At 44.1% G+C, this 60,172-nt stretch overlaps 2 protein-coding genes across 3 annotated transcripts in view; both read right to left on the bottom strand.

The window, feature by feature from the left end:
* Nucleotides 1–2,460: 2,460 nt before the first annotated feature.
* VSTM5 (V-set and transmembrane domain containing 5) lies at nt 2,461–25,002 on the bottom strand. The gene is made up of 4 exons (XM_019737554.3): nt 24,762–25,002; nt 5,104–5,430; nt 4,846–4,986; nt 2,461–4,712 (listed from the first exon to the last, which is right to left on the bottom strand). The coding sequence occupies exons 1-4, from the start codon at nt 24,850–24,852 to the stop codon at nt 4,669–4,671; spliced, it is 603 nt and encodes a 200-aa protein (XP_019593113.2). The 5' UTR covers nt 24,853–25,002; the 3' UTR covers nt 2,461–4,668.
* A 33,700-nt stretch (nt 25,003–58,702) lies between these two features.
* LOC109450318 (transmembrane 4 L6 family member 1-like) overlaps nt 58,703–60,172 on the bottom strand; it is a 17,830-nt gene continuing 16,360 nt past the window's right edge. For both annotated transcript variants that reach the window (XM_019737503.3, XM_019737504.3), the window contains exon 6: nt 58,703–59,562. In XM_019737503.3, the coding sequence (XP_019593062.3) occupies nt 59,542–59,562 (21 nt within the window). In that variant the 3' untranslated portion in view covers nt 58,703–59,541. The remainder of the gene's footprint in view (nt 59,563–60,172) is intronic.

Raw genomic sequence — 60,172 nt, 5'->3', positions numbered from 1 at the left:
GTGATGCATATATATATAGACAGATATGTTCATAGATGCCTAAGCAAGTCTAGCAGGGTACAGACCAAATTTAACAACTGTTCCCTCTGGGGAAGATTGAAGGAGGGAGAACTTTTACTTTTTACTTTATATATAGACTTTAGTATCATTTTAATTTTAAAGAAAGATTTATAACCTTTGTAATTAAACCAAACCCAAAACACCCACCAAAGGTTTAAAAGGCAGTGGAAATAGTGAACCCAGCAACCATGTTCTCAAGGAAAAGCAGACAGCTGGGATGGGTTTGGGTGTGCAGAGAGGGGCACCTGCTGGCAACTCACCATTCTTTAGTGGAAGCTGAGTTGTGCATAGACATGCTAACGAGAACCACGGGGATTTCCTCTGTTTTCAATAAACTAGACCTGTGTTTGATGTTTTCCTGGAACCTGGGCAGAAGGAAACTCTGCTGGCTATATGAAAGCTGATGACAGAAAGAGGGCTTCTCTTCCCCTCAGGCCCCACCTCTCCCGTACTGTCAAGGAGACCGCATTTGAGTCATAGCCCTGGGGGTTCACTCCATCACGTGCATATTTGGTTCCTTGCTCTTAGTTACATCTCCTGGCATTGTATTCTGCCCCCTCTTCTCCACCAATGTTACGCAGCCCTTCTGAATTGCATCCTCCCTCAGGACTTGTCTCTGCACTGAGCAAGATATCCTGATAACATTTCTTATCTCTCACTGCCTTTGCTCCGCACCTCTGTGTGGTATGAGGCCAAATCAGAGTAAGCGTGAAGCACCGTCCGGTAGTAACCATCTCATGAGGGCTTCGGAAGACAGGGTTTTCTATTGCAGCCCCCCTTGCATACCCAGAACATCATGAAATGAGAAAGAATGATATACAGTTGACCCTTGAAAAGCGCGAGGGTTAGGGGTATCAACCTGCCTCACAGTTGAAAATCTTGAGTATAACTATAGTCCACCCTCCACAAACATGGATTCCCAATTGTGGAAAGAAAATATAGTTGACTCTTGAACAACACAGGTTTAAACTACAGGGGCCACTTACATGCAGATTTTGAACCCATATTGTTCAAGGAACAACTGTATACTATTAAAAAGAAACAGACCCCAAACGGAGTCACTTTGGCTAAACCCCCCAAGACTTAACACCTAACCTAATTGCAGTTCCAGCCTCTCCTGGGAGTGGAATTTCTAACCAGTCTCGAATTTCCTGTCAGCACTAATGAGGTAATCTTGATAAAACCCCCTGCCTTTCCCTTGGAAAGGTGACCTTGCCGGTCCACCCTTAACTTCCTTGTCCCACCCTCTTTTTGCCTATAAAAAACTTACACTTTTGTACAACCCCTCTGAGCACCCATCTAATTGCTAGATGGGATGCTGCCCAATTCATGAATAATTTCATAAAGCCAATTAGAGCTTCAGATGTACTCGGTTGAATTTTGTGCTTTAACAATATCTTTTTGGTTTCTTAGATCACAGTATCCTCTAAGAGGATATTCTGTTGACAAAGCATGTATGTTCTGTTGAGTGTCTTCTGCATTGTTCAACAAGGTAGTACAATTGTCACATCCTTGTTTCAGCCCTTACCGGAGCAGATAGTTAAGTTACTATTCATATTCTGGAAGCACAAACTTCCCATTTGTCCTTTAGCTCAATAGAGGGAAGACTGATGGTGATAATTAAGTGTTGCTTTTCTGAATTGCGAAAGAATGTGTATGTATACTCGAATGATAGGGTAGGTATAGAGCAGATAGAAATGAGCAGGAGAGACCTATCCCCTGTTAGAAAGCTCCTTGCTGCAGCTCTGACTTGGGTCAAAACCCTTGTAGCTGCCCTCACTTAGGACACCAAAGCCTTACAAGCCCAGCAGGATTCCAGGCTTACACATGCCCCTAAATCAAAGAGATGTGTTGTTAAAAGCCAAAGACAGGAGGAAGAAATTCCGCTTATCAGAGTATACGGCCGGCTTATCAGGACCATTTTAGTAAGCTGTTCAAACAAATCATAAAAAGAAAACTGACAGAAATGGCCTTGAGAACCAAAAGGGAGAACTGGGCACCTCAGCAGGAAAGAAAGAGATAAACAGAAGGGAGAGGGGGAGGCAATTCTACCCATAGAAATAAAAGCCTTTATGCAATATAAGGAGAGGCCTTCCTCCCTTGGGACTGGTCTGCTCCACATCTTGGAATGTATCTGCCTTTGCTAATAAACTTATTATCTTTTACCTGAACAAAACGCTGTCTCTCAACTGAATTCATTCCTTCAAGAAGACAAAGAACAGAGGAATATTATCACCACCGGTAACAGAGCAAACATGATTCGTTCTATTGTCATTTAAAAAGATGTGCCAGACCCAGGACTGTGGCAGAAGGTTTTTGTTTACACCCACAGCTGATGGAAGCTTCCCCGGGGCCATGGACTTCTCAGCAGCAGTGGGCTCACACACAAAGGACCTGGGCTTTCATTTCAGGTTTTATTTCATTCTTTAAAACATTTTTTTTCACAGTTTGAAGCATAATAACTTACAGCTTAACATTTAGGGTGGCTAACCTTTATGACTTCATATTTTCTTCTGTGAAAAACAGACAAAAACCTCAGGCTTCTGGGATCAAAAGCTTTCCACAGGAATGTTCAGGATGGAGAGAGCTTTAAAAGTGCAAAATGAAGAAATGTAAAGCTGAGGGTATAACCTTTCATGAAATTTTGAGGGGCAGGGGGCCAATTTACACCTGGGTTTTGCCCGTGGAGGCCACTCACTGGGTATTCATTTCCATTTCTCCTTTTATTATGAGAATTTCCACCCCTGATTTCTGACAAACTGAGATGTAGAGTTCTGAAAAGCAGGTAGAATAAAATAGGACACAGATTCCAGCAGTTACCAAATCCAAATTGGTTTCCAGCTGATGGGCTTTGTGTGTGAAAGAGAAAGATTATCCTTGACTGCCCTTTTCTCTCCAGTTCCCCTCACCCTGCTTCTTCAGGGCACCGGAGACCCGTGGAAAGAAGCCGTCCTGGCACAGGCCAGGTTCCTCTGACTGGGGAACGGGCACAGGTGTGCGTGTTTACATGCATGTGGACAGGCGGTGGCTTGAAGTGAGAACGTCTCAGCTGCTAGAGCTACAAATCAGTTGTTTAGACTGTCTGCCCTCTTGCCTTTTGAGTCAGGTGGTGCCTTCAGAGCCTGTCTCTCCATCACTGATAGCTCCTGTCTGAATACTCCAAGAGATCTCTTCCTGCAACCCTGGGTTCATTACTCGGGGAGAGGCCTCCTACTAACTTTGCCAGGCAACTCTTTATCTGCCACTTGGGAAGAAGAAAAGATGTGGACATTAGGGATTTGAAGGGAGGGCAGAGAGAAGGGAATGTTCTAGCTCTCCTTCTCCTTTGCATTAGTGAATTTGCAGCTGAGGGCTGGGGACATAACTAAAAACTGCAGCCTTCACCAATAATTGGGGTGGTACCTTCGGTCTGCAGCTAAAAATACTAGTGAGAGAAAAGAGAAATGGAAAATAAATTTAGGCCTGCTTTAGAGATTGCCAAATGGAAGTTGGGATGGAGAAACTTGCAGGTAAACCTAGTAACCAATATCAGAGAGGAAGGGCCAAGGCCAGCTGTGATTCAGTCTCTAATTTCACCTGGCACCCAATACCCCAGGGCATTTGATCAATTTCCAGTACTCAGTATTGCACTGCTTTTCAGATCCTGGAAGAATCGTCATGCTTGTCTTAAATTGCTTGGAAAGCTCTATGTCTTCTGCGGGCTTCACTTGATATCCTGACTGTGAGGTAGGTGAATGCCAAGTGTTCCTTTGCCCACTTGGGGGAGAAAGTGTGGCTGGCTTGAGACATGAAGTGCTAGTGACTGAGGAGGCTAGGTTTTGAAGCCTGCGCTGCCCGACTTCCCAGGTGTACCACCCACCATGCAGGCCCCGCTTTCGCACAGCTGGTCGGGAGGCCATCTGAAGGCCAGATGCTGCCCACAGAGAACTGTGGTTTTCCTCACACTGGGGCCACAAGAGGGAAAATCCAATTCATGCTGGACTTAAGAGAGGAAGAGAAAGGTAATTTTCTCCTTATTCCTTGTTCCCAGTGCCGGTCCCTCAACAAATGAAGCTCTTCTCCCTAAAGTTCCAGGCCACGAGGGGCCCTCGCCCCGCTCCGAGCAACTCGTGATAGCACTGCAAACCTCACGCTATCTCTTCCTACCTCTGTTTCTTAGGCAGGCTGTCTAAACGCCTCATGTTTTCTCACAGCAGGTGGTTGGAGGGCACCGGCAGTGCTGACAGACGCACGGAAAGCTGCACACTTGATCTGGAGATACGCTGCCCTCTGATATGGGACTCCTCCAATGGCCATGACCCGGGCCCAAGCCCTGTGCCACTGGCTATGGGTTAGCATGGCTCTGACACGGCAGCCAAGCAAAGCTCTGGCTCAAAGCCTAAAGCTCTCTTCTCCTTGAACTTCATGCATGTACAAGAACTGACTTTGTCCAATCCACAGCTTTCAACTGCATGCAGTCACCTTGGTGAACGTCTGGCGGTCCCACCGGGAATGGGTGGCCGTGGCAGGACAACAGGAGGCTCTTAGGGTGGATTGATGTGTTTACTCCTTTCACTGGAAAATAATATTTTCCTCTTGAGGTAGGAATGTAATTGGGCTCAGCCTTGGCTAACACTCAATATCTTGCAGCTCAATCTCCTCAGTTGTGCTCTCTGAAAAGCAAAAGACAAGTCAATGAGTTGCAAATGAGTCACCAGGTGGTTATTTGGTGAGAACAAGATTAACATGTGCCACACCACTGGCCGTAAAAGCATACACTGATTGTCACAAGTCCCCGAAAATTACCTTTGAGCTTGTGCCTTCTCTTCCTCTGGAATTTATATGCACACTTATTACAAACCCACATGAGGCTGATTAACACTGCGGCCACAGCAGCAAGAAAAGCAAGGAAGACTGCAACGAAGTGGAGGTCTTCATAGAGGATCTCTGTGGGGCGGGGTGAGAGCAAGGGGAAGATAAATCTCTTAATGTCATGAAGTTGACCCCCCCCCCCACACACACACACTTGCAGTCACAGGGGTGCCGGGCTCCTGGGGCTCTTACCTGACACATGCAGCATGATGGTGCCAAACTGGCTGCTCCCCAGTTGCTCTGTCACCGTGATGACATAGTAGCCGGAATCCCTTACGCCCACACTGAAGAGCTGGATGGAGCCGTTGTCAAAGGTGCAGACTCTGTCCTTGTGGCTTTGGGAGACGTTGGCCTGAGTCCCTGGTTTCCACTCTACGATCTTCTGCACGCCCCAGGTGGATGTGTATTTCCACTCGATGGTGGGGACGCCATGGCAGGAATAGTCCACAGACAGCAGGATGTCTTCTTCCACCGTGGCATTGATGGCAGCCTGGGGAATGTACAGTGACACGCCCTGACCTGCAGGATGGAGTGCTAGATGTGGGGCCACTTATATGGACTCAAAGTGACGTGAACTTCTATATTCTCTGATGGAGTGCCCATGACATGCCAGGCTCCCTTCTCGGTTCTAGTGCCGATGCTACAGTGGTGAATGTTATGAACTAAATGTTTAGATCCCCCCCCACCCCAAATTCCTATGTTGAGACACTAACCCTCAGTGTGGTTGTATTTGGAGTTGGGGCCTCAAAGGAAGTCGGGTTAAAAGAGGTCATAAGGGTATGGCCCTGATCCAACAGCCTTCAGGTCTTTGTAAGAGGAGACACGAGAGAGTCTGTGCTCTGTCTCCATGGGCACACATGGACGAAAGGCCATGAGCAAATGCAGCAAGAAAGCGGCTGCCTGGCAGCCAGGAAGAGAGTTCTCACCAGAAACCGAGATCTACCAGCAGCTTGATCTTGGACTTTCCAGCCTCCAGAACTGCGACAAAATACATTTCTGTTGCTTAAGCCCCCCAGTCTCTGTTTTGTTATGGCAGCCCGAGCTGACTAAGACAGTGAACAGAACAAAAGGTTACTGTTTACTGTTCCCTGGAGCTTCCATTCTGTAAGGGAGACAAACAAGGGCTAAATGAGCCAACCAATCATCTTAGATAATAGTGAGCTTTAAGGATAAGAAAACAGCACCCTTTCGACCAGTAGGGGTGGAGGTGGTACACACCATTAGAGAGCATAGGCAGGGAGGACCTCACTGAGGAAACGGCATTTGAACTGAGCCCTAAAGGACAGGGAGGAAGAAGAGGCAGCCAGGTGGAGACATTTGGGAGGCGCGTTTCAGGCAGCGGGAACAACCATCGAGACCGCGAAGTGAGAGTGAGTGCTGGTGTGTTTGAGGAACAGAAAGGCCAGTGTGTGAGAATTCACTGAGCCATGGGCAGAGTTTAGGAGACAAGGTTGGAGAGTTGGGCAGGACCCAGGTTGCGACGTGAGGGTCAGGGGTGGGAATCCATAGGAAAATGAAGTAGGAGGGTGACATTCTCCATTCAGTTTGAGAATGTCTGCTGTGGAGAATATTCTAGGGGTGAGGGGAGCAGAATGGAAGCAGGAAGAGGACTCGGATGGCTGCCAAAGGGGACTCCGGATAAGAGATTGAGATATAACCTTGGAGGGTGAAAAGCGGTCTGACTTAGGAAATGTATTTGGAAGTAGGGAGGACAGAACACGCTGACGAAGTAGATGTGGGAGTGGGTGGGGCAAAGAGGCATCAAGCTGAGATTTCTGAGTGAAATGGGTAGATGAATAGTGCCATTGGCTAAGGTGAAATGTATGTGGTTACACATGTATTAAGTAGGTAGCAGGCACAGGCCCTGTGCTAACTGCTTTACATACATCGTCTCTTCGCCGCACACAGCCTATTGTGATTTTATTGAGAATTTACATATAACAGGCTCCCCAGGATTAACTAGCTTGTTCAATTCACTCCTCAAAGCTGAGACTCACAAGGGCTGCCGATTCCAAAGTTTATATATCAAACCTCTATGCTTGAATCAATAGTCAGTGATTGGCAGTTGACGGCACAGAATGTGACAAATGCCCCCACACTGAGAAGAGTGGAAAGGGTTGGCTGGAGACCAGAGAGTGAATTGGGCAAGACTCAAGCTTGGAGCCCATCCCTTGGTTTCCACCTCCACCTCCTGTTTAGCCCTCTCACTCTTTGGGTGTCCAGTTGCCCGGGGGCCCCTGCTGTGTGGCTGCAGGTAACCATGCCTGTTACTTTTTCAGACCTTTCTCATCGTCCTCTCCCATCGCCAGCATATCCCATTTGTGCTGCTCTCCTAAGATCTGGCTTGGTAACTGGAGATAAATAATCCGATAAATTCTGTGCTGAAAAATTGGGACTAATGGCTTTCAAGAATTATAGTTGGCAAGTAATAGAAATGTATTTTCTCCCCAACTCTGTATTTTAAAAAATGTTAAACTCCCAGAAAGGTTGAAAGTACAATTAATATCTATATAACTGCTAGATTCACCACAATTATTAACTTTGCCACATTCGCTTTCTCTCTCTCTTTTTCTCAGGAAGAAAACAGAGGTCAAATTGCAGGTCAGCCCGTGGAGGGTAGGAATTATGTGTTTTCTTCATCTCTGTGTCCCTTGTACTTAATGCCTGACATAATGATTGGTCAATACATGTCTGTTGAGTGAATGAATAAGGAAATGCCAAATATTTATAAAAGCAAGAAGGATGAGCCATTCCTTATAGAACTGTTCCTGCTTGGGTGGTTTGAAAAATTAGGCAACTCTAAAAACTAACAAATAGATAGGAAAGAACTATAACTTAGCCAAGGCTTTCTGTAATAGTTATATAGATATTATGCACTTTACAATCCTTATCTCTTGTTTTTTACATAAGAGTTAGCAACACTCCTACATAGCTAGGGAATGGCAAAGGTGGGATTTGGTTTCTGTTTTGTCTGTTTTTTTCTTTAAAGTTTATTGGGGTGACACTTATTAGTAAAGTTACATAGGTTTCAGGTGTACAATTCTGTAATACATCATTTATGTATCACATTGTATATTCACTTCCCAGAGTCAGTTCTCCTTCCATCACCATATATTTAATCCCTTTCACCCTCATCTACCACCCCTCGCCCCCCTGAACCTCTGGTAACCACTAAACTATTGTCTGTGTCTATGAGTTTTTGCTTCTTTATTTGTTTGTCTTGTTCCTTTGTTGTTTTCAGTTTTATATCCCACATATCAGTGAAATCATATGGTTCTCGACTTTTTCTGTCTGACTTATTTTATTTAGCATAATAATCTCAGGATCCATCCATGTTGCTGCAAATGGTACTGTTCCATCTTTTCTTATGGCAGAACAGTCTTCCATACACAATGCAAAGGTGGGATTTGAACGCAGTTCTATCGGATGTAAGATCCGTGTTTTTCTCATTCCACTACCAAGTAGAAGGACTAACTATCATTTATCAATCTATGTTTTCTGATTTCTCTGACCTCAAATCCGAGCAGTTGGAATAGCGATTACTGTAAGATCTGGAGAACCATATTTAGAACTAGTGACAAATCTGTGTCATCACTTATGTGTGTTTCATATACATCCCATGTTAACCATGTTGATCAAGGGAGACTGCCAGCTCTTTTAATAGCCTTGGGGACCGTCATTTGAGCCTTTCAATTACTTGCCCCAAGAAACAGCAAAACTGAAAAACAAAAATAACAAGTCCAAGTTTCTGAGATGCTGTTGTAAAACAATAATATAAATGGAGCTAGTTTAAAATGGCACTCGAACTTCCATACTAGAGGAACTGCCTTGAAAGATCTTATGCCTCAAACCTTTGCAGTATTAAAACAGGGCCAAATAACCTTTGTACTGGACCTTAAGCAACGTTGTGCTCCAAAGAACTGTTTGCAAAAAGCAGATATTATGACTACTGGACTGATGACGACCTGACTGAAAATTTAAAACGTTCTTTAGAATTAATATCATTATGTTAGCTTATCTGCACCTATAGAAATGCCATCCTTCTACTGATATAACTGTTCCCCTTCCCTTTCTCATAAACACCCTTTGCTTTGGTCTCTTAACTGAAACAAAATTTGGGCCTCTGCCTGAATCAGTGCTCCCTGAATAGCTACATATATTTTTTAAGTCTCAAATTAATGCCTCTCACTTTGGCCTGCTATTTTTAGGCTAACACTGATACGGCTAGAAACTGACCAACTAGTTTGTACTGGTTTCTGTATTTTCTCTTGACCAGAAAAATCTCCTAATCAGACAAACTAACCAGGCACTTAGCTAGGTTTTAAGAGCAAAGAATTCTTCCTCCTGTCAATCTACCACATTTAATTAGAAATAAATGGTCCATAGCAAAAATGGAAAATTAACAGTTCCAAGAGTTTAAAAGTAAACTGCTTGTCAACTGTTTAAAAAGTTGAATTAATGAATAACTACCTCTGCACCTCATGCTAAAATCATTCCAGAACAAGTCTGGAGAAACTTAGTGTCTAGACCTAGCTTAAATGTTCTACTCAAGGAGGTTGGTTAATAAATCAGATTTTACTTTGAAAATGGATGTCAGGCAGCCATTAATAAGAATGAGCTTTGTGAGAACAAGGAAAGATGTCCATGATATGTTACTAAGTTAAAAATAAATTTATAAAACAGCATACTATCTTATTTATATTTGTGTAACTATATGTTAATATGTACATACTATGTATAGAAAAATGTTGGAGTAACATATGTTAAACTGTTAACTAGAGATTGGATAGCAGCAGAGTTTTATTTTCTAAGTTACACATTTATACAATTTTGAATTTTTCAGTTATTTGTTGAATTAATAATTATAAAAAAATTGTTTTTTTAAAAAATCTTTTTAAGTTCCCCTGATTAGTTGAAGCAATCTTGTGGGCAAAGTTCAAAGAAAAGTTTAAAAGTTTACCTTGATTTTCATCTTCACTTGAATTCTATGTGAAAAGCAGAGACCTAAATTCTACCCATTTCCTAGATAGATGCAAATGTCTCCTTTAAGGAAGAAGTCACAGAACTGAACTGTGCGGGGCTGATTCACAGAACTGATTTTAGCAAGGTAGAAGTCACTGAAAGCTTCCTGAAAGCCTGGTTTCCTGGAGCTGGAGAGAACCTCTGGGAACTATTTAGAGAGAAAGGACCAGGCAGGTGAAACCAGCTTCCCAGCAATGGGCTGGAATATAATACAGCAGGTCTTCAGTTAATGGAATTTCATTCCAAGTCATCTAATTATAATGTTGATGAGAAAAAAAAAATCGATTCTTGGCCAGGGCCACCGTCTATGTGGAGTTTCCACATTCTCCCCATGTCTGCGTGGATTTTCTCCGGGGAGTCTGGTTTCCTCCCATGTCACAAATATGTGCCCCTGAGGTGAACTGGCGTGTCTACATTGCCCCAGTGTGAGTGAGTGTGGGTGTGATGGAAGGGCATTCTGTGCAGGGTGGGACCCACTTTGCGCCCTGAGCGGCTGGGATAGGCTGCAACCACCATGTCCCTGAACTGGAATAGCAGGTTGGAAAAGAATTCTAACTTGTTTTTACCAATCTGTCTTAAATACGAGGTCAGACAATTAAGTTCGTGAACTCATTGCTGAATATCATCACGGTCACCTTCCAAGTACTCCCCTTGGGAAGCTATGCACCGACGCCAGCACCTAGTCCACCCTTCAGAGCAATTTGGGAACTCTTTTTCTGGAATGGCCATCAGAGCTGTGGTCGTATTACCCTTGGTGTCCTGAATGTCATCAAAATGTCTTCCTTTCAATATTTCCTTTATCTTCGAGTAAAGAAAGTCACTGGGGGCCAGATCAGGTGAGTCAGAAGGTGTGTTCCAATACAGTTATTTGTTTACTGGCTAAAAACTCCCTCACTGACAGTGCTGTGTGAGCTGGTGCATTGTCATGATGGAAGAGCCATGAATTGTTGGTGAAAAGTTCAGGTCATCCAACTTTTTCACACAGCCTTTTCAGCACTTCCAAATAGTAAACTTGATTACCTGTTTGTCCAGTGGGTACAAATTCATAATGAATAATCCCTCTGATATCAAAAAAGATTAGCAACATCGTTGCAACAAGTTCATGAGCTTAATTGTCAGACCTCATATATATCTAGCTCACATTTATTTCAATATTTAATATCAAAACCATTTTGGGCCTTCATTTAGAAGTTTGGTGATGTTTTTGTAACCAGAAATATACCATAGGAACTTAACTCTTGTTTATATCAATTCGCCTAACGCCTAAGGTATAATTGGTTTTCTTATATATGTTGTTTCGTTTTTCCAAGTACCCATAGATGACATTAAGTGAAGACTTAACTGTACTCAGAATGGTTACTTATTCCTTTTCTTACAAATAAATTATAGAGGTAGTGTTTTGCTACTTTTTAAAAACTGATAATTTAAGAAGGATGCATGTCCTGAAATCACACCAGAGGTCAATAGTATTCAGAACACAATTTCAGTAGACAAGGGAAAACCTCTGGGAGGAGGCTGTGAAGATGAGGATGGAAGCATAAGTGTCAGGCCCACCAGGGCACAGCATTTACCACGGGCCCGCCACTCACTCTTCTCAGTGTGTCACAAGCCTCAGGGTGACCAAAGCCTCCCAGTTTGCCTGGGACTGAATTTTCCCAGGATTTGGGAGTTTCAGTGCTAAAATCAGGAAGTCATGGGCAAACCAAGACAGCTGGTCACCCTGTCTGAGGCTTAAAGAAATGTTGAAGAGCAAAGAGTAAATTCCAAGGTATACGATAGCTGATTTCCAAGGCATTGACGGGCCTTGCAGGAGTGGTGCAGGGCAGCCAGCTCCAGCTCCGGGTAAGTTGAGAGAAGACAAATACCATTCTTCCCTTAACTCCCTGGCTCCCAAACACATCCCCCAAGGGTCAGCACTCCCACTGCGCCCCCACTTTAGTGGATGCTTCCCACCAGTCGTTGAACCCCGTCTACACTTGCCACGCTTCCTCCATAGCAGGGCACTGGCTCATGGGTGCTGGCCTGGTGAATATTATTACCCCCCTTTTATTGAGAGCCAAATCAGGTTTGCAGGAGCTGGGGAAGGGGAGAGACACTCATGTAAGCTGAGGCTGGAAGGATAAGACTTTAAAAGCATGGGAGAACGAGGACGCACAATCCCTGCTGAGGGAACAGTGAAGCCACCTAGGGAGGCACAGCGGATCCTCAGGTTGGGGACCCAGTGAGCAAGAAGTGCAGGTTGGCTGTAGCATGAGGAATCTGTGACAGGCTGGGGGTTACCCCACGGAGTTATTCCTCAGGCAGGGAGGACCCAGGGTGGTTTTCAAATAGAGACATGGCAGGATCTGAGCTGGGCTCCTGGAAGGGCGGTCTGGCAGCAGAAGTGTTATCATTTACACACATCACCCGCACTGCTCTGGGCCCACCACATGTGCTTGTCCTATCTGTGTACCTTCAGGAGGACCGCTGGCTGGAGCCCAAACAGTTGGGAACAGCTGGGTGTGGCCCTATCTGGGGATAAGAAACAGCAGGAAGTGCACATGTGCATGGCAGACTGTGAGAACTCGCTTCCAGTTCACCTCGGCCACCCCTGTGTCCAGCACAGGGCTTGGCACTTGTAGGAGCTCACAATGTACTCGTATGAATCCTTGTGGCACAGTTGGTCCTGTCCAAAATGTGCACAGAGACATTTGGTCCACGCCAAAATGTCCTTGGTATTTGATCCCGTACCAAAACGTCCATGGAAACATTTTGTCTGCATAGTTCACATAAAGCCTGCTCTTCTGCAAGATTTGAACCCAGACCCATCTACCTACCCCCATGTGCCAAGACCAGCTAGGCTACGGAGGTGAGAAGGGTTGTTATTGGCAATACAGCCACAACACAATTATTGGACCAAAAAAACTTGATAGTATTTTTTTTTATTATGAATCCTATAAACCAAAAGTATAAATAAACATTATGGGCCCTTTGAACCCAGGGACATTTTCTAAGTGTGACATTTTGGACAGGACCAAATGTTTGCTCATTGTATGGATGAATGAATGAATGAATGAATGAAGACATATATGCCCTGCCTGTCAAACTGCTGCCCATTTGGATAGAACAGGAAGGGAGTATCTATGCTGAGCTGAGGAGGGCAACGGATCTGACTGCGGGAGGTGCTGGCAAGAGTCCTTTCCCAAGCCTAAGTCTGCTGAGAGTCAAATAGCTAGGATGAGAAGTGGCACAGTTTTGCACACCTAAACTATCCATGTCCATGCCTCACTTCTGCCATTCTTGAAACAAGCAAGCCTGGAATTCTGGAAACACAGCTTCTTGTAGGAAGCCAACACCACCCCTCCCCCCCCCCCCCCCGAAATAATGGCTTCTGGGTTTAGATGTCACGCATAGTGTTGATGACTGACAATTGCACATAACTTACAGGGTTATGTTACCCGTCCCTCCTGTTAGCTCAGGTAGTAATTCACCCTCTCAGTGCCTGATGACTCAGACCAAAGATCATTTCGTCCCTGAGGATGCTTCCCCATGATCTTGCTCTTTAATGGCCTTGGGAAGTCACCAGACGTCAGCCAAACCCACACCCCATGGACAGGTGCAGGTCTGGATAGAAGCTGGGAGACTGCTCTCCTCCTCAGGTTCCTGTATTTGTACCCCAATCAAACAAAAATCACTCCAAAATGGCAATAGCCACCATTTCTATTGGGAACACCTGTTAGGTACTAGCTGTCATACGCAATTATCGCAGACCAGTGAAACCCAGGCTGGGAAAGCTGAATGACTTGGCCGCTGTCAGACTGGTAAAGATGAAGAAGCCTGATAACATTGTGTTGTCAGGAGTGTGTTGTCAGGAGTGTGCAGCAGTTGTACTCAAACATTACCGTGGGGATTAAAAACGGGTGTAACCCACGTGGAGGGCAATACGATGAAACCTCTAGAATTATTTAAATAGCACATACCTCTTGACCTAGAATTTCCACTTTTAGAAACTTATCGCACTAGCACTAAGTGTACTAGATGCAATGATATAAGTACAAGCATCGCTACTGAAGCAAAGTATGTAGTCAGTCAATTGCAGTAGTAAATACTGGAGACAACCTATGTGTTCTCCAGTGAAGGAAAACTGTTTCTTACTCTACTCCCAACCCTTCTGACACTAACTGGAGTCAGCACAAATCACACAGGTTAAGGGGTCAGTCTCACAAGACTGTCCCCCACTACAGACGCCAATCACAAGTCCTGGCCTCCCATACTTTTGCCCAACTGGCTACACATCAGGGGTTCCCAACACCCCTTCCTCAGGTTTGATAAGTTGCTGGAACAGTTGAAAGAACTCAGGAAAGCACTTTACTATGAGCAGTTTACTACAAAGGATACAACTCAGGAAGAGCCAAATGGAAGAGATACCTAGGGCAAGGTCTGTGGGGAGGGGCATGGAGCTTCCATGCCCTCCCTCTCTGAGTACATCACCCTCTCAGCATCTTGATGTGTTCACCAGCCCAGAAGCTCTGTGAATTCCTTCAGTTTGGTTTTATTATTATTATTTTTTTTAGCAGGGCGTGATGGTCCATTATATAGGCATGATTGAATGAAATCCTTGGCCATTGGTGATTAACTCAATCCCCAGCTCCTGTCCTTTCCCTGGAGGTCAGTGGTGAGGCTGAAAGTTCCAACCCTCTAACTATATGGTTTGTTCTTCTGCCAAGCAGCCCTCACCTTCCAAGAGTCTCCTCATTAATAAACAAAAAGACACTCTTATCACGCTGGTGATTCCAAGGGACTAAAGACGAAATAGTATAACAAAAGACGCTCCTGTTACACCTGTCACTCAGGAAATCACTAGGGTTTTAGGAGCTCTGTGTCAAGAACCAGGATCAGAGACCAAATACATATTTCTTATTATGTCACAACCAGTTAAATAAATGATCAACATTCATACTTTGAATTACCAATACTCATACCCGGGAATACTAGAGACATTAAAAAATGAGGCAAACCTATGTGCATTAGTATTTGATGATCTCAAAAATGATGACAAAGCACAAGGCAGAATAGTGTGTACAGAATGTTTCCATTTGAGTAAAGTGCACACACACACACATGCCCACTTACCCGGATAAATGGACCTCTGAAAGGATACACTAAAAACCTCGAGCTGTAGTTGTCTCTGGGGAGCAGATTGTGTGTCTGGGGTGGAAGAAAGCCTTACATTTCACTCTATACCATTTTGAACAGTTGGAACATTTTAGGGAGTTTGTGAGCTACTTAAAAAATAAAAATAGCGTGCAAAACAGCGTCCAAAAGGAAATGCGTGCAAAGATTGTCTGAGCCCCAGGTTTTTCACATTTGAAAATGTTAGTAATTCACATTTACACAATTGACAATGTACTTAACAAGCATTATCTCAACTTATGTGAGGCAGGAGATGGGTTAAGAAATTATGGTTTTTGTTTTAAGGTACTTGCTTATCTGATCACTGAAGAAACTATTACCAGCTTATAATAAAGGGTACAGTATGACTCAGGAATAGCCAAATGGAAGAGATGCATAACGCAAGTGGGGAAACTGAGGCTCAGAGGCCTAACATAAGTGCCCCAGTCCTTGCTGAGTAGAAAATCAGAGCTGAGACTGGAACTCCACTCTCTTTTCATTGCCCCACAGCTGCCTCCAGTAAGACAAGGTACTCTGAGTATAGACCTGGGCTTTCCAATATGGTAGCTGCTAGCCACTCATAGTTATTGAACACTTGAGATTGGCTAGTCTTAGTTGAGACGCACTCTAAATATAAAACACACATCAGATTTTGAAGACTTAGTATGTAAAACAGAACGTAAAATATCTCATTAATAATCTTTATCTTGATTACATGTTGAAATGATAGTATTTTGGATATATTGGGTTAAACAAAATCTATTATTAAAACTGAAAAGTGAAAAAAAAACAGGTGAAATTAATGTGGCCACTAGAAAATTTAAAATTACGTATGTGCCTTACATCTGTGGCTTGCATGATATTTCTATTGGACAGCACGGGTTTAGACTATCACTCTTCCACCCTCTTGCAAAAAAAGAAAACCCACCCTGTTCCCTTAAGGTCATTCCTGTCTCCTCTTCTCAACAACGTCAGCACTCTGCCCCCAGTTCCAGCATCCTCATGGACACTCCATCCTTGCTCTACAAGAACATTCTTCTTCTACTCTACCTTGGCCTCCAGTAAAGCAGCCTGCTCAGCCAACAACCTTCTTCCTGTTTACTGTTCAGCTTCTACCATTGGCCTCCTGGGTCCTTCCTCTTTCTACTTTCCCCAATCCATCATCCTTACTTCCCTCCCTATCTTGGTTCCCTTCCCATCATGTCCTAAGCACTCCTGCCAATTCTTTAAACTCCACTGGCCTCTGTCTTTTGCCTGGCAAAACCCTCACCTGCCATCAGCAGCTCTCTGCTTCCTCTCTGCCCAAACCTGGGCGTCAGCACTGCAGCAGAATTCCTACAGCAGACCCTCTCCAAAACAACAAAGCCCACTGTTTCCAGGGTACATTCAAGGTCACCGAATTCAAGAAGGGTCTCCATACTGCCAATTTTACTGTTTTTCATGTAAATTTACTCTTCCTTATTCCACAATGACTAAGACAAGTTCCCTCCAATCTCTTTGGACCTCCAAATTCCTGCTCATTCTCAGTAGATGACCTTCTCCTCCTGGGGCACTGCTGACCACTCTCTCCTGCTTGAAACACCCATGTGGCTTCTGGGCCACCACACTCACCTGGTCTTCTTCCCGGCTCCTTCTCTGACGGGAGAGTGGAAACTCAGCAGGCTTGGTGAGAGGTCAGCTCCACCCTTCTCCCCAGAGGTGAGAAGGCACAACTGCTTGTGGGAGCAGAAGGTGGCAGAGGAGGGCACAATGCTGGCTGGGAAAGCCCTGGGAGGGCCACCCCATGGACACTCTGTGGAACCAAAGACCCGGGTTCTGTTTTGGCTGCACACATCCTAGTGGGGTGACTGCACAAATCCCTTTACCTCTGGGACCCACCGTTTCCTCATTTGTAATTATGGATCATCACGGCTTGGATGCCAATGAGTCAACGAAAACACAACCCAAAAAACCTGGGGGTGACAGAGTTTGACAGCCAGGAACAATTCCAGGGGGCAGGGGAACTCCCTTCCCTGATTTCTTACCCAGAAGAATCCCTGATTCCAGGCCACGAGAATTGAACCCAGTCTCATTCCATTCAACGAGCGTTTGGGAACGGAAGCGAGGGGAGCTAACATTTGCAGAGCGTCAACTCAGCATCTCATGCTCTATGTGGAAGTCCATTATTAGTTAATTTAGCGCCTGACCCACTCAGCCCAATCTCTTCTCAGAGCCCCCGCAAAGAGGACCTTTCGAACCCAGAAAGGGGTGAGTGAAGTAATTCCATTTGCCCCCACCACCGCTCCAATGCTGTCACACAGTATTTTTCAACATGCAGCTGCACTACAGCCACCTGCAGGGCTTGTTAAAACAATTGCCGGGACCCAGTCTCAGTTTCTCACCCAGTAGGCCCGGGGTGAGGGCCTGGAGTTTGCCTTTCTAACTAGGTGACGCTGCTGCTGGTCCCAGGACCACACTTTTAGAACCTCAGCAGTCATGATTCTGCAAGAGCGCAGGGCAAAGCGGGCACTGAGGGTGCTCCCAGCATCCCTGCAGGCTGGCCCCTCCTCTCGTCTCCAACATCACTGCTAACTTCGTTTCAGCCAGGCCCACGGCCACTTCTGCTGCACAACTTCTCTTCTTGGAGAAGAAAGCCTTGTGACACCCAGGCAGTGCCAGAATGAGGACAAGTGAGTAAAGACTGGAAGGAGACAGGTTCTGGAGAACAGAACTGAGTCAGTGTGTACAACGGATGCATTCGTGGACTCTGGAGTCAGACTCTTGTGTTCAGAATGTAGGTTTGGGGCCCGGCCCGGTGGCTCCGGCGGTTAGAGCTCCATGCTCCTAACTCCGAAGGCTGCCGGTTCGATTCCCACATGGGCCAGTGCGCTCTCAACCACACGGTTGCCAGTTCAATTCTTCGACTCCCGCAAGGGATGGTGGGCTTCGCCCCCTGCAACTAAGGTTGAACACGGCACCTTGAGCTGAGCTGCTGCTGAGCTCCCAGATGGCTCAGTTGGTTGGAGCACATCCTCTCAACCACAAGGTTGCTGGTTCGACTCCCGCAAGGGATGGTGGGCTGCGCCCCCTGCAACTAGCAACGGCAACTGGACCTGGAGCTGAGCTGCGCCCTCCACAACTAAGATTGAAAGGACAACAACTTGAAGCTGAACAGCACCCTCCACAACTAAGATTGAAAGGACAACAGCTTGACTTGGAAAAAAGGCCTGGAAGTACACACTGTTCCCCAATAAAGTCCTGTTCCCCTTCCCCAATTAAAAAAAAAAAAAAAAAAAAAAAAGAATGTAGGTTTGCCAGTCACAGCTGTGTGATCTGGAGTAAACAGTTTCTTTCAGTCTCAGTTACCTTACCTATGAAACAAGGTCGGTAAGTCCTCACTTAACATCGGTGATGATAGGTTCTTGGAAACTGTGAAACAACATATAACGAAACCAGTTTCACCCTAGGCTAATTGATAGAAACAAGAGTTAAGTTCCCACGGCATATTTCTGGTCACAAAAACATCACCAAACTGCTAAATAAAGACCCCAAACATTTCTAATGTTAAACATTGAAATAAATGTGAGCTATGCATACATTTAAGAACGACTGATAAAAACAAGTAGGATAATTTTCCCAGATTGCTGTTTCTAGTTCAGGGTCATGGTGGCCAGACCCTATCCCAGCAGCTCAGGGTGTAAGGCGGGAACCCACCCTGGACAGGTCGCCCTTCCATCGCAGGACGCACTCACACTCACACCCACACTCACACTCACACCCACACTCACACTCACACGCACACTCAGTCACACTGGGACAACATAGACACGCAGGTTCACCTCACAGGCACATCTTTGGGATGTGGGAGGAAACCGGAGTCCTTGGAGAAAACCCACACGGACATAGGGAGACTGTGCAAACTCCATATAGACAGTGGCCCCAGCTGGGAATTCCTTTTTTGTTTTTTCTTATCGATATTATAATGAAATGACAGTGAACAAAGTGATGATGAATGAAATAGTGTTATTCAAGGACCTGCTGTATCCTACGTAGTGTGGTGCTCACTTCCTGCAACAGAATGAAGTTTAAGTGAAACAATGCGTGTAAGGAGATTATTACAGTTTCTGACGGTTAATGATCACTCAATAAATATTAGCTATTATTAATGAGAATTCTTTGAAGATGCATTGAGCTGCTTACGGAGTTAGTGAGCTCCCCATCCTCAGGGGTGTGTAAGCAGAAGCTGGAGCTGTACCAGGGATTGAAATAGTAGATCTGAGCCTGGCAGCTGGTTCTTCCAGCCCAAACCATATAGTAGGTGTAGAACTGGAATGAGCATTTGTAAATCTGTGATTCCTTTATGGAAGTGTGGCAAGAGACTGAAATTCCTCCCTGTGGAATTCCTTCTGGAAACTTTCTACCTTAAATAAGAGCCACCCTTGCTAGAAAGCTGAACTCTTTCCTGAATGGCCATGGGCTTTGGTCAAGTCAGTGCTGTGTTTCCACTCAGATGCCAAGGAAACCACGTATGATGGAGGCAGCTGCCTGGTCCTGAACCACACTGGGGGGTGGGGCACTGCTGGGTTTGCCCTCTGTAGAGCTGGGCTGCAGGAATTATGGTCGGGCCTGGGCCAGTGGCCAGCCTGGGGAACTGGAAGCGGGGGTCCTCCTCAGACACCTCTGCACAAATGTGTGTGGAACAGGAAGATGAAGGAAGAAAGGAGTGGCTCATGAACTATTTATTGAACCAAACCAAACTTGGAAGCAAAGCAGCCTTGTCTCCTGACTAAAGCATGGTGGGAAAGTATCTATAGGTTTGTCAGGATCAAGCCACAAATAAGATATAAACAAGACTGCTGCACACAATGGAGGGTATTCTGAGAACAGAAAGGGGGAGAAATATGCAGGCTTCCTGACAACTGATTCCATAGGAGGAGGCTAATGGGGGGGGGGACCCAGAAATGGTCTAGTCCAGGAGCTCTCTGCCTGGCACACATTAGAATTACCCGAGGACCTTAAATACGAAACAAGCGGTGCTGGGTCCAGCCCTCAGCAAAACCAAATCAACTGTCTGGAGTAGGGGGTTGGCATCTGTAGGTCCTACAAGACCTCCATGCCACCCCCCGCTGCCACCAGGTGGGTCTAATGTGCGGCCTTGGTTGAGAAGCAGTAAGCCAGCCCACCCTCACCTTGTCCTGTGTGCTCAGAGAAGGAAGGTGACCTCACCTACAGGGGTCAGAGCCAGCACGGGGGCTGTGACCAGTCCCCAGGCCCTTCCCCTTCTGTCAGCTGAGAGTTCCCAGGAAGCCCCAGAGCCACGTGGCACAGGCCTGAACTGCCCCCCTGGGGTGCGCCTCAGTGGGGGGGAAAGGCCAATGTGCTTCCTGGACCACATGTGGACAAAGAATGTCCTGTGCTCGTTTTATGGTCCAGTGTGTCATTTCCCCTTTGCCCACAGGGCTGACTGGTGCCTTCACTGCCCAGCTCACCTGTTATGGGAGCAAATCTTTTTCCAACTTTGAACTTGCCAGTCGTGCCTTTCTCCTACTCCCATTTCTGCAGTTTAAGTAAATACTTTCCTACCCCAAGCCCATTTTTCTAGGGAAAACCCAGATGCAGGCAGATCACTGAGGTCCTGAGTGCACTGAACTTACGGAGATGTCGTGTCAGTGGGGTACCAGCTAAAATACCAGTGTGTGCATGCTAAGGCAGCAGCCACTTCCTCTTTTGCTTAGCATGCTCCGACCTGCGAGGCCCCAAGGGGAATAGTGCGCCTAGTTTTTGAGCACTTGCTGTATGCCTAGAATTCTCTTCTCCACCCTGCCCTGCTATGTACACTTACTCATCTTTCAAGACTTGGCCTCACCTTCTCCATGAAGCCTTTCCTACTTTCCAGGTAAGACGACTCCTGGTGACTGACAGAGCCAACAGACATTCCTGATCTTCAAAGGTGTCCTGATGACTTCAGGACACCTTCAGTCCAGACCAACAGAGATTATAGCAAAGCTATTGATTTGTAACATACATCCTGACTTTAGACAGATTCAAATATATTTTGTTAAGTCTCGTAGTGGCTGAAATGTACAGGTGTCCTCAGGTCCTGGGGATAACGGAGAAAGGAGAGTCTCCTGACTGCAGCCCCTTCCCAGACCAGCAGGAAGTACATTCAGGACACCTTTGGAGATCAGGAATGAAGAAATTTGGGTCCCTTTCTGGTTGATGCCACCGTCCCCTCAATATCTTCAATTTAATCCCTCAGGCATTTTTTTTTTTGTGTGTGTGCATTACCGCTGTGGGGAGGAGGTGTGTGTGCAGGGTGCCCCTGTCAGGCTGGAGGTGGCCCTGAACCCCCACATCCTGCATATGATGGGCACGTCACTAGCACTGCACTTGTCACCCTGTATTCAGGGTCTGCTCTCCCCTAAGTGAGCGCTAAAAGCTAAAAGCTTAAAGATCCATCAGGAGGAAGCTGGCTAAGTAAGAAATAGCACATTTACATGATGACATAGAGGTTGAAAGGAATGAGCAAGATCTCTGCTTATCAATGTGGATAGAGCTTTAAAAAATTAATATAAAAACTAAGTGGCTGAATAGCAAGTACAGCACTATTGTATTATTTGAAAGCACATCCAAACACCACGTTTTTGGTAGGTACATGTATACGTATGCAAAATTTTGTCTATAAATCTGCAAGTTCAATGCAGACAGACGACACCTCATTGTTCTCTGCTTCATTTGGGGCCAGTGCAGAGTCTGATACGTAGTAGGTGCTCAGTAAACATGTGCCACGTGGGTGGCAGCACAAGGTGACCAGTGGGGCTTTGTCCTGGAGCGATGGATCTGGGTGTCTCCCCAGGGACTTCAAGGGGATTCCTCCTACACTGGCTGTCCGCCCCATTCCTACCCATCTTACCCCCGGTTAAGTCCAGAACCCACAATTCCTTTCTGATTGTGGCAGCTCCTGGCCCATCGACTCCCTCCCCAGACCCAGACTGAGCCCCCATTCTGTTTCTCTGCTCTCTAGGGTACTGGGCTGTGACTCAGTGGGGACCACTCCTCTACCCTGGCCCCTCCCTGGGAAAGTAGAGATGTCGAAGGGCATTTGTGCATGTGTGTGTGTGTGTGTGTGTGTGTGTGTGTGTGTGTGTGTTGGGGGAGCAGGCTGCTTCTCAGAAGCTGGGGTTGAACCACAGGAAGCAAGCTGACTAGGCCCCAGGCCATTAACTAACCTTTCCTACTTTAGTCTTGGATCATCTGCTTCCAGGGAACACTGGCCACTCCCTGTTGGCTACCTTACCATGCTGAGAACTGAGAAAGGACATGAACAGGGGTCCTAGACAGGCAGCCCACCTTGGCCTGCTACAGGAAGCCTGCAAGCTTTCGGGGTGGGGATAAGCCTTTAAGTCCCTGTCTTAGTCAGCTCGGGCTAACAAAACACCATAGAATGGGGGGCTTAAACAACAGACATTTATTGCTCGCAGTTCCAGAGGCTGCAAGTCTGAGCTCGAGGTGCAACAGATTCAGTGCTTGGTGAGGCCTCTCTTCCGGGCTTGCAGATGGCACCTTCTTGCTGTATCCTCACATGGTGGAGGGGGCAACTGGTGCTTTCCTCTTCTTATAGAGGCACTAATCCCATTACAGATGTCTCAACCTCATGACCTCAATCTAAACCTAATTGCCTCCAAAAAGCCCCACTTCCAAGCCCCACCATCATATGGAGAGTTAGGGCTTCAACATATTAATTTCAGGAGGACACAAACATGCAGTCCATAATAGTCCCACTGATAGAGAAAAGGCTTCAAATGCAGGGAGTTTGTGTGCTTGTGTTTGTGGGGTGGGCTTTAACATAGACTTCAGTGTAAATGATGAATATCAGACTTTCTGGGTGGCAGCTTTTGACAGAGGCTGAAAAGGCAGAGAATGGAGGGAGCTGGTGTGAGGGAGCCCACTCTACACCCTCAGGGCTGGCCCTGAAGGACAGGCCTCATTCAGGCAGGGGTACAGCCATTCACTGTCATTTAAGGAGTAGACCTTGGCTAGGCATCCAGAGCTGGAAAAGAGTGCCTGCTTTCCTGGAGCTTACAGCTGTGCAAGTCAGATATTCAGTCCAAGAATTGCAAAACTTTTACCCGTCCTCCAGGTTTTGCACGTGCTTCAACTTTGTCTAGGACACCCTGCATTCCCTCTGTTCCATCCCCCTGGCTGCTCCTGTCCATCTGTCAGGTCTGAGGAGGTGCGGCTCCCTTTGGGAGCTTGCCCTGGTTCCCTCAGTCTAGGTTTTGAACCTCTAGGGCTTCCAGAACGTTGGCACATCCTGCCACTCGGAGCTCGCCACCCCAAGCTGGCACTCTTGTTTGCTTGCATGAGAACAAGACTGAGAACCATGGTTATCCCAGTACCCACTGTGGCTTGCTTCCTGCAGGCGGAGGGTGCACTGAATGAGTGCGTGAATAAATGAATTATACACTGTAGCAAATGGCAAAGCCCATGAACATCAGGGACGTCTGCACTGACGTTGCCTGAGAATAGGGGTTGGAAACATGTGCTGGAGGGGTGTAAAACAATGGAAAAGGTCACTGCCATGCCAAACACACCTACCCACCTGATGGACTAACAGCAGCTACTTCTTGCCCCACAGACAGCCAGAGGCACATACCCCATGCCAGTTGTTGTAGGTTTCTGATATTTGCAGCCTGCAAAGCTGGGCACTAGCCAAAGAGGCACAAAGGTCAAGAGTGCTAGATCGCCCAGGTTTGAATCCTAGCTCTACCAATGTCTACTCTGTGCAAGTAACAACCTCTCTGTGTCGCAGATTCCTCACTAGTGAAAACGGGATAAGAGTAGCACCTATGTTTTAAGGTTGCCCAGATGATTAAATGATAGAAGTCCTGTAAAGTTTGAGGGACGGTGAGTGCATATGTGCTTAACAAGTACTGGCTCTTCCTATACGTCCTCCCACCTTCAGTGGCCCTGCATTAGTCACTCTCTAAACCTCAGCTGACTGACTAATCTGTAAAATGCGAATGCTAATAATGACAGTGATTAAAGGAGGAAGTAAAGCTGCGTTATAATCGGTTGTTCGTGTCAATGGGATTGTGTGCTGTGCGTCGAGCAGGGGGATTCAAGTGTCCACCCACCAAGCCTCCCGCTCAGGGCTGACTGGGGAGGACCACTGGTGCATTTAGGCCCCAACACCCAACCCCAAACCCCAGAACCCCTTTTCCTCAAGAGACTCTACTGTGGGTGGGTTCGTCTGAGTTATCGGGGAGACCCACAGAACGTGCTATTGACCCAGAAGCCTGAGGGGTCACCGCAGTAGGGAGCCAGGCCCGTGCGCCCTTGAGGTCTCGGACACCTCAGCTGCAGTCTGGTTATTCCAGGAAAAAGAAATGAAAACTATTGCAGAGAAGGCGGCCACCGGACCGGGAGCGGGTTATCTCCCGGCCGGCTTCCGGCTCTGATAACGCCCGGCCGGGCGGGGCTGGGCGCGCACCCCGAAGTTGCCCAAGAGGTCCCTGTGGCCGCGGTCGGCGCACAGCTCCAGGCCGCGCCCGGCCCCCGGGAAGCGGCGCGTTCCCTGCGAGCCATGAGCGCCCGCCGAGGTGGGTGAGGGCCGGCAGCCAGGCACCCGCAACACCCGGGACCCTCCGGCGCCCCGCAACGCGTCGTCCCCGCACCCCGCCCAGCCCAGTGCTTACTCTGCAAACAGCCGGCTGCGGCCAGACAGAGGGCGAGGAGTCCCAGGGAGATGCCGCGGTGTTTCCTCCTGCGGCTCGGCAGAGGCCTCATGAGAAAGCCCGGGGCGACACGGGCCGGGCATGGGCTTCCCAGAGGCGCCGCGCGGACCAGGCTGTGCGCTGTGGCCGCTGCTGCCGCTGCTCCTGCCCGCCTACCTGCCTCTGGCTCCTTCAAGTCCCCTAGGGCCAGATGCAGATGAGCTGGTTGTACTCTGGTTGAGCCAGTTCCCAAGTAGTTGGAAAGAAAACGGGTGGGTGGGGTGTGGGGTGGGAGAGAGAGAGAGATTGAGAGAGAGAGAGAGAGATTGAGAGAGAGAGAGAGAGAGAGAGAGAGAGAGAGAGAGAGAGAGAGAGAGAGAGAAGCAATGGCACACACTTAGAGGTAAATAATGGCAAATAAGGAGCAGTCTCCTTCCGTTCACACCCAGTTTACTGGTATTGATTCAAGATTCAGCTAGATGGCAGGAGGGAGGGAAAGCACTAGCTATTGCTTCAGGACCAAGAGGGACCATCTAATGGCTCCCTGGGAAACAAGAAGGCTTTTAGGAAAGTGAAATGATAAGTTGGGGTGAGAAGAATGAGAAGAGGGGGACAAGGGAGTGTCAGACTGGCTGCTCTGGGTGGAGCCATTGGACAGTGATGATATTCATCCACCATCCATCTATCCACTATTCACCCACCTGCCATCCATCCAACTATCCAGCCATTTATCGATTCACCCAAACTTCCTTCATTCATCCACCATCCATCATCCATCCAGCTACCATCCACCATCTACCCACACACCCATCCACACACCCATCCACACATCCATCCATCCATCCATCCATCCATCCATCCATCCATCCATCCAAGAAGTGGTCACTTCTTTGCACAGTGCACAGTGCCTACTTATTTGCACAATGCCTGGCACATGGTAGATAGAGAACATTGGTGGAATGAAGCTGGACACTGTGCTATGTGCTGGGGATACAACTATGAACAAAATAGACATGACATCTCTTTTAAAATCCTGGCAAAAGGTGGGCACTGGAAAAACAAGCAATTGCTGTACAGAGCACATGTCACTTTGATGAGGGAGGCCCAGGATGCTATGGGAACTCAGAACAGGAATGATTGACCCTGGGGGCTGAGAGGAGTATAGGGTGGGAGAGGAATTAGGATTGGTCCCAGCTAGTCATAAATTCTATTCCAGTTTGTTAAAATTAGATTTCCTAGCTTCCTTTACAGCTGCGGTAGCAGTGCAATCCAATGCTGACCAGTGGTGTCTAAAGAAAGTCTTCTTGGGGAGTTTCTGGGTAAGTTTTCACTTTCCTGATAAAAATGACAGATAAAGCTAGGGCTTCCCTTCCCCCTTTCTTCCTACCTTGTGGATATCATAATGTTTAGATCTGTGACATGTCTTGCATTCATGAAGTTACATGGATGAGGACAAAAGCCATTATGCCAAGTAAGGATGGTAGAGCATAAAGATGGAAAGATAGAAGACCATGGTAGTCCAGCACACTTTCCTATCTCCTTCTTCTGGTTCCCAATGGGTATTCCTTGCCAATTCCCTGTATTCTTGTGAGGCTGACAGTAGTGGTACCCTGCTGGCTGCCCCAGGATGGACTTGTGAGACAGACTGACCAATCAGAGTACACTCTTCACCAGCCAAAGTATTTAGTTCAAGAATGGGCAGATGGGGTCCTCAGAGTCTTCTCTGGACATGATATGTGGCCATTGTTCAGATTGCTAAAATCAGAGGATGTGGAACTTGACAATACTGGGGAACCATCTTGCCTGTCACATGGACAGGCCCTGAATTAAGAATGAAGCCAAGATAACACAAAATGAGAAAAGAGATAGAGCCCTAATGACATGATTTGAGCTCTGGGATTCGATGCACTTGCCTTTGCCAGTTATGAGCAAATAAATACCCTCTTTTGCCTCAGAAAATTGAAGTTGGATTTCTATGACATATAATTGAGGAAATCCTGACTAATACAAGTGGTGTTCTTGACATTTTTCTGTTTTCTTTTTTTCCATGTAAGGGAATCCAAGAATCGCTTGTATTCATTTGTTTAGTCATCAAACTTTTATTAACTCTGCCCCTGTACCAGGCAATATGCTAGGTTCTGCATCTCCAAAGGTGAATAGCTCATGGCTCCTAGTCCTTTCATAGATCAAAAATAGAAGACTTTCATAAACTAGTGGAGAAAGAATGATCCAAATTGAGACAGGCCTCCAGGTATACAGGCTCTTCCTGCTGAAGCCAAGGTGAGAAGAAACTGGTTGTTTTGCTCACTGCTGTATACTTGGCACCTGGTAGGTACTTAATAAGTATTTGTTAAATGAATATATGAATGAGAAAAACCGAGTCTGAGAGATATAAGAGAGAAGGAAGAACTTCATGAGATAAAGAACTGATAAAGGCTAGAGTGACTCAGTGATTCTACGAGTTCATATCCCGCTTCTGTCACCTACCAGCTCTCTGCCCATGGAGAAGTGATATCAATTCTATGGACCTCTGAGGGGGTTGGACTGTAACAGAAATGGTCAACCCTGTCTGCACATTATTAAGAAGGCACTACAGCTTGGGCTTCTTTCCAGTTCAATTGAACTAGATTTTCTGGATGTTGGGTCCTGCCATTAGTGTTTTTCAAAAGCTCTCTGAATGATTCTCATGTGCAGCCAGGAAAACCACTGCTCTAGATTAGTTAGAAGCTTCTCATGGTCATGCCTATGACACTTAGATCTGAGTTTATCAGATCCTTTCTTTAGAGTAGGATACTATAGTGGGGAGGAGGGAGATATCCATGAGTCCAAGAATTCAAGAAACGCTTATATTCATTTGTTTAGTCATTAAACTTTTATTAACTCTGCCCCTGTACCAGGCAATGTGCTAGGCTCTGCACATTAAGCAATGATTAGATTTACAATTTCAGTTTTCTTTTCCTTCCTCTCTCTCTCTTCTCTTCCCTTTCTCCCTTCCCTCCTTCCTTCCAACAAATATTAATTAAATGCCTACAAGATCCCAGGCACGACATTGAGGGGAGTAGGGAGGGAGATTAGAAAAGCAGATTGGGACTAAGATTTGAGGAGCCTATATACTGAATATAGAGGACACTTGTAAGTGTTGACTCCTCCTCTGCAATCTTTGGCATATTCTATAGCCTCAGGTATTTGGTAACTCTTCTCACCAACCAACCACTCTGGAATAAAAACAATACTCATCAGTGTTTATTTTCTGAAGGCCTTAGGAGCTATTCTTCACTTCCAAGAGAAGCAAATGATGTGTGTTTATAGTGCTCTGGCTTTATGACAACTGTACATCTTCATACGGTTCTCATTTTTGAGGACAGTCCTATGTTTGTTTGTTTGTTTGTTTATTTATTTTTAGGACAGTTGTAATTTTAAATATGCTATTCAATGGTTCTTGTAAGTACATATGAATTTGTGAGACCGTATGGCCACGTGGTTGGTTCCACAAACTTCGTCACCACATTTAGATGACATACAGCAGTATCTTTCTGTGGGTTATGTAATTATGGGTGATTTAGAAAAATGAGCATAATTTATATACAATAGAATGCACAGATCCTAAGTGTCCAGATCAATACATTTTGATAAATGTACCAGTGTAACCGCCATCCAAAATAATAACGCATTTCTATCATCTAAGAAAGTTACTTCATGCTTCTTTCCAGTTAGTCTCCCTCCTGCCCTTCCCTCCCTGCCAGTCCCACACCACCACTGTTCTCATTTTAATCACAGTAGATTAGTTTTAATGACATAGAAAGATGGCCCTCTCTTTCAGTGTCTCACAAAGTCGCAATCAAGGTCAACTAGGGAAATTTGTCTGTTTTTGAATTTCATATCAATGAAATAAATTCTTTTGTACTTGGCTTCTTTCACTCAATATAACGGCGTAGAGATTTATCATTAAGTTACATATTTGTTCCTTTTTGTTGATGAGTAGTATTCCATTGTATGAATATACCATAATCATTTATCCATTTTCTTATTGATGTACACTTGGGTATTTCCCAGATTTTAGCTATTATGAATAAAGCTGCTATGGCTATTCATGTTTTGTCTTTCTGTGATCGTAAGTTTTCACTTCTCTTGGGTCTATAACAAAGAGTGGAATTGTGGGGTCATAGAGCAGATGTACATTGAACTTTATGAGGAAAGAAAAGGGACATTTTCAAAGTATTTGTAACATTTTACACTCCCACCAACAATATATGGAAGTTCCAATTGCTTCTACAGCTTTGCCAACATCTGGTCACATCAGCTTTTTAGCCAGTCTTGTGGGTGTGAAGTGATACCTTATGTTTTATTTTTGGGGAAAAATCCTTCTTTAACCTGGTTTCAAGTTTGTCTAATAGATAATTTCAAATTCCTTCCCAGACTCCTCTGATTAACTCCCACCCCCCCCACCAGTGTGTCACACAGCACATTAGAAAAGTCCATTAGAACTGGACTTTTCTTGTGCCCTGAGCCACCATCCTTTCCTGCCTCTGAATGGCCAAAGATTGAGGGTGAGGAGTTAGGAATAAAGAAGAAGGAAGGAGGGGAGAAAGAGGAAAATACAGAAAGGGAGACAGAGAAAGGCGGATACAAAAAGACAGAAAGAGGCAGAGCAGCAGAGAGATGGACTTAGACAGACACAAAACAAATAGAGACAGTGAGGGAAAGGAGGTAGGCATCGGATGAAGGAGGAGGGGGACATGAGAAAGCAGGAAAAGTGATAACGAAAGAGCGTGAGAAGAGGTAGGTGTGGGAGAAGGGTACAACAAGAAAGTGAGATGGGAACAAGGAAGGGAAGGGAGGACAGACATGGGAAATAAGGAAGTGAGGAGATGAAAGCAAAGGAGAGAAGCCAAATCCTTCCCGGGCTACCAATCCAGCAGCCAGTATTGCCATGGCCCAGCACTGGAGGGAAATGCAATTGCCGGCAAGATCTGTCTCTGCTCTTGGTGGGCTGATGTCCAGGAAGCAGAGCTGAGTTGTGCTGAGAGCATTCCTCGTTAATATCACAGGCCCCAGCCAGCCCTGATGGCCCCTGAACCTTGAGGGTTGCAAAGAGACTCGAGAGCTAACATGTTGGTTGGGTAGGTGCCAGGCTGTGTTCACAGAAATGGCACCTCTTTGGGCCAACATGGGGTCTGAGGCCAGGCCAGGGCCTAGAGACTGCTGAATCATCTGGAGGGTAAGGAATGGCTTATTTGGGGTGATGGAAACATGATGAATCCAGTTCCCTCTCCTAGGCCTGACCAGAGTGACAAGCAGTGCCTGTGAGTGTAGTTAATGGTCAGAGAGAAGCAGAGTATGGCAGCTGTGTTATGTGAGAAATGGTCAGTCATTTGGGTTCATTTGGTCAGTCAGTAGACACTGAACCTTGCCTGGATCTCACCTGTCCTCAGAAAGCTCACAGTATACTCAGTAGGAAGTGACAATCAACTAAATTACTAAAAAGACTGAAATGCGTCCTGTCAAAGATGAATACTATAGTTCCTTCCAAATGTTTGGGGCTCAATAAAGATTTATTGAGTGAGTGAATGAATTAATGAATGCATAAATGTTCAACCCTTGTATCTAGTAGCACAGAAGAAAAAGGATTATTTATGAACAATTCTTTGCACACGATTGGACACGATATTTGCCCAATTCAGTTTTCTTAAATGAATGGCTAATTACATTTCACTGCAGAGAAAAATTCTCTCAGGGAAGCAGCACTCCAATTTGCTGTCATTCACCGGTACTTTAATATGAACTTACTCATGTTGTCCATTTTTGCTAATATCTACAAATTACATTAGCTCCCTTAAAACTGAGGGCCAGACAGACTGGGTGTTGTGCCAATTGAAGTACTAAAGCCACCTCGGCAATACAAGGCTCCTGATGGTGAATCCAGTTCTCATTCCCCTGCTCCCTGTGGCCATCATTCTGAGAAGGCCAATGGAGGGGTCCTCTGAAGGAGTGCGGTTCCGGGGGCGGGGGCGGAAGGACAGATGGTGATGGAGGTGGGAACTATGTGTGGGCATTAATGTAGTAGCTTTACATAAATTATTTCATTTAACTATTACAAAGACCTTATGAGATGGGAATTATTATCCCTATTTTAGAGTTAAGGAAATATAGGCTCAGAACAATGGAATAACTTGTCCGTGGTCAGAGCTCGGATTCAAACCAGATCTGTTTTACTTCAAGGCTCACACTTTTTTCTTTCTTTCTTTTTCTTTTTTTCTTTTCTTTTTTTTTTTTTTTTGCATTGCATCATGGTTACTTGGGGTAATTTTGGAGAGAGAAGAGCAAAGTGATAACATCAAAGTTTCTGAAGATTCTTCCAGCAAGTCTTAATAGCCCTGGGGTGGGGTGGAGGTAGCAGGGTGGATGCTGTGCATCTCCAGGTCTCAGGATTTCTTCTCTGTGGGGTGAACACACTGGATTTTATCTGTTTTCACCCCCAGAGATGGAAAGAGTGAAAAGTTCTCGTTAGTTGGGATAGCTGGGCTTCCAGGCAAATTCAGGGACAAACTAACCAATCAAATGTAAGTGGGAGAGAGTAGCAGAGAGGTTCTCAGGGGAAAGGAAAACAGTTTTCCCATAATTCTCTGACGTAGATTTCTGTCTCATGCCTGCAACTGGCTTGGGTCATTTCCTTGTCTGTGGGGATGGCCCAGCCTCTCAGTTCAACCTTCTCCCTTTCATTTCCTCTGTTTCAGCCTCTACTCCCATGATCCATCTCATGACCCTGCCATTACCAAGAACGACTTTATATTTGACGTCCTAACCGGCTTTCTTTTTGCCTCCTTCCCACTGCTATTTTGATACTTTGGAAGCTTCCAGAGCCTGGACTCCAGGCCCTGATGTCTCGGTTATCCTTCATTCTATACGTCAGTTTGTATTATTAATCAGTGCTTTTCCAGTGGCGAGTGATAGGAACCCATTTAAACTTGCTTAAAGAAAAGAAGGGTCACCAAACATGGCGGAGGGCACAGCCACCTGTGTTCCCGTTTTCAGGGCTTATGATTTAGGATTGTTCAGGTTGTACAATGATATATTGACAAAGAGTTCTTTTAAATTGAGAAAAGGGGCTTTTTCCTAATTCACACAGAGGTGCTGTATAGGCTAGGATGACCCCAGCAGTCTTTTATTCTTTGTATCTCAGCTCCGCTTCTGTCATTCCCCACCAGTGTAGAGCGGCTCTTTTACCTACCTGAGTCAGTGATGGCTCACCCTGGAAAGTATACATTTTTCCTTTATGGAAGGTACCCTTCTATGGATTAATAACAGTAATAACAAAAACCTGATCAGCACTTTGAAAGTGTTTTCCACTTTATTTTCTTAGTTATCCCTTATAACCATCCTGAAAAGTGGGCGTTTTAATTTCTGTTTTACTAGTGAAGAAACAGAGGCTCAGAGACATAAAAAGACTTCCTTAAGTTCGCCTGTGGTATTTAGCTCAAGTCCAGGACTGTTGACTTTAGTCTGGTTCTCTTTTCTCTGTCCATAGTTGCCTCCATGTTGGCACCTTTGAAAAGTGGGTTTTTGTAGTGTTTTGTAGTGTCTGGTCAGGTTAAAATTTGGGGGGCTAGAGAGAGAAGAGAGTAGGCCCAGAAGAAAAACAGTTTACATGGACTGGATTTTCTATTTAACAGTGGATACTGTGGTCTCTTCTCTTCTGTGGGGAACCATAATTCACTCAACAGTCTTTAGTTCTCATTTAATGTGCCTTTATATAGACTTTCAATTCAGAAATTAGTATAAATCCTAATAAATCATTACACCTTTTCTTACTAGATTTGAAGAAACTTTATGCCATATATTTGTATTTGTGGTGCCTGTTACAATGTTTTGGGCAATAAATATTGCTGAATGAATGTATTTTTTTCTTTTTCTGAATAATCTAGAATCCTTTCCTGTAGAAATTAAATATTTACTACCTTGAAGAACCCACCAGGTGGCGTTCCGAGACTGCCAAGTGTAGGTCACACTGAAAAAGAATTCTGGGCACAGGGACAAGAAGTTGACAAGTGATTTTTGGTTTAAAAGAAGGACAGGGAGAGGGGGAAGAGAAAACAGCTTTGGCCTTGGCTCTCTGCATTCACAGTTGAGCCCTAGGATGACTTAGGCATTTACAGCTCCCTCATATTTGATGCATTTTCTAACTCCGCCAAGTCAGTGGCTGTCCTGTCTGCCTTTGCACTAGGTACAATCTCCAGCACACAGTAGGAGCCTGATACATTGTGGGTGACCTGAGATTGCTCACTCTATCCAGAAGCTGGCCTCCATAACTCTTCCCTGAATGAGGCTTCCTCCTGCTCCGTTCCAGCCTTGGCTGAAGGCTCCTTGTGCCCTGCCATCACGGTTGAGTCCTCCGAGCTATCCTGCCGCCCAGAAATGGCCCCATGAGTCTTTGGTGAAAAACAGGTCCCATTCCCTACAGTAACTTTGTCAAACTTTCAGTTTTCTCCTTAATCCTTCCTCCTCTTCTTTGCTACCCCTCCCTTTCAGGAGATTACCCTTCATTCCCCAATTCACAAAGTATTAATCAATGCCATCCTGAGGAGACCCCCTCAGCTTCCTCACTCTGTACCTTTGAACGTCCTCCTATCCCCATCTATCCTCCTCTGCTCTGACTCCTGTGGTAATGGAAGCGGGGTCTTTTATATTGGTCAAGATGACCCCTATCCACTCACATTGTTTCATTCCTTCATTTGTTCATTTATTTACCCATTCTTTACATTTTTAAAAATTTCTATATCAGTTTTTATTATATTCTTTTAAAAATAATTTTTTTATTTTTCAATTATAGGTGACATCCAATATTATGTTACTTTCAGGTGTGCAACAGTGATTAGACATTTATATAACTTACGAAGTGATCACCCTGATAAGTCTAGGGTGATACCATACGCAGTTATTAAGATATTACTGACTATGTTCCCCATGCTGCACCTTACATCCCCATGACTGTTTGCACACCTTGCAATTTGTACATCTCAATCTTTATTCACCTATTCTTCAAAATTGTGTTAATTATTCCTATGTGTTAGGTTCTGGGAGTACAATGGTGAGTAAAACTGACAAGGTCTCATAGGATAGACATCTGGTTATTAATTGAATAACCAACCCTCTAGATGAAGTGGGGTCAACCTTTTCATGCTCCACTGAGACATGCTAAGAAAACATGGCTTTTTAGTTCCTGTGTATTTTCCTCATAAGCCAGTTATGGTGCCTCAAGTTTATACTACGGAATCAGAATACACACACCTGGGCAGACAACTCCCTCTGATAGAGCCGCCTGCACCTGCTGGGAGAGGGTTCTGCTTGACCCCATAAGAAGGGCTTTGCTGGGTATTGCGGCAGGAAGGCCCACCAACAAGCTGGTGACTCTAATTTCTCATGTTACACTGTACTTGTGTCTGTGGTCCAGCTCTCCCATGGGCTGTGGAGGGGGGCAGAGTAAAGACCTTTGTTGGGGCAGCATAGACATGTGGTACCTACAGCTAGAATCAGAGATAGGAATTCTAGGAACAAGTGGAGGCAGGGTCCAGTGGGTTTTCAGGCCAGGTCCATGCCCAGGGTTATTACATCCCAGGAGTTACGGCATGAAAATGTAAATTAAGATGGAAGCCAAGCAGGTCAGTAGTGATTGATGGGTTTCAAATGTGAGGAATTTTTGAGCAGAGAGTGAGAAGGTAAGGCCTGCTGGAAGCTCTTTTGGTTTAAGAGTCAGAATCTGCTTCACAGCTCCCTAGTAACCTGTCACTCATATTTTCAACTCCACCATTAGCTACTTCTTCTGCTGCTTCAACACTTCATTCTATGTTACAAGGGAAATGGTGTCTAGGGGAAGAACTGCTCTCAGCTCTTATATTCTTACCATCAGATTCAAATAACATTTGCTAAGCACTTTTGATATGCCAGAGACTATGCCTGCCTTCACATACTGCTATCGACTAAATATTTGTGCCCCCTCCAAATTCATATATTAAATTCTAACCCCCAATGTGATGGTGTTTGGAGGTAGGACCTTTGGGAGGTGATTAGATCCCTCCCCCCTTCCACCATGTGAGCATACAGCGAGAAGACAGCCATCTATGAATCAGGAAGCCGGCTCTCACTAGGCACTGAATCTGCCAATGCCTTGATCTTGGACTTCACCAGCCTCAACTGTGAGAAATAAATGCTCGTTGTTTAAGCCAGTCAGTATTACCTTTGTTACAGCAGCCCAAATGGACTCAAACACATGTACTTAAAAAAATCTAATTCCCACAACCACACTGTGAAGGAGGCATCATTATCTTTATTTTGGAGATGAGGAGGCTGAGGTTCAGAGAGCTTGCCCCAGTCACACGGCTGGTAAATGGTGTCCAGTACATGACTCTGGATCCAGTGTTCTTTCTCCTGCATCATATTGTCTTTATAGCAAGAATGTGTCAAGTGGTCATATAATGAAAGGAAGTCCCAGAATGTGGCTCCAATGTGGCAAAAATACCCCAATGAGAGACAAGGCAATAAAATCTCACAAAGTGCATGAGTGAAGCACCTCCAGCCTCTTTTCATGAACATCTCTCAACATACCGCAGCAATCATGGGATTCAGGCACATGTCAAGTCTGGATAGTGTGGCTAACAGAGAGGTATTTACAGCTAGATGTGACCCCAGAAAGTCTGCATGGGAGTGAAGGAGAAGGATGAAATGCATGGATGTGGGACAGCGTCATAACCACATCGTGCTGACTCCACTGTTTTATCCAATGCTGGCCCCATTCACGCCCCCTCCAAGTCTCAGAAGTTCTCTCCACTGGGAACTTTTATTACACCCATAGCTTCCAGGCTTATGAATTTCATGGAACTGTAACTTTTATTTTAATTAGGTAGCGACAAGGTTTGATTTTGCTGAGAAAGGACAAACGACAGCAAAGCAACAAATCTTAATTAAAATCCATTCTTTCTAGCATTGCATTGAAGATTTTTAACATCAAGAGAGGGGAAGGATTAATAGAAAATAGCCTTATATATTGAATGCATTTGGCTTATTTTTCTCATTTTGTTGTGGATTGGTGGATACTCCTGTGGACGGGTGTTTGGGAGTCTCTGTATTAGATGATTTCCCACAGAAAGTTCATCAAACCCCCACTCTTAACTGTTCATCCAATTCATTAATTTGATTGATAAATGATGTGATTAAGCATGGATAGGAGAGATACTTAGGTTAAAAAGGATCTTTCCAAAATGTGTGCAGCTAAAGGCAAATTCTTCTTTTGGGTAACACCTCACTTCTTAAAGTACCTAAAACCCATCATGGAAAGTGCTGGAGACAAGTGTCATTTATCATATTTCCCAGATGATGAACACCATTCATTTCGCTCCCAGACCCAGGTCTAGAATATGAAAGACTTCAGGACAGATTTAAGAAAAAGTATGCTCAAACAAATGTGACTGAAGCTTATTTAATGGGGACCAAAATCCAAGGCCTGGGCTTTTGATTAAAAGAGGCAGGGTGAACACATCTATTCATATCTGCTCTCTAAATTGAGAACAGATAAGAAGACTTTCGAAAGAAGGCACAAACTCTTAAAGATTAATAGGAGGAGAAAAGAAATGATAGAAATAAGACTTTGAAAGATAGAAAGGAATTGGGCTAGGAGAAGAGGAATTTGGGAAAAAGCCAAGGACCTATTTCCACCACAGGACCCTCTGCAGATTCAGAAGTTGGTTGCACCTAGTCCTTCTGGAAAGAAAGGGTAAAGGTGGCCCTAAACATTGGAGGATTGGCTGACAGTCTGTTTAAGTGGGAGTTAAACTCCAGATCCCCTCCTGTTCTCACAAAGTGAGACAGAAAACTGGAGATTTATTCTCTGAAGAAGCCAAAGAAGAGAGTCTCCAATAGACACAGTTGTGGCAGGGCTATAATATGGGAAATGAGGGGATAAAAATAGTATGAAAACAAGAGCACATGCCTGATAAGACTATGTGTACATATGTTGGCTATGGGAGAGAATATTTGAAATTGGGAAATATTTTGAAGTTAAGAAAATTCTGGTTTTATAGTCTTTTCTCTATAAACAGTCCGCCCTAAGACTATTTAACACTATAAGGTGGCCTCAGTTCTCTTTCTGTTTTAAACTATTGTCTTTTTCTAGTTTTCCATTATTTTCTATCACTTCCTATGTTTCATTTGAGGTTCTCATGATTTTAGGCCTCCAAAGTGTTCTATTTGGATTATCCCAAAGCCTTAGATAACTGTAGTCCTTGGGGAATTGGTCTGTTGAGGTTTCTCATCAACATACACCTCTTCAGACATATTCGGGTTCTCAGTGTAGTAGTAATGATCCTGCTAACAATAATTCCCAAACTTCCTTGCACTTAGCATTCTGCATGTGACCTAGATGTAGCTTCTGAGACTTGGATGACAGAAGTGAGGAACGTAAGGTGGTGACCATGTGGAGAGAGATGGGATCTTCTTGGATGCTGTGGTGGAGAGTCTATTCTCTGGTCCCTGGCTTCATAGATGCCAAGTGACAGACAGCAGCAGGAGAGGGGTTTCTATTAGAATAGTCTCATGGTGTAGTTGTGTGCATATCTTGGCTACCTTGTCCTAAATTTGTAGCAGCCAAGCTTAATTTTATGTATCACAGAAATTTTATAAGTCATACTGCAACAAATCCTTTCCTGCATAAATTAGCTGGAATAGAGGAAATCTGAGTCAGTCTCTCTCGCTCTATCTCTAGCCCAGACTCTGACTTCTGGACCCCTATACCCAATGCCCACTGGGCATCCGCACTTGGATGCTCTGCAGGCACCTCAGAGTTAACATGTCCCAGCTGAGCTCAGCATCTCTCCACCCACACCTGGCCTTCCTCCTGGGCTTCCAAAATGCAAATTATTCCAAAAATATAGACTTGATTTTGTTTTCCTACAGTTCACCACTCGCTAATGATGCCCTTCTAGAAAATTCCTTATTTTGGCTCTTACCACTCACTCTTCCTTCACACACACTGGGTATCATCCATAAAGAACTACTTGCTCTCCTCACACTCATGCTGTCTGTCACCCCTGGACCCCATGCTCTTACCTCTGACTAAAATGCTTCCTTTCCCCATCCTTCTGCTGGTGTGCTCATGCTCTTCTTTTGGACTCTCCTCAAGTCCCCAAGACTAGGTTAGATATTCCTGCTATGTGCTCCTGTGATGTGAGAAATGGGAAATGGAAAGTGAGGGGGCAAGGGAGAGACACTTTCAGAAGACAGAGCCCTGGTCATGTGGAAGAGCTTCTGTGCAGAATAGCTATTGTTCAGATATACTTTGAGACCCAACTCTGTGACTGTATTGAACGGCTTGGCCAGGCCTCATGGCAGCTGAGTCATAGCCTAAGGTATGGCCCAAACATCTCTTCGATCACTGGCCACATCTGTTCTAAGAGACAATGCCCGAAGCATGAGACTATTCAGCCTTAATGCCCTCCATAAATAGGCCACTTTTCTTTTTATAAGAGCATCGGCTAAGAGTGATCAATTCCATTGGCCCTAAGAAGTGGCATCACAATGGCATCTTTGACTCTCTCCCAGAGCTAGTTCTTCAGAGAAAAGAGCCAACAAGCACAGGCCAGCCCTAACCCTGACCTGGGGATCTGGAATTGATCCTCTTCCACCAGCTTATGTGGCCCCAGATAATTCACTTATGTGGTCCCAGATAATTCACTCCTCCTCCCCTGGTAGTCCTTTATTCACCTATAAAATGGTTATAATAGTTTTTACCTACCTCAGAGGTGTGTTGGGAGGTATAATTAATGGTAGTTAAAATACTTTGAGAGGCACAGATGAAAGGTCCTATATAAGTATACATCGTTATTATGATTAATGATATTTTTCTTCTTCGAACACACTGGGAGACAGCCTTCCTAATTTAAGTCATTTAACTTCATTTCAGCTCCCCATTCAGACAGGGGATTGTACAACCTCCAGGCTAGCCTCTCAAGAAAACTTTAATGCTTTGGAAATCTACAGACATCCTAAATGTGATTTAAATCTCTTTCTTATTCACCCTCTTTTGACATCCCCTCCAAATAATCTGACTTGAAACATGACAGTTTTATGTATCATGAATAATGTGTTTAATCCAAAACATGTCACCAAGTGTGAAGGGAGGAGAGGAAAATACTCATCATTGTTAATTAATATGCACCAATTAACTCAGCACCAATTCAAACTTTGTCCAGACCACAGAGAAAACCCGGACATCTGTGAGCCAGTGAGGGACCTATTGCTCAGGGTGGGAACCCAAGTAACTTATTAGGGGGAAATGCTAAGACCCTGTTGGGTCCTTAAGATCCTGGGAGTTGGGACCCTTGCTTCTGAGACCCTTGCTGCTTTTTGGTTCTCACCCAGACCCCTCCAGGCCCATCTTGTAGAACACAATGTTAAGCACAGTCTGAGATTGAGATGATGATGACCCAGAGATTTCTGGTGAAGATCATGGAGGAGATAAATGCTGTGCTTACCTCCTCTCATGACCACATCAAAATTATAACTAAACTACAAAATAATCAACCTTGAGAATCACCTGAAGTCTAACTGAATCGAAACCCTACAACTAAGGACATACAGAAGAAGCTACCTTGAGACTGGTTGGAGGGGCAGAGACACAGAATGGGCTGGTCCCACACCCACCTGTGACCATTAAAAACCAGGAGGGATATCTTGACTGTGGAGTCCCCCCCCCTCCCCAGAGGTGTGGGGAGTCTCAACCCCACACCAAGCTCCCCAGCTCAGGGTTTCAGTGCCAGGGAGAGAAGTCTCTGGTTGTGGAAACCAGCAGAGATTGTGGTTGAGTGAGAGAGAGGGCAGCTGGAGTCCGAAGAGTTCCTCTTAAAGGGCCTGCACATGGACTTTCTCGCTGATAGACTCACTTGCTCTGATCTCCAGTGCTGGGGCAGCAGCTTGAAAGGTGACAGGGACATACAGGGAGGAATTGAGTAGTCTGGCTTCAGGGGAAGGCTGGAGGGGCAGCTTTCTCCTGGACAGAAGAGCTGGCAAAAGCCATTGTTTCTTTGTTGAGCCCTCCCCACTCTTGGTGTGCTGACGCAGGTGGCCACCTTATCTGAGTCTCCCTCAACTTGGCCTACACATTCGTCCGCCCTGCCCTGGTGATTCTGAGACCCTGCCCCACCCAAACTTTGGGCACACCCAAGCCACTTCCCTCGTGAATTGATTTGTTGCTCATGCCAGGGGGCCCCGGATAGGGCACAGGCTGTGGTTAAACTTGGTTTGTAGCAGGTCTCCTCCTAGGAGACACCAGGGCTGGCATGCCCAGTAGCCAGCTTTGAACCAAGCTGGAGCATCACTGGTCACCTTCAAGAATGACACACCTAAAGGGCAGACTGGGAAGGCACCAGAGCCCTCCTAAAGTGAATTCTGCTTCCATAGGGTCAGCCCCTGTACAATAGCTCCTCCACTATAGTCACAGGCAGTCATCACAACCGATTAGCCTGAGGGTCAATCCCTCCTATTGACATACAAACAGCAGCCAAGGCTCAACTACAACAGGAGAACCCACACAGCCCACACAAGGGACATACCTGGTGACCAGGAAGCTGTGTCACTGGGCCCGACAGGAAACCTACTAAATAAGGACACTCTACTAAGATCTGGAGATGTAGCAGCCCTACATAATACATAGAAACAAACATAGAAAGGCAGCCAAAATGTGGAGACAAAGAAACATGTCCCAAATGAAAGAACAAAGCAAAGCTCCAGGAAAAGAACTAAACAAAATGGGGACAACCAATCTACCAGATGCAGAGTTCAAAACACTGGCTTTAAGGATGCTCAATAATCTTAGGGAGAAATTCAACAAAGACATAGAAAATTTAAAAATGGTAATAAAAAACATGAAAAAGAACCAGTCAGAAATAAAGAATACAATAACTGAAATGAAGAAAACATTAGAGGGAATCAGCAGTAGATTAGATGAAGCAGAGGATCGAATCATTGATTTAAAAAATAAGGCAGCAGGCAATACCCAATTAGAACTGCAAAAAGAAGAAAAGAATCCAAAACCATTAGAACAGTTTAAGGAGCCTCTGGGACAACATCAGGCATACCAACATTCACATCATAGGGGTACCAGAGAAGAGAGAGAGCAAGGAATTGAAACCCTATTTGAAAAAATAATGACAGAAAACTTCCCTAACCTGGAGAAGGAAATGGATATTCAAACCCAGAAAGTGCAGCCGGTTCCAAACAAGATGAACCCTAAGAGGCCCACACCAAGACACATCATAATTAAAAGGCCAAAGCTTAAAGACAAAGAAAGAATTTTAAAAGCAGCAAGAGAAAAGCAGTTAGCTACCTGCAAGGGAGCTCCCATAAGACTGTCAGCTGATTTCTCACCAGAAACTTTGCAGGCCAGAAGGGATTGGCAAAAATTATTCAAAGTGATGAAAAGCAAGGACCTACAACCAAGATTACTCTACCCAGCAAAGCTATCATTTAGAATTGTAGGACAGACAAAGAGTTTCTCAGACAAGAAAAAGCTAAAGGAGTTCATCAACACCAAACCAGAATTACAAGGAATCTTAGAGGGATTTCTTCAGAACTAAAGAAAAACAAATTAAAAATATGAATAATAAAATGGCAATAACTACATATCTCTCAACAATTACTTTAAATGTAAATGGATTAAATGCTCCAATCAAAAGACATAGCATGGCTGAATGGAAAAGAAAACCAGACCCATACATATGTTGCCTACAAGAAACTCACTTCACAGCAAAAGACACACACAGACTGAAAATAAAGGGATGGAAAAAGATATTTCATGAAAAAAAAAAAAGGTGGAGTAGCATTACTTATACAAGACAGAATAGACTTTAAAACAAAGGCTATAATAAGAGACACAAAAGGATCTAGTAATCCCACTTCTGGGTATTTATCCAAAGAGACCCAAAATGCTACTTCGAAGGGATATGTGCATCCATATGTTCATTATTTACAATAGCCAAGATGTGAAGTCAACCTGGATGCCCCTGAATAGATGAATGGATAAATAAAAGGTGGTACATATATACAATGGACTATTACTCAGCCATTAGAAAAACAAAATCTTGCCATCTGCAACAACGTAGATGGACCTAGAGGGTGTTCTGTTGAGTGTAGTAAGACAGACAGAGAAAGACAAGTGTTATATGATTTCACTTATAAATAGAATGTAAAGAACAAAATAAACAAACAAAACAGAAACAAACACACAGACACGGAGAACATTTTGATGGTTGCCATATGGGGGGGTGGGGTGGAGTTTGGAGGGTGGATGAAAAAGGGGAAGGGATTCAGAAGTAAATTTGTTGTTACACAGTAGTCATGGGGATGTAAGATATAGTATAAGGATTATAGTAAATAATATTGTAATAACTATGTATGGTGTCAGATGGGTACTAGATTTGTCAGGGTGATAGAAGGGAGAGGGGTTGAGAGGGGCAGGGTGAAAAAGGTGAAGGGATTAAGAAATACAAATTGGTAGTTACAAAATAGTCATGGGGATATAAAGTAAAGGATAGGAAATATGATTAATAACACAATAATAACTACATATAGTTCCAGGTGGGTGCTAGACTAGTCAGGGGGATCACTCTTAAATTATACGAATGTCTAAGCACTATTCTATACACCTGAAATCAATATAAAATCATACTGAATATCAACTGTAATTGAAAAATTTAAAAAGGGGGGGAAGATGAAGAGGAATAAGAGGTTCAAATTTCCAGGTATAAAGCAAATAAGTCATGGGGATGTAGTGCATAGTATGGGGAGTATAGTCAATACTATTGTGATAGCGTGGTACCGTGTCAGGTGGTTGCTGGACTTTTCATGGTGATCACTTCTTTACGTATATAAATGTGGAATAACTACTGTGTACACCTGAAACTAATATAATATTGTACGTTAGCACTATTTTAATAAAAATCTTAAAAAATTAAAAAAAGAAAAGAGTGATGACTCACCTGACTTCCCTGGTGGCCTGTCAGAGGGATGTGTCAGTCTGGGCATCCAGGCCAGGATTTTCATTCTTACCTGCTTCTAATTAGCTGCATGGCCTTGGGCAGTTTGCGCAAACACACTGTGATCCCTGAGGACAACATATGTCCCTCCTAAGGTGGTAAGGGGACTAAGAGGGAGAAGTCAGGTGAAATACCATAATGCCTAAAACATAATAGGTGCTCGACCCATTTTCCCTTCCGTTCCCCTCAGTGGGCTTGAAGAGGGCTGAATCTGCTTTTATAAAGCAGCTGGGCAAGTGTCCAGGATGTTTGACCACAAGACAGGCTTCCAGGAGAGGCTGAGTCCCGTTGTTTCCTCATCTATACGAGGTCATGACTATATATCTGAAGTGGGGCAGGTCCTGCCTCTCAACCCAGGAACCCAGTAGGCAGGAACATCTCCACACACGGCCAGGTAGAGGACCTGGGGCCGCTCCTGTAGTGGCCCTTAGACCCTCTGATTCCAGGATCTTCCAATGAACTCCTGCAGCATTCACACACTAATTGAAATGGAAGGCGCAGAGGAGCTCAGGAGGGGTGAGGGTCAGCCATGTGTCTTTAAATTGTTTAAAAATATTTTGAGTATTTAAAAATGCTTACAAAAAGCTTGTTTGTAAATGTCTAATGTTTATTTATATGAATGTATTCGGACATGGACTTCATATGTGAGCCGATGAGGACACATTAAGTTGGCATTAGCTATGTTTGTTTGCAATCCATTAACTGAGAGGCAGTTGCTTTGTTCCTCTTTTCCTTGATCAAAACATGCCCTGGAGTATGGGCTCAGTTCTGGATACACAATTCAAGAGGGACATTGACGAATTTGGAGTGAGTCTGGAGGTGACACTCAACTGGTAAAAGGACTCACAGAGCTGGAGAGGAGGAAGGCTCGGGGAAGGTGTGACCACTGTCTTCAAGTATCTGAAGGTGAACTGAAAGACATTAAATCCAGGGGTCAAACTACAAGGCTGCAGAGAGATCGCGGTTGGCTCACCAGAAAAAAGTTCTCTCTAACTGTCTGGCTGCCCAACATGGAATGGACAGCCTTGGGGATGGATTCCCATCCATTAACGTCTCAATGAATAATTGACAAACGTGATTAGAGGACCCAGGCACCGGGGAGCTGTGTGATTTAAATCAGCTCTCCTTCGAATGTCCAAAATTATGCTTTATGATTCTAGAATTTGTCTAAATGAACAATCCGTGTATAGAACATATGACAGCTTTCTATTAACCAGAATATTTGCTCAGTGCGTGGCTAGTCCTTGGCAGTGTTTCATAATATAAGGTTTGCTGTACTTTTTAAAGTTCTGAGAACATAGCCTCTGCTTTGTACTAAACACTACTAAACATGTGAGCATAAGCTTTAGTATTAACCTGTGCTGCTGGGACCTACAAAGTTGGGAAGTGAGGCCAACATGTAAACTCTTTTTTTAGCAATCCATGGTTCACTTGACCATTTTGGTCATTGTTACGTGGGAGCTGCTGAAATAGTTTGATCTAATTACTTGGTTTAGTTCAATTCTCCCAACCCATGCAGCTGGTGAGATTATTATCCATACTACACGGATGAGAAATTAAGACTCAGGAAGGTTAAGACGTTTGTTCAAGGTAGCTCTGTTGGGAAATGTGAACGCTAGGATTTGAACTCAGGTCTCATTTGTTCCATATCCCACACTTGTATCACCACACCCTGAGGTCGCGTATAAGTCCTGGGGATCCACTGGCGAATAAGAGCTTACAGGCCAGTGATTCTGAGCATTAGAGATTCTGAGCACCATTGGATTGTAAACAACACGAGGGCAAGAACCTGGGCTGGCATGTTCACTACTGTGGCCCCAGGGCTTAGCATAGACCCTGGTACCCCGTAAGCGCTCAGTAAATACTTGGGGGAACAAAAAAATGAATAGTAGAGTGCTTTGGGAACTTTCTGGAGAAATGCATTGAAAATAAATAAGGCAGCTTCTACTAGCTCTGTAAGAAGTTGCAAATATTATTTTGGTGTCCAAAAAGAAAGAGGGAAACCCCAGAGACATTCATGTAGGTCTAATGTGGGAAATGGTATGGTACACAAGGAGTTACAGATGTGGTTTTATGGTGTCAATGGCTTCTTAGGGACAATGTTTTGTTTGGATGTATTGCCATATTTTATCTCCCAACAAAGCTCGAGAAATAGTATTGGGATTCAAAATGTCATGCCAACAGGATGGGATGACGTCCACTACAACAGCACTCTGTGACAAGGACTGGACTCTTTTCACAGTGCTCCTCCCCAATTTCTGTCCATTGGAACAGAACTGGCTCTGTGCTTGTCTGTCCCCCAGCTTGTTATCTTGGAATCCAGAAGCTTATCTCCCATTGCCATATTGCTTCCTAAGACTCAGGTGGTGGAGAAAAGGTCTACCTGTTATTGGCTCAACCGTATTATCTTACTAGGTAGCTCTGAGTTGAATAAAATTATTTTTAATTAATGATGTATTTTCATTAATGATATATTTTTAATTAATGAATATTTTTTACTGTGGTAAAATATACATAACATAAAATTTACCATTTTAAGTGTACAATTTAGGGGCATTAAGTATTTGGGCAACTGTTCACATTGTTGGGCAACCATAATCAGTAACTTTTTCATCATTCCCCAAACTGAAACTCCATACTCGTTGAACAACACCCCATCACCTCATCTCTGAAGCCTCTGGCAACCACCAGTCTACTTTCTGTTTCATGAACTTGTCTTTTCATTAATTTTATCTCTCTTTTATCTTTTAGTTTTGAATGGAGACGACCAAGTGCCAGCCCCAGGTGAATAGTTATGAAGATCATGCATGTCCCAGAAAGATGGGATACTTTTTTCTTCTGTTATCTGGGAGGGAAGAGTGAGGCTAGATGGCAGAGGAGAGAAGGGAGAAGACAAGATGTACCGAGCTACGTCCCTGAGTCAGGCCTCAGGCATGCAATCTCCCTACAAAGCGGCTAGTGTTATCTTCATCTTACAGAGGGGGGACTGAGACTCAGAACGGTGCTATGGCTTGGCCAAGGTCCTAAGTGCAGAGCTGGGATTTGAACTCAAGTCTGACTCTTAGTCTAGTGCTTTTTCCTTATATCTTTTTCTTTTTTTTTTCAATTATAGCTTTACTATATAGCATAAAATTTATCCTCTAAAGTGGATAACCACAATATTGTACATTTCTATTCACAACCATTCACTAACTAATTTTAGAATATTTTTACCTTGCCAAAAAGAAAATCTGTACCCATTAGTAGTTAATCCCATTTCTCTCTCCCGGTTAGCCTCTGCCAACCACTAAACTACTTTCTGTTTCTGTAGATTTGCCTATTCTGGACATTCTATATAAATGAAATCATAGAATATGTGGTCCTTTGTGACTGGCTTCTTTCACTTAACATAATGTTTTCAAGATGTTGTAGAATGTATCAGTACTTCATTTCTTTTTATTGCCGAATAATATTTAATTGTATGGATATATCACATTTAAAAATTTATTCATCAGTTGATGAGCATATGACTTGTTTCTACTTTTTGACTATTAAGAATAGTGCTGCTGTAAACATTTGTTTACAAGTTTCTTTGTCGATGTGTTTTCATTTCTCTTGGGACATACCTAGGAGTGGAATTCCCAGGTTTAACATTTGAGGACTGCCAAACCGTTTTCCAAAGTTTCCCACCAACAGTTTGTGAGGTTTCCAATTTCTCCACATTCTTGCTACCACTTGTTATTATTTTTATTTTGATTTTAGCCATCTTGTGGTGGGTTTGTTTCCCATTTCCCTAATAACTAATGATGTTGAGCATCTTTTAATGTGCTTATTAGCCATTTGTATATCTGTTTTGGAGAAATGTCTATTCAAATCTTTTGCACATTTTAAAATTAGATTATCTTTTTACTCTTATGTTGTAAGAATTCTTTACATATTCTGGATACAAGTGTCTTATTAGATACATAATTTGCAATATTCTCTCCCATTCTGTGGGTTCTTTTCACTTTCTTGGCGGTGTCCTTAAAGCACAAAACTTTTTAATTTTGTTAAGGTTATATATATATATATATAAGGTTTTATATATAAATATATATATATATATATTTAATATATATAATATATATAAATATAATATTTGTTGCTTATGCTTTTGATGTCATACCTAGGACACCATTGCCTAACCCAAGATTACAAAATTTTGCTTCTATGTTTTTGTTTTGAAAAGTTTTTTGGTTTTAGCTCTGATACTTAGGTCTATGATCTATTTTGAATTAATTTTTGTATAGTGTGTGAGATAAGGGTCCAGCTTTATTCTTTTGCATGTGGCTATCCAGTTGTCCCCGCACCATTTATTGAAAAGAATAGTTTTTCCCCTATTTTCCCCCTAAAGTAGAATTGTCTTGCTACCCTTGTGGAAAATTAGTTGACCATAAATATGAGTTTATTTCTGAATTCTAAATTATATTCCATTGATCTATATGTCTACCCTCATGGCAGTACAACAATGTCTTGGTAGTCATAGCTTTATAGTAACTTTTGAAATTGGGAAGTATGAGTTTTCTACCTGTTCTTTTTCAAGATTGTTTTGGCTATTCTGGCTCCCTTTCATTTGCATATGAATTTTAAGACCAGCTTGCCTATTTCTGTAAAAACACAGCTGGGATTTTGATAGGGATTGTGTTGGATCTGCAAATTAATTTTGATAGTATTGCCATTTTAACAATATTAAGTCTTCCAGTCCATGAATATGGAATTTCTTTCTATGTACCTAGGCCTTTAATTTCTTTTAATAATGTTGTATAGTTTTCAGTGTATAAGTCTTGTACTTCTTTTATTAAATTTATTCTTACGTATTTGATTCTTTCTGATGCTATTGTAAGTAAAAATCTTTTCTTAATTTAATTTTATTTTACTTTTAAAGATTTTATTGGGGAAGGGGAACAGGACTTTATTGGGGAACAGTGTGTACTTCCAGGCCTTTTTTCCAAATCAAGTTGTTGTCCTTTCAGTCTTAGTTGTGGAGGGCGCAGCTCAGCTCCAGGTCCAGTTGCCGTTTTCTAGTTGCAGGGGCAGAGCCCACCATCCCTTGCGGGAGTCGAACCTTGTGGTTGAGAGCCCACTGACCCATGTGGGAATTGAACCAGCAGCCTTCAGAGTTAGGATCATGGAGCTTTAACCGCCTTAGCCACTGGGCCGGCCCCTTAATTTTATTTTTGATTGTTCGTTGCAAGTGTATAGAAATACAATTTGCTTTTGCTTATTGATCTTGTACCTTGCAACTTTGCTGAATTCACTTATTAGTTCTAATAATTTATTAGTGGATTCCTTAGGATTTTCTCTATATAAGACCATATCATCTGCTAATAGAGATAGTTTTACTTTTTCTTTTCTATTCTGGAAGTGTTTTATTTCTTTTTCTTGCCTATTGCCCTGTCTAGAACCTCTAGTACAAGGTTTAGTAGAAGAGTAGAGAGTGGACTCCCTTGTCCTATTCTTCACCTTGCCGGGAAAGCTTTCAGTCTTCCAAATGAAGTGTGACCACTGGGTTTTTCGTAGATCTCTTTATCAGGTTGCGGAAGCTCCTTTCTATTTCTAGGTTGTTGAATGTTTTTTTAAATGAAAAGGTGTTAGATTTTGTCAAATGCTTTTTCTCTATCTATTGAGATGATCATGTGTGTGTGTTTTTCCCTTTATTTTATTAATATGGTGTATTACATTGATTGATTTTTTTAGAAGTGAAACTAAGCCTGCATTCCTGGGATAAATCCCACGTATGGTGTTTAATCCTTTTTACATGTTTCTAGAGGCGGCCAATGCTCTTTCTTCTGCTACAGCTGCATCTCACAGGCCTCCCTCTTCCTCAAAGCCAAGCTCCTGTGGTGGTGCTAGTCCCATCTCTGATAACCTGTATGCTAAATGCAATCCAACTAGTTCCTCGGGGACCCTCAGAGCTTCATGAGATCAGCCGCGAAGACGGCCCAGGGGAAGTGCAGGTTTGCTGCTGCCATTCTTCACGTGTGTGGGAAAGACATGTTGGTGAGTTGCCTGCGAGGTTAGTGCGCTGATGCACCAGGTCTCCTACAACCCTCTGATTTTCAAATACGTTGTTGTCTAGGATCAGACCACATGTCCAGACTTTCAGACTCAAAAGCATGGCTTCTGTTTGTCGTGATAGCTAAGCCATCCTGATCTCAAGCCCAAACGACAGCACCATTCTGTACTGTGGCTCATCTTCTGTGGCTACAACTTGGGGAAAGGGTATGGCTCAACGTTGATGACCCTCTACCTCAGACTCTAGATTTTCCTACTTGGTCCTGCTTTTCTGTTCTGTTTGCTTTTCAAACACTACAAAAAATTCAAGAGAATAGACTCTGAAACCTGAGGGATGAAAGTTTATGATAGCCAGTAGCTGGTGGCATATTTAGCACCCTAATTATAGCACACCACCCCAACATGTCCCCACAGTTAAGGAAAAATAGTCAGTAAATCATCTTGGAGCAAACTTGTAGATGTAATCATAGAAGAAAAAGTAGCTTTCGGTTTAGAATTAAATCAAACTGAGTCATCTAAGTTTATGTTTTTCTGCACTATGCACCATTATTATGTATTATTGTTATTTGCTAGATCAATGCAGGGGGGTACAAATCCTGAGTCCTCCATGGAATTTGTGGGCCTTCAGGCTGTCACGCCAGCCCTGGCACCTCTTCATTCCTCTTAGAGCATCCAAGAGGCTGGTTTCAGTTGGCAGGTTTTATCTATCTCCCTGATGAGCTTTGAATACACTTCTCTCAATCATCTGAGCTGATCCTGCCCAAGGTCTTGAACTGAAAATCGACATGGCTACAGGATGTGCAGAACTTGCCATGCCCATGAATAAACGGGCTCTCCCCCAGCCTTCCCCAGGGGTACTGTGATGTGGGTAGTGGGGTGAGCAAAGCTGGAATTTCAAGTTCCCTGCCTTTTGCTAGGTGGTATCCTTGGGAGATTTACCTTAATTAGAGACCGAACTTCTGTGTCCTTTGTAAAATTAAACTTGCCTCTCTGGGTTGTTGTGAAGATTAAACGAATGTATGTAAGGCCTTTAGCAAGGAGCTGGACACACAAGAGGTGATCAGTAAATGTTGATTCACTTCCTTTTCTCCTGCAGTTGAGGCAAGAACGTGTTCTGTAGCTACAGACCCAGAAAAGAGTCAACAGCATACGGTGGCTATGGTGTCATACCCATAACACCGGGCACAGTCATGTCATGAAGAAATTAAGACCCAGAAAATTTGGGTTTCAGTTCTGGCCCTGTTACTTACTAGCCACATGACTTAATACAAGTCCCCTAATCCCTCTGAGCCTCAACATCCTCGTTTAAATAAATAAGTGATAATAATATCTCAGACCAAGGCACTTCTTTGCTTGCCACGACTTCAATAGTTATATATGGGAGTTTGAGCTTCATGCTTGGGCCAACGAAGTCCTCCAATCTCCTGCTTTTCCCATCTCTGCTCTCCCCAGACTGCTCTTTGTACTTCTTGCTGGGATGACTGGGGCATGGCCAGATTAGGATGGTGACCACGAGTCCCTTGGCCGTGGTACACTGACCCATTCTGTATGCTGTGGTGGTTACCAGATGGGATCTGGGTCAGTCACACCTCCACTGAGTACGGGCTCTATCAGTTACAGTTGGTGACTTTGGTAAATGACTTTATCTCTCTTTGTTTCCTCATATATAAAAAGGGACTAATGCTATCTAATACTTGCTTCATGGGGTTGTGATAAACTTTAATATTGGCTAATATTTATTAAGCATTTCATTTCAATAAGTTAATGCCGGGCATTATGTTAAATGCTTTGCACGAGTTTCTTCATCTAATTCTCACAACTCTATGAGATTGATAATATTATTATTTCCATTTTACAGATGAGGAAACTGGGGCTCCAAAGGTAATTAATGTTGTTCAAGTTCCTGTAGTTACTATCTGACAAAGATGGATCAACACCCATATCTTTCTGACTCCAGAGGTATCCTCTTAGCTAGGTAGTGAGATGACATGTGTAAAGCTCTGAGAACACAGTAGGCACATAAAATAAATTATTTACTATGATAAATAGAATATATGAAGTATGGTGAGATTGGTGCTTCTTTAGCTCTCGGTGATGACCAAGTGCCCTGAGGATAGAAGCCAGAGACCCGCCTCAGTCCCTGTCACTCTCTTTTGCTGTATCTGCTGCTCTCCTCCTGATCCTCCCACACTCCTGGGAAAGGGAGGAGACCACCCTGCATCAGCATATCTGCTTCCACGTAAAGATGGCACCTGGCTCACTCCTGGAGAGCTGAATGAAAGAAGAAGTAAATAAGTAAAGCAAACTGGTTAATTAACCAGACCCTAATGGACAGAGGTGATTGTGTGAGGCTGGGCTGGAAGAGATGGAGGTAGAGTTCAGTTTGTGGCTAATGTTGGGTTTTCCACCCACAGCCTATGGAATGGGGTTGAGCCTAATGAATGTTTTTGCAAAGGGTCTTTGAAATTTCTGAGATGAAAGGCCATGCCCCATTTTTTCAAGGAGCTTTTCTAGTTCTCATTGATCTGTTTGCTTGGTATTATGGATGGAGGGTAATTAAATAATCTGAACATCAAAGATGCTTTACACCACTTTGTGTCCTCACTGGCTAACTCAGGGTTCCCTGTGTGTACTGGGAGCTCTATAAATGTCTGTTCTCACAAGTGAAGATGGGGGCTATCTGGCTTTTCTTACTGGCTCTGGTTTTCTTTATTCAACCATCCCCTCTTCTGTTAATTAGGCATGGAGTTATGAGGTTCCATGCATGTTTATGTGGGGAATGATGGAGGGATGGAGGTGGTAAAAAGTAGGAATGGAGAATGCTTCTTTTTTCTCTTTTGCATGCCAATCAGAGCACGCAATGGTCAATACATGGGGGTTCCTAGGAGCATGTTTGCATATTGGTGTTGGGGTATGTAATGAAAACAAAATTCAGAGCAATAATAAAATTTTCAACTCTGAAGAAATCAGAGTTCATTGCTTCAGTGAAAGCTCTCTGAAGGACCTGTGAACTATGCACATTTTGGCTAAAGTTGTAGTCTCAGGAAACCAGGTCTGGGAACACATCTGAGGCAATGCCTGAGAGGTTTCTCAGAAGTTATGGCACTTATTCACCCAAGATAAGCCTCAGGTTAGAAAACACACACACACACACACACACACACACACACACACACACACACATATAATTTTTTTATTTAACTTTTAAAAAATTGTTTCCACTGGCTGAGCAATATCATTGTTGATAGAAAGAATCCTGAGTGTTCTAGGCCTTCATTTCTCAGATTTTCTGAATCGTTTCTCAGATTTTCTGAATCAAGAACATTGGTAAGGCTCTCCATTATTTTTAGTTTGCCTTTTGGGTTGTCAGGCTGCCCAGCATTTCCTCCTTGCAGGATTTTAGATGAAATACTATCTGTGTTCAGGCATGTGAGGTGGCAGGGCTGGTTGGGTGGAACGATGTGGGGCTACAGGTGAGCTGTAACTGCTTGGGGAAAGGATGGAACAGTTTCTGAATTTCCCCAGAAGGTCTATGCCACCAGCCAATCTGATAAACTAATTCATGCAAAGCACATCCTGTGGTGTGGGCAGAGTCCTGGAATTTAAATCAGAAGACATGAGTATAAATAATGGCTCAACTACTTGCAAAGCTGTGTGTAAGCAACCAGCTCTCTTGAGTCCTGCTTTCTTTACTTAGTGACATGAGTATATTCCTATTTCTCTCTGTTTCTACAAGCTGTTTTGGGAATCCACGGGATGATGCATGTGAATGGCAAGGGACCATATGGAGGAAGAGATTTGTGGATAGTGTTGGGGGAGGGTTAGAAGACTAACCAACATGCCAAGGCACATCTGCATTTTAATTATGTTTTCTGGAGAAAATGCTCTTTCCTTCATTGTCCAACTCAGAGGAACTCCGTTTTAGGTGATTCTCAGAGCATATAGGTAAGAATCCAGTTCCTAGAATAACAGGTGACATATGATAGGCACTCAAACATTGGTTGGCTGGTGATGAATAACTGTCTGTGTAATGGAATGTGATATGTAGACACCTTCTGAGTATTGTGGGGAGCATTTATTTACTGGACTTAAAAGAATACCCTTAAGTATAGGAAGTCAGATACCATATAAAATAAAGGAAGCTCCAGCTGTCTCAATAGAGAATTTTAAACATACTACATTATGTGTTACAGATTACAAACCCAGTATTGTTTCTAGTAATTTCAAAATAACTGAGTGTATCTGTTGTCCGCCAGCTTCAAATCTACTCTTCCATACTGGGCTCTGAGGCAGACTGCAAATCACTTTTCTCCTCTGTCAGCTGCACCCGGTTAGTGCCAGGAGGGGGCGCTAGAGGAAGGCTGGAGGAGGAAAAAGAGACATGGACGTGGCCCTATCTGTTTACTTCTGGTGCCTCTCAGCATCAACCAGGCAATACTTCCATTTCACCTTGGCAGGGTCAGATTGTTCCAATAGCAGCTGGCGAATCCATTTGCAGTTTTCCCGACGTTCACAGAATCAGCCTCATGGCAGCCCTCTTCCCTCCCTGACATGGGCCATCAGCTCCAGTTGGTCAAGTGTCTCCTCAGAGGTCTGGATCCCGGACCCCTCCTCCAAGCTTGTAGGTTTTAATCATTCCATCCTCTTCCCTTTGCTTCCCCAGCCCTAGGGGTAGGAACTGTGTCCCGCCCTTGTTAATTCGGTGATACCTTAGAGTTCTGTTTTTGCCTTTTCGGTTTTTCCAGACCTAGCCAACCATACTTTATATTAAATTATCTCTGTTCCAATAACTGGTGTGGCAGTTGGTGTGGTGTGGCCTGCCCTCTTCTGACAGATACTGCGAGTCTTAGGAAACCCTGAGAGCTCTAATGAGAAGTAGCTCCTTTTGTAGAGATTAGTGGGTCCTCTTTGACCTTGCTGGGAGGCAGGCACAGAGTGCATGGAGCAGCTAGCTATAGAAAGAGGCACGGGCACTGCTTGTTCTAGAACATTTGGAGAGGTCTCCTTATCGGTGAGTTAGGGGGCAGATCTTTTCAGTGGAGGATGGGATTACAAATATCTCTTTCTCGGTCTTTAGACCTTTTTCTCTAAGATTTTTAAAATAAAAAGCTGGAAGAGACTTGAAGGACCACTTAGTTCAATCTCTTCATTTTACAGGTGAATAAACTCAGGTCCAGAGAGATTGATATTGGCTTCTTGAGTTCAGTTAATTAAAGCAATCGTCAGGACTGGGCTGCATGTCTGTTGATGCTTATTCCTGTGCGTTTGCCACTGTGTCATGCTGTACTTTAGTTGTAAACTCACCTTGGCCCGGCATGGACTGACTCCAAATCAGATGGCTCTCAGATCCTTGTGGGTCATGTGGGGGTGGTTGCACTTTCTGGGGTTGTTAGGCTTAGCACAGGGCTCTTCAGGGCTGCATTGTGACATGTATGCTGTATTTTTTCTGGAAACCTTGCATCTTATATGCCACTGAGAAATGACTTTACGACTATATGGAGGATATATCAATTTGCTTTGCTGGCTTCTTGCCTTCTAAATGTCAAAGTCCCCCAAGTCTTAGACGTTGAACCTTTTCTTTGGCTACACTCACTTTCTAGGTGATCTTCTCTAGTCCTGACTTTAAAGTTCATTCTGTATTTCAGATTTAGATCTTCAATCTTGAACTTTACCCTACTTTCCAGACACAGGTAACTAACTTCCTATGTATCATCTTCTCAGGGAGGCCAATAGGAAACTCAGAATCGATATACCTGAGACCAAAATGTTTATCTTCACCACAATTCAAAAGCCTACTTCTCCTGCAATTTTCTCCATGTCTGTAAGTGATACCATGATTCACTGAGCTGATAAGTAAAAAAGCCTTGGAATTGTACTTGATTTTTCTCTTTCCTTTACCTCTACTTATAAATTAGTCTGCAAATGCTGTGGATTCTATCTTCAAAATATATCCAGACTCTTACCTTCTCACTTCCACCATTGCTCTATCCTACCCTTGACCAGACGACTTTAGTAGTCTCCTAATTGGTCTCCTGTTTCTATAATTGCTATCTTTCATTCTATTCTCCACATAACAGCCTGACTGGAGTTTTAAAACTGCAAATCAGAGAACTAGAAACAAACATGGTGATCACTCCAGCTGCCTAGAAGTACTTTCCAGACTAGCGCAGGGAGGGAGAAGCCATGCAGATCATGGTGGTCTAGCTGAGCTGAGGAGAGACTGGAGTGTAGAGAGGTTGAGGCAGCTGCAATTTGCAAAGCAGAGTAATGAAGAGGAGGAGAGGGCCACCCAGAGAAGAAATCTGAGGGCTCCCCTTGACTCATTTAACTCGTCTCCGGCCTCTGGTTTCACTCCTTACAATCAGTTCTTGACAATCCAGCTAGTGTGTGCAAATCTGATCACCTCACTCTCCCTTCTTACAACTATTCTGGCTTCAGAATAAAGCCTCCAGTCCTTAGCATCGCAAAGCAGAGGAGAGCATTGCCTTGTGTGTATTCTCAGTATTGTTAGCTGGCTGAAGTGCTGGGAAACCAGAGGAAAAGCATCCCTGTTGAGTCTGACTTGCCATCCTGTGTAGTCCTTGAACCTGGCCCCGCTCCCATGGTCTGGATAAACTAAACTGTCTAGAGGGAAGACTGCCAGGCAAACAACGACAGCACAATGCAGTAAGTACCATCATAAAAGCCAACAGTGAATGTTTTGTAGGAAGCAAAGGAGAAGGTGCTTGACCATGCGTGGAGTGGCAGGAGGAGGTCGGAGGAAATGATGCTTAAGCTGAATCTTAAGGGATGAGTAGGAGTTTTGCAGGTGGCCAAGTTGTGAAAGGGCATTCTGGGCTGAGCAGACAGCGTGGCACGGGGGCAGGGGGGTCACACGACAAAGTGTTTGATATGTCATGCACATCAGTTTGGCTATATCCTGGCAGAGGAATTGCTGGAGGAGTTTAGAATCCGATTTGTGTGTTTAAGATGACTTTGGCAACAAAGAGTGGGATGGATTTAGATGGGGACCGGAGGCAGGAAACCAGTGAAAAAAGAGATCACTGCAAGAACCCAGGCAGGAGATAATGAGAGGCAGAAATAACACCACTAGCTAACATCAATTCAGAGCTTACTATATACCAGGCACATAGTAGGTTCCTATTTTATCTCATTTTATCCTAACAACATTCCTATGAGGTGGGGAAATAGAGGCAGTTTGCCCAAGGTCACTCAGTCAGTGGCAAAGCTGAGACAGAAACCCCAGTAGTGGCTCCAGAGCACACGTTACACAACAGGGGCACAGACTTGAGTCTTTTAGGATATTAAGTAATTAAGGGATAAGTTCCCATTTTCCTCCCAGAACATAGGGCTTGTGGGAGGGTCATCAAAAGCCAACCCAGTTTCCCCCGGGCATGGAGAAACATGAGTCAGGCCATCTGGGCTGGCAGCCGGGCTGGTTTGTGTTTCTTCTGAGCTTTGCCTGCGTTGTTTCTGCCTCGTCACACAATGCCACTCGCTTAGAATTATGAGAATGACTGTGGCAGGCTGGGGCCAGCATAATATGTGACAAACACGCTCTCCAAATTGGAAGGAATGTTCCTTATGAACTAAATTTAGGGCCCATATGGCTCATGAGGAGGTGCAGAAAACACCAGCATTCAGAGATTTAGCAGCAGCCTCTGTAACGCCAAGCAGATGGCTCTGTTTTCTGTGAAGAGCTAACTGAGGAGGACACAACTTTCCAGCATTTACTACTTATCAACGAGGTAGATTTTGAAGACCAACGTGACAAAAAGCGTTGAAGCTTGTATTTCCCAGATCATTTCCACCTCATAGCTTTAAAATCAAACACACTCGTCATCTGTTAGTGATGGCTGTATTATCACGCTTCTTTTGCCAAAGTAGACTTGTTTCTGCTCCTTTGGCAGTTCGTTGAATGAAGCAGAAGCAAAGCAAGCAGGAAACCTTGCTCCTTGAGAATCGTTGTCAATGCCTGAGAGGACTCCAGCAGCTCTGCTGTCTACACAACTGGCCTGCCAGTCCCTTTGATGTGACAATGGTCACAGCAGCCTTCAACCTTCTGGATCTCTGCATCTTGCAGCATAAGGCCACTACCCCCATATTAAATAAACAAAAGGCTTAAACATTTTAAACAAAAGTTAAGTAGTTAAAGCATAAAAGTTCAATGACAGCCTTTTTATCATGTTTAAACCTGTAGATCCTAAAGAATTACTTCTTCCTTTAGGTCTCTAATGAAAGCCACATCTGAGAGGTCTTCCTAACCACTGAATATAAATACCAACATTCCTCGGCCCCGCCCACACTGTTACTCCCTAACCCAGGTGTCCTCATTTATTTTTCTCCATAACACTTAGCAGCACCTAATACATATATAGTTTGTCATCCATTTCCCCTTCCTAACAAAAAGCACTGTGAGGGTAGAGGCTTTATTTTGTTCACTGCTGTATCCCTAGTCTTTTGAACCGTTCTTGGCACATAGTAGATCCTCAGCAAATATTTATGGAATTAGTGAATAAATAACTCCTCGCTGACTTCTAACTACATTAGTCTAATGTGTATTCAGAGTTCATGCTGATCTTCAAGCTACATACTCAGAAGCTTTCCATTTCATTCATCCCTTTTCCTCGTGTCTTGCCGTTATAGGATTTCTCACACGTGGCAGAATTTTCTTTGATTTTTTGAAAACCATTCATATTGTCAAAGGCCTCTGCCATTAGAATGTGCAAGATTGTCCGTTTCTTATCATACTTAACCTCTTTTATTCTGTCTTTCCTTTTGTTTCCATGGTAAGGATGTGTCTCTTACTAATCCCAGTAAATTCTTACAACTACCCAAGCATAGCCGTGTGCCCCAACAATATGTCAGAAGGCAAATGACTGCTAATACCAAGTGCTGGTCTAGGGCACTTCAGTTCCAGAGTTCAGCTTCGTTTCCGTGGGAATGTTCACACATCACAAGATCACAAATAGGACAGCTTCTCTACTCCCAGGTTCAGACAGCGTTATGCCCCGTCCCTATGACCTGCCCTCTAGTGTGTCTCTTGGAGGCCCTGAGAATTCCTGTTTCCTCCCTTTGCGCCTACTGTTCCCTGTGCCTGGAGTAGCCTCTCCTTTCTACTTGTCCGGCTCACGCTCCTCTCCTCCTGAGGCCTCCCTTTCTGCTCCAGCCCCCAGCGCGGTGCCCTCGGGTTCTTTCCTTTAAAGTGATACTGGTCTTATCTGTTCCACCAGGCTCTGGGCAGTGAGAGTCCATGGAAGGAACTCTTGGTCCAAAGTTCAGCTTTGAGCCTCATATCTGATTCTTCTTGGGCAGCTACCTCTGAGCCTCTGTTTCCCTTGTGGTAAAACGGTGAGCAGCGTTTGTTCCTGGACAATGTCATGTAACTGAAGGTCAGATATGGTCATATAGGAAAAGAGCTTTGAAAATGATTCAGCCTATGCAAAGATTTCAGACATTACCATGATCGGATTTTTGTGTGTTAGGCTTGTAAAAAACAAACAAACCACTTACTGTTTTTCTTTATGCTGCATACAGCATTCTGCATGCTTCTATACTCTGGTCAGCAAATGTGTGGGGTTTTTCCCACACCAGGAAACTCTGTGACACCAGCTGGGTGTCCTAACATTCAACTTACTTTTGATAATACCTAGAGATAGCATCAGATCCCACAGGTTAAGCGCTTACTCCCACCAGACTGCACTCCCCTTGTTACCTGTGCTTCTAATTACTGGCTATAAACAGAGGTTCCCAAGAACCCCTTCTCAGGTTCGATTAATTTGCTAGAACGGCTCACAGAACTCAGGAAACCAGTTTACTTACTAGATTACCAGTTTATTATAAACATGCATAACTCAGGAACAGCCAGATGGAAGAGATGCGGGGGGGGGGGGGGGGCAAGGTATGTGGGAAGGGATGCAGGGCTTCCATGCCCTCTCTGGGTGCACCACTCTCCCAGCACCCTCCATGTGTTCATCAACCCAGAAGCTCTCTGAACCCGGCCTTTTGGGTGAGAGTAGGGATGCGGGTGCTGAAAATTCCAACCCTCAAATCCTGGTTGGAGTTCCCCTGACAACCAGCCCCCCATCTTGAGGAACTTTCCCAAAGTCACCTCATTAACACTAACTCGGGTGTGGTTTGAAAAGGGCTTGTGATGAATAATACTAGAAGACACCTTTATCGCTTAGGAAATTCCAAGGTTTTAGGAGCTCTGTGACAGAAATGAATGAAGATCAAAATATAGATTTCTTATTATAAAAATCACAATATCGCAGTGTTATATCTAGGACAGTGTGGCCCATATTAAAAACGTGGTATAACCCCAACTGATGGGTGGTGACTAGAGACAGATTACATTTAACTCCAGTTGCAAAATGAAACCACTCAGAATTGACTTTGTTTCCTTTTGGGAACTTCCACATCTGGGCCAGGGTGATGAAAGCCAGGAAGAGAAAAAGAGGAAGCTGAGTTTTTAGAGCAGCTGCGCATTCAGTCTGTATAAATTACTTTGCACAATTGCATTTCCTGAACCCCTTTGCAGGTTTGGAACATTCACTCTTCATTCTTTCATTTATCCATCCACTAACCATTTATTGAGAGCCTATTATGCCCTGGGCACTGGGGAGACAGAGACGAATAAGGTGCATCCTGCATCACAGCCGGGTGGAAGGATCCTGCATGTGAACAACAAGATGGGGACAATTGAAGACACGTTCAGGGAATGGAGGGGGCACCTAGTTCAAACCAGTGGGTTACCTCCCAGTATTTTGCACGGAGGGTAAGAGGGTACAGTGTGCGTGTGACAGCACTGGGTAGGGCAAGAAAACATCCAATACAAAGGAATCCATCCGACTCTACTGCTATATTCCTGAACCCGTGTTCTTGGTTGCTTTAGGGCTGTACTGTCGGTTTACTAGGGGTCAGGTGGCGTGGTGCTTGTCTCCATGACATAAAGTAATCCCCTTTCAGCATCCTGCCCTGGAGGAAGAGGCCAAATCAGGGACCTTACATAAAGAGTCCCGTGTTTCTCGATTGTGTTTTATATACTTCAGCCATCTGTGGATAAGGCTGCTGTTCAGACAGTGATACTCAGACACAGGAAGAGCTAGCTGAGTTTGTCTCCAATCTGAAGGATGCTGGGTTTCCTAGACTGCTGCTGCTTAGGTAGGTTGGGAAACTCAAAGCCTCTTATTCAAGGAAACCCATCTGTCTCCTTTTAAATAACTTAATACATTTCATAAAATTTTAAATTTAAAATAATAAATAATTTCTTAATAATTTAAT

Source organism: Rhinolophus sinicus, chromosome 14, assembly GCF_057876585.1.
Source record: "Rhinolophus sinicus isolate RSI-liver-muscle chromosome 14, RSI-T2T, whole genome shotgun sequence".
In the NCBI taxonomy this organism is placed as follows: Eukaryota; Metazoa; Chordata; class Mammalia; order Chiroptera; family Rhinolophidae; genus Rhinolophus; species Rhinolophus sinicus.
The sequence above is the reverse complement of the archived record's forward strand: the minus strand, read 5'-3'. Positions and strand labels throughout refer to the sequence as shown.

Coding starts and splice junctions, on each gene's coding strand:
- VSTM5 (XM_019737554.3), bottom strand. CDS start 24,852: ATGAGGCCTCTGCCGAGCCGCAGGAGGAAACACCGCGGCATCTCCCTG. Junction 5,431..24,761: donor CGCAGCCGGCTGTTTGCAGA/GTAAGCACTGGG, acceptor TCCATCCTGCAG/GTCAGGGCGTGTCACTGTAC. Junction 4,987..5,103: donor CATCATGCTGCATGTGTCAG/GTAAGAGCCCCA, acceptor CCCGCCCCACAG/AGATCCTCTATGAAGACCTC.